General features: G+C 45.4%; 3 protein-coding genes across 3 annotated transcripts; all 3 read right to left on the bottom strand.

The window, feature by feature from the left end:
* Positions 1 to 16,169: 16,169 nt before the first annotated feature.
* LOC138364400 (collagen alpha-2(I) chain-like) lies at positions 16,170 to 23,036 on the bottom strand. The gene is made up of 4 exons (XM_069324019.1): positions 22,911 to 23,036; positions 20,877 to 22,082; positions 16,830 to 17,207; positions 16,170 to 16,364 (listed from the first exon to the last, which is right to left on the bottom strand). The coding sequence occupies exons 1-4, from the start codon at positions 23,034 to 23,036 to the stop codon at positions 16,170 to 16,172; spliced, it is 1,905 nt and encodes a 634-aa protein (XP_069180120.1).
* A 14,337-nt stretch (positions 23,037 to 37,373) lies between these two features.
* LOC138364399 (mucin-2-like) lies at positions 37,374 to 40,250 on the bottom strand. The gene has a single exon (XM_069324018.1). It carries the CDS (start codon positions 40,248 to 40,250, stop codon positions 38,025 to 38,027), a length of 2,226 nt encoding a protein of 741 aa, XP_069180119.1. The 3' UTR covers positions 37,374 to 38,024.
* A 1,999-nt stretch (positions 40,251 to 42,249) lies between these two features.
* LOC138364398 (mucin-3B-like) lies at positions 42,250 to 70,961 on the bottom strand. Its single transcript, XM_069324017.1, has 14 exons — positions 70,168 to 70,961; positions 69,108 to 69,996; positions 66,048 to 67,943; positions 63,763 to 65,882; positions 61,847 to 63,363; positions 59,123 to 60,472; positions 57,548 to 58,501; positions 55,564 to 56,899; positions 54,124 to 55,125; positions 50,215 to 52,941; positions 48,410 to 50,019; positions 45,919 to 47,941; positions 44,235 to 45,129; positions 42,250 to 42,996 (listed from the first exon to the last, which is right to left on the bottom strand). The coding sequence occupies exons 1-14, from the start codon at positions 70,959 to 70,961 to the stop codon at positions 42,250 to 42,252; spliced, it is 19,860 nt and encodes a 6,619-aa protein (XP_069180118.1).
* Positions 70,962 to 71,951: the final 990 nt, after the last annotated feature.

The raw sequence follows: 71,951 nt of genomic DNA, 5'->3' as shown, positions 1-71,951 counted from the left end.
CGTGGCGTCAGTAAAGGTGCCGGCAATGATAATAATTTTCTTTTTTATCTAGACTTATTGTTATGATAAAGTTATATCACAAGATAATTGCTTAGTGGATATAAAGATTACTGGCAGTACTTGATAATACCTTTTGTTCTTTATTAAGGATTTTGAAAATACATCACTGGAAGCTATAACTTTGATTCCATCAGTTTTTTTTATTACCTGGAAGCTTCTAGATTGTGGGGATCACATCTACAATATTATATAGGCATTGAGCCCAATTGTGTATTTGACCAATGGTCATACAGGATGCTGATGTAGATACAGTAGATATAATCAATATATAATAATTCTGATATATAGATTTGATATGGAATAATACATTCCTTAGATAATAATATAAACATGAGTGGAATTTTCCACATCTTCCAGAGGAAAACAACTGGCACAGAGTCCAATATTTAGTATTACATATGTCCATATACATTCAATTACTCTGGATCAGATTGATAATACAAGTGCAAGTTGTGTTTGGACCTTTGGGCTGCTGTCCATGATGGTCGTATGTGCCTGTTTGGTGTCTGTGAGTCATCTGGAATAAGAGATTCTGTGGGTCTCCCAGGATCTGACTGTAACTGACTCACTTAATCCTTGCGGAGTAAGTGTTTGTTCAATGTCTTCAGGGAAGTGGTTCCTTTAGACAAGACCTTGACTATTCACAAAACCCTCTGGCTATCTGGATGGACGGAGACGACTTTTCCCAATGGTCATTCAGCTTTTGGACCGTCACAGTCTACCAAGACAATGTCACCAGGTTGGAGATTCGATTTATTATGAGGGATATTAGCCTCATAGTGATGTTCTCATTGAGATATGAAATATTCTTTTGTCCATACATCATTCCATTTTTGGATTGTCCAGGACAGACACTTATACCCCTGAACCAGCTCACTCTGTCCCACACATGAGGGATCTCTGATCTCATCATACACTAGAGATGGTACTGGAGTCAGAGAACTTCCATACAATAAGTGGGGCAGGGCTTAATGGCTCATGTTGAGTAGGATCATCAGACAAGTATGTTAACGTATTCGTTTGCCTTGTTCGGGTAGAAGGTAGACACAGTAGTCGCTTCTGTATATATTTATTGACTGAGATAGCAAGGTATATATCTGCCTAGCCGAGGTCCTTCTACTCTGATTCTGTGAGGATAACTGAGGCTGCTGGGAGCATGGCTTGATGCTCCTCTGTCTGGCATGACGTCAGAGGCCTACTTGCCTGTGATTGGTTACATTTCAACTGACAGAATTTGAGTATAACACCGCTCGGACACGCTACCAAGTCGACGTCCCTTGTCGACAAGCTCTGGCTAGCTATACAGTATAGTTACAATGATACTGAAAGGACCTCGGTGGCATTCAATAATGGCTTACATGTGAAATTTGCATAATAAAACATTGAAAGAAGATCAGGTGTGCGTAATACTAACAACTCGGCATATATGCACAAAAAAAAAAAAAAATTCATCATAATAGGTGAAAATCATGGTAACAATGCTTTGATTAAACCAGAGTATTAAGAACATGTGTATGTCTACTGATCCGATATGAACAATACAACTCAAGGTATTGCCTAAACAAAATTATTAACATGTGTCAATGGCATGTGCTTGAAAACCATACAAAATTAAACAATTATTACATTAATAGAACAAAGTTCTGACCTAACAACCACAATTGAATTTCAAGATAGATAATGATTTTTTTTTTTTCTCTTTTTTTCTGAAATAATACAATATATTTACAAGACCAATGTACAATATATATAATGTGCAATATATTTACAAGCATATACAAGACCTGGATCAAGAAGACTAACATCTGCGTGATAGCAGTCAGGATTCACTGGCCTCAATGTGGTTGCTAGAACAATAATAACTCTTATGACAAGCACTGTAAAAATACAAATGGTAGTAGACTTAACAATGGCATCTAATTTATAACCAAATAAAGTTGAGAAAAACTATACATTATATATAATGGTAATAATAAGACACATGTGGTAGAAATACTGCAAATGGTTTTTTTTTTTTTTTTTTTTTTTTTTTCAAAACAACAGAATAACTGCAGAGTGCACTCAATTATAAATTCTGCGGATATCTACACCTAGCTCATCCAGAGCACTATACAACTCTGGCTCTGACTGAAGGTCCGGAACAGGTGAAACTTCATGCGACAAACTATCATCTTGAGAGATATCCTCGTTAACATCTAGCCAATGGACATGTGGTGAGTGCACGGTTGAAACGAGAGGTCTAGATCTAAGATTATAATTGCTAGTATGGGGTTGCTGAACATCCAGTGGTCTGTCAACCACAGAAGGTGGTATCCGAGTAGGAGTATCTGTCTGGGTAAGTTCATTGTCATCTTCCTCATCAGTCTCGTCAACAGTCATTTTAGCTAACTTCATGTGGTCTAAATGTTCATTTATATACTCTCCTGTTAACAAGTTCTTAAGTCTGTATTTGTTACCTTTAATAAGCTCGATTACCTTATATGGACCCAAAAATTTCTTAGTTAACTTGTACATAGGACCAGACCTGTGTTGGTTAAGTATCATTACTACAGATCCAATAGTTATTTTACTGGGTTTAGCTCGTGCATTCCTTGCTAGAGTGAACTCAGCTGTTGCTTTGGACAGTTGTTCTCGTATTTTCTTGAATACTAGTTGCATTTGTCTACGCTTCACTTGAACAAAATCATCTACGTTATATAAGGGAGTAGGAGGTACGTTAATCAATTCATTAGGGAGGATCTTATCTGTACCATAAAGAATAGCGTGAGGTGTGTCACCAGTAGAAACATTAATTGAAGAATTTATAGCACACTGAATTAAGGGTATAAAATCATCCCAATTGTTGTTATCAAAATTCAACGTGACTCTCAAGGCATCTAACACTTTCCTGTTAGTACATTCAGCTAGTCCATTACTTGCCGGATGATAAGGCATGATGCTACATTTTTTGATGTTATATAAATCACACAAGCTAGTTAGAATACTATTACTGAATTCTGGACCATTATCTGAAAGGATTACTTTAGGCATACCATATCTACAAATTATTTGGTCATGGAATGCGCTGGCTATGGTTTCTGCTGTTTTGTTCGGGATAGGAACTAGTTCGCAAAACCGTGAAAAATTATCGACCATTACAAGCAAATGTTTGTTCCCTTTCTCTGTTTCCGCAAAATTTGTCAATAAATCCATCGATATTCGTTCCCAAGGAGCTTTAGTTGCTGGGTACACCTGAATTGGATTAGGTCCTGAAACATGTCCCTTGTGCTGTAAACAAGTTAAACATCTGTCAACATAATGAGCAATCTCCTTAGCCATTTTTGGCCAAAAATATTTCAATCGACCTTGTTGGAGTGTACGATCCTTTCCTGGATGTGCACTTGCAGGAGCATCATGGATAATTTTTAACACAGTTGGTACCAAGACAGCTGGAACAACTAACTGACAACATTTCCTCGGGGCTGTCCCTAGCTTTACTACTCTACACAGTAAATTGTCCAACATAACTAGTTCTTTCAATGGTACTGGCGGTTTATGAATCGGGCGAGTGTCTTGCTTAGTCAAAAATTTAATGACGGGTGCCCATATGGGGTCTTGTCTTTGTTCCGTTTCTACTACTGTAGCATCTAATGCTGGGTAATTTAACTGAATCGCAGCTACGTGTCGAGAAAACGCATCGGCTACAACATTTTGCTTTCCTGGTATATATCCAAATGTGGGATTGAATTCTTGAATTGTGAGCAAATATCTAGCAAACTTTCCAACTGGATTCTTATTTTTGAACAAGGGAATTAATGGTTGGTGATCTGTAAGAACATGAACTGGGTAATTATAAATTGTATCCTTGAAATGTTTAAGTGTCCAAACAACTGCCAAGGCTTCTCGTTCTGTTGCACTATAATTTTTCTCTTCTTTAGATAAAGTACGGTTAGCATAAGCTATTGCGTGATCTCTGTGACCTTCTGCTTGAAGTAATGCAGCACCTAGACCTATGTCACTAGCATCTGTAACCAACATAAAAGGTTTAGAAAAATCTGGGTACCTAAGGACAGGTGACGAAATTAAGGCTGCTTTGAGTTTTTTGAATGATTGATCCTGGGCCTCTCCCCAAACAAAGGGTTCATCTTTTCTTTGCAACTTGTAAAGCGGAGCGGCTATAATAGAGAATCCAGCAATAAATGAACGATAAAATCCTACAAGACCTGTGAACTGTCTTACGGCTTCTGCGGTACGAGGTGTTGGAAAATCATGGGCAGCAATAATTTTTGATTCATTCAATGTAATACCTGAAGGTGTAACTGCATGACCTAGGAAATTAATCTTTTGCTTTAAAAATGAACATTTTGCAAGCTTTATTTTTAAATTAGCTTCAGCGAGCTTTGCAAGTACTTTTTCAAGGTTCTGGAAATGAGTCTGAACATCTTGCGACATGATTATGAGATCATCAAGGTAATCTAGAAGCGTACTTCCTATCAATCTACGAAATAGATTTGTCATGAGCCGTGAAAAGGTTATTGGACTACTACGCAAACCAAACGGCATTCTTTTGAAATGAAAATGACCATTGGGAGTACTAAAGGCTGTCAATTGTTTACTTTCCTCATCAAGGGGGATTTGCCAGAATCCCTGCAACAAATCTAACGTAGAGAATACTTTGTTTCGACCAATACTTTGCAACAAATCATTTAGAACTGGCAGTGGGAAACGATCAGGCATTGTTACTCTGTTAAGCTTGCGATAATCGATTACAGGTCTCCAAGTCCCATCTCGCTTTGGTACAAGAATCAATGGAGCGTTCCATGGCGAATTACTCGATTCAATTACATCACTCTGTAACATTTCTTCTACAAGTCTATCTGCTTCTGCTCTCTGAGAATGGGGAAGACGGTAAGCTGGTACATAAATAGGCGTAGTTCCTTGTTCAAGGGAAATTTTATGTGTAATGAGAGGAGTGAGACCTAATTTTTCTCCTGGTAGAGCAACAACAGCTCTATTCTTGTTCAAAATTTTCAAAAGCTGAGCCACAGAGTCAGGAAAATCAGTAGGACTGAGGTGTTGCGCTTGCACCTCTGGCTGAGATCCCTGTTCTCCTGGTGTGAGTGTACAAACAGTATGATCCATGGAGACATCATCCACAACTCGCACCGGTAACGAGTAATGGGCAAAATCTACAACATGGGTACCAGACTGGAGATGGATATCGGCATTACTTGTGTTTGCGATAAAAAGTGTGACAGTACCATCCTGCACTGTGTGCCAGGAGGGTTCAACAAATGTACCATTCACTTTACATGTTTCACTTTCCGCAATCACATCCGACAACTCAGGCACTCCCTGAACCTTAACTCTTATTCTGGTGAGAGAATGAGGGTGTAGCACAGTGTCAGTAGCCATGGAACCACTGACTTCAGAGATGGAAGCTGCCAGGCGAGCGAGACAACGAGAATCCGTTAGGGCGTCCCCTTCCAGAAAGTCCCGATACTCATTCTCCTTAACAACTGCACAACTACTATGCTTCAATCGAGTGCCTGTTTTCTCGGGTATGCTACCACGACAATGATCTGACAACCCTACGCTAGCAAGGCGGGTGTCAACAAAATTAACGTAATCTGATTGAAGGTTGAACTCGTGGCCCTGTCGATACATGCTACACAAGGGTATGACATGGTCTTTGATACTTATGTTCCAACGATGGGGAAACAATGCAATATTTTCATCAATCATGGTGTACAGACCTAAGAGAATGTCTCCAGGAAAATGAATAATGTCAACAACTAAACATGTTATAGACAATGTGACATCATTGAACTTGAGTGGGAGGTCAATTTCACCCTGAACTTTTACTTTATTTCCTGAAATACCACTTAGAAAAGGTATGTGTGACTGTTTTAAAATAGTAGGGTGCTTACTCTCAATGTCTCTAAGAGCCGAGGGCTTGACAATATTAATTTTTGCACCTGAGTCAAGAAAAACTTTTAAAACTCTACCATGTACAATGGCTGAGACAAGGGGACCATCACTTGAGACTGGACAAGTTACTATTTTTGACTTATGTTGTCTGGGATATCTGTGTCTTGTTTGTGTCAAATTTACTGTGGATCCGTCAACATCTACAACTGATCTAGAGTCAGTGTCCTCCTCTGTCAAGTGTCCAAATCTATTTTGGGTAGCTACTGAATACACAGGGAGGGCACTAGGATTTGCTAGCTTGAATTGGTTAGCGGATGGCCTTGGGGGTTTCCCGACGACATGGAGTGAACATTCTGAGCTCCAGCATTCTGTGACTGAGCATTATAATTTAAAGTTGCATTATAGCTGGGCTGGGAGTTGTAATTACGAGAGTTCTGATAATGTCTTGGACGCTGTGAGCCTCGCCAAGACTGACCATGGGAGTTACGAGGTGGAGATGTCCTTTGCCTAGCTCTACAATCCGCAGTGTGGTGACCAACTTGTTTATGGTACGTGCAATATGGAAGCCTAGAATGATTAGATTGATGAGGGGGCCGAGAGAATTGTCTAGGTGATGATCTAGGGGCGGACCAACAGTCCCTTGCAAGGTGGTTACTCTTACCACAATGCCAACATGAGGGAGTGGATGGTTGTGGACTATGGCGTTTCGGCATTTTATGAGGCGGCGAATTTGACTGGGGGCTACGAGCATGGGTACGCTTCTGCGACCAAGAGTTTTGAGAATTTGTGGGAGGATGCTGAGAGCTTGTAACTACATTTACAGCATCAGAGGGTGGCAACAGTTGAGCACTTCGGGGAGCTAGTTTATCTGCGGCATTGTTAATAGCCTCAAATACTTCACCAATTTCATGTTTAACACCAAAATTTTGTTGCTCAACGATTGGTTTTGTATGCTCGGGGGCAAAATGCATTAAAGTACCAAATGCTATCATTTTGGCCATAGCCTCAGGGGACAGATTATTGTCTTTATCTAACCAAGTCGAATTATTCATAGCAGAAACTAAGGCATACAGATACTGATCGAGACGGCTAGTAAATGCATTAAACGATTCACCAGGCTGCATGGTGGCATTGGCAATTTTCTTGACTAACCTATATGGGTCAAGGTCTCCTTTATTAACAAAGCGACGGCGAAAGAAATCCTTAAATTCAGGCCAAGACTGGAGGCTAACAATGGCTTTCTCATCAACAACAAAACGTGCATCACCTTTGGTTGTGTCCACGGCTGACCGTGCAATTGCTAAGTATTCGGCATCAGTAGGCTTAGAAAAACGTGCAACTGTTTTCGCTTCAACCTTACTAAACCATGATTCTAATAAACGCGATTCCCCAGCAAAAAGAGGAATAGCCATTTCCTGAGCTGATCTCTGGCCATTGGGACGAGCAACTGTTCCCATTGATTCTGAAGGGGTTTCAACAGTGGTAGGCATTGTCACAGCCGTGGAAGTAATATTTGAACGCAGATTATAATTAAGTGCACCTGGCATCAGAAATAGTATACACAAAAATAAACACACAAAAAAATATCAACTTGGCTAAAGTGAAAATGGCAGAAATAAAATTATTAAATTGGGCTAGGCAAGAAAATAATTAAGAACAAGCAATTGTAAACTAAATTTAGCAATCTTTCATTAAAAAATGACTGGAATTAGACGTATGTAAATTAATTAAACCAGACTAAGCACAGCAATTGAGAATATAAAAACTGGAAGTGCAATTGCAAAATTTCATTAAAAAAGATTCAACACAGCAAGTGGCAATGCAAGAAATATGTATGTAGCACATAAACTGGACACAGGAATGTATATAACTATGGTAAAAAAATTATAATATGCAATGTTGAAGGAATAAATTTAAATTTTAGGCCTGGAGGAAATAAAAAAAAAATTATATTGTACAAATCCTTAACTGCTACTAAAACAAGGATTTCTTACTTCACTGGAATTTAAATTTACCAATAACACTCTAGGAGAACAATTAAAATTCAATGAAATTACTGTAAGAAGCAGGAATGTTGAAATCACACAAGGAAATTGTGGGGAGTTGAGTACTGAGGCAGCTCCAATATTTAACAAGTCACTGAATGGGTAATTCACAGGATATTCTGGATATATTTACGTTAAACCTCATTAAAACATAGCACACGATATCTTAGCTCACAATTACTTAACTCAGGGCTGCACGATTTGCAGTATAACAGCGGCCAACACAAAAACGGTGGCAGGGCTTGTGAAGTGGCACATGTGAGGGTTTGTTTACAATCTGGTTCGACAGCAGCGCTCCTGGCGGCGGTGGCGCGAAACTCAGGGACCCCACACTGTTGACGCTGGAAGTGCGAAGATAAATTCTGACGACGACGATATTGCGACGATGTCGGTGGAGAAACACGATTGGGAGGCAGGAGTTCACACAAAATGATGTAGCAGGGGCTGGTGGCGAGGTGTGAGCTTAGAGGGAGGCGAGGTGTGTGAGCCTGGGGAGGCGACACTAGTCAAACAATTGCAGTCCACCAAATATTCTCAAGGAACAATACAGCACATACGATGCTCAATTGATAGTTGCGACGATGATTGACCACGATTGCAGTAGCTTGAACACTCACAAAGCTTAGATGCTGTCAGCTTGGGTGGAGGTGGTGGGTGTAGGTTCCCACGTGTTGGCGCGAGGTTCAAAAAATGGCTGGCGCGGGAAGCTTCTTTCCTCCTCACTGATGAATGAGCGTTCTCACAGGAAAATATTGACCCTTACTTCTGAAACGTTGGCCTGGAGTAGTGGTTGATGGCAGGACCCCGGTCTGGCACAATATTTGATGCGTGGGTGGCAGGATGGCGGCTTATGGCGGTGGCGGTGGCGGCTGGAACACGAGGCGATGCTGGGTACTTGAACTTTTCTTTCCAGAAAAAAAAATTTTCTGGATCCCACTGCTGATACCAGTATTCATTTGCCTTGTTCGGGTAGAAGGTAGACACAGTAGTCGCTTCTGTATATATTTATTGACTGAGATAGCAAGGTATATATCTGCCTAGCCGAGGTCCTTCTACTCTGAGTCTGTGAGGATAACTGAGGCTGCTGGGAGCATGGCTTGATGCTCCTCTGTCTGGCATGACGTCAGAGGCCTACTTGCCTGTGATTGGTTACATTTCAACTGACAGAATTTGAGTATAACAAACGGCTGGTTGTTCACTCTGGATTCTATTTCACAACTACTGTCTGGAATTTTTCAAGATTGATTCTTATATAGTTTAAAGATTTTCTCAAGAATCTCTTGACAGTTCCTATTAACCGTTCATAAAAGCCTCCATGCTATGGAGCTCTAGGAGGGATAAACTTCCATCTGCAGTGACGTTGTTCCAGTGTGGAAGTAACTGCAGGATGGGAACAGATTTCCCGTAGACATGCTTCTCCAGCTACCAAATTAGCTCTATTATCTGATATCATCAGATTAGGACATGATCGACGAGCTGCAAATCTGCAGAAAGCCTGGATAAAAGATTGAGCAGACATCGGGTGTTACCTCTAAATGAACTGCTCTAGTAGTAGCACATGTGAACAAACATATGTATGCCTTAATAGGCTGTTCATCTGCAGTTCCTGTTAGATAGATAGCTCCTGTATAATCTACACCTGTTGTCTCAAAAGGATGTAGATGGACCAATTGTTCCTTTGGTAGCGGTGGTGGACCAGGATAAGGACAAATTCTTGCATCATACCTTCGGCATATCATGCAATTTTTCAAGATTGACTTGACTGAGTGTCTTCCCTGAGGAATCCAGTACTGTTGTCTGAGATGTGTGTGTCTAACACTCCTCCATGCTTGATGATTTGTTGATGTGTATGTAACACAATCAACCTTGTGATCCAATGCTTCTTTGTTAAAAACCATGGATGCACAGTATCTAGATTGATATCTGCATGTTTCAGCCTCCCTCCACAACGCATTATTTTATGATTATCTTGGTCTATCCACAGACCGATATCATGGATCAACTTATGAAGAAGATTTTCATAGTCATTTTCATACGTTTCTCTCTGGGCTTGTCTTACCCGATAGATAAGTGGTTCTGGAAAGGTATATTTTATGCCCCTTTTCTTGAGATAATGGAACACATTTTGTGTCATTTTGATTAATTTGATAAGTGAGGAGTAACGAATACAATCTAAGACTGATATTTGGACTTGTGGTCTGGTGGTAGTTATGGATTCGGTCACTATGATGTGTGGCTTTTGTTCTGGCCAACTCCTATTCATTAGCTATCAATGCCCATGAAACCAAATATCTGCCTTTGCTAAATATTTAAACGTCATCCCTCATCCCTCTTGATAAGAGATCAGCTGGATTATCTTTAGTTGGAACATGCAACAATTGAAAGCCTGCTGAAATCTTCCTTATTTCTGAAACACGATTTCTTACAATGGGATTTGACAGTTGTCATTCTGTACGCACTGGAAGACAGCTTCATTGTCGGTCCATACAATTACATCTTTGATGTTCATGGTAGACAAGATTTGTTTGATATGCACTGCTTAGCGTGTGCCGGTTAACAATGCTGTGAGTTCCATCTGAGGCAAAGTCCTCTTCTTCAATGGAGCAACTCTAGCCTTAGAGGTGATTAGATATGATTGTAGAGTAGTCACCAGTAAACACAAGAGCTCCGAAAGCTCTGGCTGACGAGTCTGCGAATACATATAGGGTAACTTCCTCATTTTCTTCGAGTATGTTTTGTGGAAAGATTATTTGTTCGACTAAAGTTTGTTCATGAGCCACATCCATCCAAGCCTTTTGTAACTGGGGTGGTAGTAGATCATCCCAACTAACCCTAGTCTTCCAGGCTTCTTGCACCAATAAATACCATTTAATTGTTAAAAGGGTTTAATAGACCAAGTAGGTCAAATACTTTGCTAACCTGTGAAAGCAAGTCTCTTTTTGTAACAATACAATGGTATACAGGTACTGATTTGATAGATATGGTATCTGAGATGAGATCCCATCCCATACCCAACACCTTTTAAGATTGAGGATCTCCAGGGTAATCTCTCTCAATTATTTTATTCAATGTTGCAATATTTGAGGCCCATGATTGTAGTGGCATGTTGGTACCTTGCAATTCCTTGTTGGCCTCTTGATATATTTGTAACAGTTCAGTCGTACTGTTAACTGTCCCCTGAAAATTATCTACGTATAGATTTTGACTGATTTCAGTTTTATAGGGGACTGGATGATTTTTGTAGATGAGTGTCTAGAGTTGCTTGCAGCAGAAATGGCCTCGATGCTGCTCCAATGAGAACAGAAGAGAATCTGTAAGTCACAATAGGACTATTTACATTTTCTATATCCTCTACCCATAAAAACTTTGTAAAGTCTCTATCTTCTTCCGGTAAGCCAACTCTTAGAAAAGCTTTGCTGATGTCAGCTGTGTATGCATATTTGTTAAATCTAAACCTCAATAGTATGTCATATAACTTTTGTGTCAGACTTGGGCCTGTTTGCAAGCAATTATTTAGGCTTGTTGCTTGGGGGTCCAGATTTAGAGCTACAATTAAAAACTTCTAGTTGTTTTTTATTCTTTCATTATGGCCATATGTGGTAAGTAATGGCCTGTTTGCTTGTTGTCGTGTTTCACGGCTTCGATGAATTTATTTTATAGCTGTTGAGCAATAATATCATGATAGAGTTGTAAAAGCTCTGGCTTTTTCTTTAGCCTTCTTAACAGAGATTTAAGTTGTCCATAAGCAACATTAAAGTTGGTTGGTAAAATCTTATGATTGAGTTTCCAGGGCAACCTTACCCAATATTGTCCATCATGGTACTTCACAGTTTCTAAGTACTGGTTATATGCACAGACATCATTAGGACTTGGTTGTTCCGGAAATATTCCTATTGCATCACGTTCCCACAATTTAGGAACGGATTCTAATCCAGCATCAATTATGTGTGGAATGGTAAGTGGTGATTGTTCATTGTCCAGCCAAGCTACAATTACTGTCTCTGCATGGTGATTTTTCAGGTCTTGAAGGTTCAAGATCTGATAAAAGTCCTGACATCAATAAGCCTCCTGCTGATTGGAGTGAATTCCTTCCCATTAAATTTTCTGATTTCTAAAAAGAAGTGATGATAGTAGTCAGCTCCTATCAGAATTCAGATATTCCCTATGTGGTCGGAATCGATAAGAGGATCTGCTAATTTAATTACGTTTTCTGTCATGAATTTTGTGGTGGCTCCAAGACCGGTCACTTTTAGGTCTGTAGGAACTTTATCCACCAATATAGCTATGACTGTCTTTTGGTGTGTACCTAGACAGACTTTAAGCTTTACTTCTTGATATGTTTGAGGACCTGAATTGGTCAAAAAAATTATATACTTATAGATACTTCATTTGAAGATTTAAGTTGTAAATCTTCCGCTGCCTTTTTTGTTGATAAAGGTTCTTTGTTAGCCTTGATCGAATATGCCTCTTGTTGGAATACAAGCTCCTTGATTGATTAGGTGCAGCTGTGCTGTAGGTAGTATTGCAGTAGTAATAATTTTTGCTACTAAGGCATTTACATCACTGTGTACCTTACAGAATTGTACAGCTGGTGAAGAATTATCCTACTCTGGCTTTGCCTGAGATGTAGGTTGATTATGAGTTGTCTGTGATCTAGACTGAGTGTTGATATCACCACAGAGTGCTGAATGATGAACACTTTTATGACAATAATTGCATGTCTGCAGTGGTGTGTTACATTCACTCTAATCGTTCTTCCGCAAGCAACGAATGTACTTGCTCAGAGATTTTAGACGATTAATTCTGTTGGCATAGTTTGCATAAACAGTGCTCCTATATACAGTATGTGCTCCCTTGACACAATAAACAATTTGGAGCACTTGTAGTTCCTTTTGTCTTATCTGCCTTGGCAACTTGACTTCCTACAGTGCTATTTACTGTGGGTGATATTGAATATGAGCCTACATAACTCTGTTTCCACTTTGTGGAGGATGAGTTCTGTGGCTTTGATTTCTGATTGTATGGTTGGACATTCTTGTTCTTGTCTGAAGATACATGTTTTATGGATTTATCTTGTGCTCTAAGTTTCCCTTGGCTCCTTAATCATTGTATGTGAGCTTGAAGTGCATCAAAGATCTGTTTCAGTGAAAAAAATGTTTGTTAAAATGGGAGCATAGGCTGTCTATGATCTCATTAGGTAGTTTCCGTTGTACGATTAACTTTATAAGCCACTTTGCACAAACTGCGGCTACCTTAGAACTGAGGGCTTTGATGAATGATTCTATTGACAATCAAAATGATAGTAGTGATTCATAAGTTGTATCAGTAGAGGGTAAATCCAATAATTTATATGAGAGATGTGCAATTGCAGTCTCCTTATCACTATGATTATCATGAAATAACTGTATTGCTAAGTCATAATCGTATTCTGTCAATGACAAATTGACCTGCCTAGCCTCTCCTCTTAATTGGCCTTACAGATATGGAAATTTAGTAGCCTTTCTAAGAGAAGCCTTGGTATGTATGATAGATTCGAAGGCTCTACAAAAGGCATCCCATTCATCTTCATCCTTGCCCTCAAAATATGGTAAATGTACCTTTAGGAGCTCCGCTTCAGAATGTGGGACTGTTGAGGTACCAACCTGATTGCATGAGCTCACATGTGGCTGTCCTGCTGTTTGTGATATTAATTTAAGTAAAGTACTATCAACAAATACTAGTTGATCCTGTATTGTCTCTTCATAGATGGCTGATTCAGCTATGATATCCAGATGTTAATCTTTGCTTAGATCTACTTTAGCCATTTTTACTAATAAGTTTCAGAAAGGCGTTTACTCTGTTCAAATTTGGCCACAGCAGCTTTAACTCGTGTATCCAGAGTTATATAATCAGGAGATGGTTGACTAGCTAATGTTTGACATTTGCCAATCAGTTGAGATAAGTGAATCTGAAGACCCACGACTGTCCTCCTATTTCCTGTTTCTGCTGCTGGTGGAATACTGGAAGCCATTTTTTATGTTTCCGAGATTAATGTTTTTTGAGATAAATATAGATAAATGTATGTATTTATGATAACTGACTTATCCTGTCTTCTTAGGCAATAATTTCAAAGATCATCCTTCTATTCCTCCATGGAATTTGGAGTAGCAGGTTGTACAATTATCAAATATGTACAAATTTTGTTATATTGGGCCCATATGCACCGCATGCACCAGTCAATTTATGGTAATGACTATTTAAAAATAGTAAATGGCACTATAGTGAAAATGCTGAGTAATACACTAAATACTCATTAGTATGCTATCAATGTCTACTAGATAAAAGATATAGTGGTCTTAATCCACTGTGAACAATGTGTTCACTTAGGTATATTATAAACATATTATTGGCTGCTAGGTTAGATTATGTATAATTATTCCAATGGAAAATAAAGAAGTTTCTTATGAATTTTGTCACTGAAATATTCGGTTACAAGAAGGACCAAAAATGATATCTAAGTTCAAAGGACCAAAAATGTGGGGGAATATACCATGATTGGATGCATGAGGAGAATTACTCGGGAACCAATATGTGGTTATTAATGTAAATTATAAATGTAAATTTACATAAAAATATTTATGCAATAAAATAAGCTAACTGATAATTAAAATTTATGGGTATGGCAATTCTGATTATATGAATATTCAGCAATATAAGCCAAGATACTGCATGAGTAGGTCAGAACTTACTGATGATGAGACGTTGCCTCGTTGCCTAACGACTCTCAATTTATATATGGAAGTATTAATGTAATAAAGTATGCTAACTGGTCAATCTACGCTCTAAAGCAATTAATAACTTATCCAGAAATTGAAAACCAGAGCTTATCTGACCGTTGCCAGATGGCGTCATTCTTTCTGAGATTAGGCTCTATATTTTAATGATGAAATGGCAGCTTGATGTTGTTGACATGATGTCAGAACATTGCTGTAAATGATACTAGTTGCTTGCTCAGATATGGAGTGCGCATTGTTGCATCTGACTGGAGTAGATGAGATGGTTGTGGGGCCGCTAGCCAGTGGACCTCCACATTCTTGATTTAGGACATATGTACCAGGAATTCCTCCCTTTTTACAGTTCAGACACATTCCCAGTATTTAGGGAGCTATCACTAAAGATTTTGATAAGTTTCTGTGTAATATCTTGCTGAAATTGGAGACTCCAGCCCTACACACGAGTGCATTCCTGGATCTAAACACGAGCCACCTCCGCTGCTGCACGATTCTGGGCGCTTTGCTCCACCGGCGTCTGCCCGTGGCGTCAGTCTAGGTGCCGGCAATGATAAGAAAATTATTTTTTTCTTTATCACAATAATAAGTCTAGATAAAGTTATATCACAAGATAATTGCTTAGTGGATATAAAGATTACTGGCAGTATTTGATAGTACCTTTTGTTCTTTATTAAGGATTTTGAAAATGCATCTCTGGAAGCTATAACTTTGATTCCAGCAATATTTTTGATTACCTGGAAGCTTCTAGATTCTGGAGATCACTTCTACAATATTATATAGGCATTAAGCCCAATAGTGTACTTGACCAATGGTCATACAGGATGCTGAAGTAGATACAGTAGATATAATTAATTGATAATGATTCTGATATATAGATATGATATGGAATAATACATTCCTTAGATAATTTTAATATTAAAATGAGTGGAATTTTCCACAGATAGTGTGGATCTCGATACGCCACCCACCAGAGGTCATCCTCATCGACCTCACCTTCTGAGACAGGAAACCGGAGCCTTTCACCGATGCCCCGCCACCACCAACAGATGGCGGTGTTTGCATCTCACCTAATACCTGGGAGTTGGAGTGCTATGGTGTTGAAACCGTAACACTGGCCCATATTGCTGGCCCTTGTTGCTCGCCCTTGTTGCTCGCCCATGTTACTGGCCCTTGTTGTTCGCCCATGTTGAAGGGCCATGTTGCTCGCTCTCGTTGCTTGCCCATATTGCTGGCCCATGTTGCTGGCCCTCGTTGCTGGCCCTCGTAGCTGGTCCATGTTGCTGGCCCTCGATGCTGACCTATGTTGATGGCCCATGTGGCTGGACCTCGTTGCTTGCCCATATTGCTGGCCCATGTAGCTGGCCCTCGTTGTAGGCCCATGTTGCTAGCCCTCGTAGCTGGTCCATGTTGCTGGCCCTCGTTGATGGCCCATGTGGCTGGACCTTGTTGCTGGTCCATGTTGCTGGCCCTCGATGCTGACCCTCGTTGCTGACTCTTGTTGCTGGCCCATGTAGCTGGCCCTCGTTGCTGACTCTCGTTGCTGGCCCATGATGCTGGCCCATGTTACTGGCCCATGTTGCTGGCCCATGATGCTGGCCTATGATGTTATTTCAGCCCAACTTTCCCTAATGGCCAGCAGGAGCATTACGGTCACATGTGAAGGAAACTCAATCAGGTTGTTGTGTGAAATATAACTGATGTGACCGCGGGAGCAGCCTAGTCTTCCTGCAGCGCTCATATGACATCATTCAGAAGGTCCTGTTACTTTAGAGTCCATGATCTCTAGATGTTTCCTCTCAAGAACTTCCAGATTACAGCAAAGTTTCTCAGAAAATTCCCACATCTTTCTTTCCGTTTAGGTAGTTGCTTAGTTTTTTATTACAATATATATATATATATATATATATATATATATATATATATATATATATATATATATGTGTGTGTGTGTGTGTGTGTGTGTGTGTGTGTGTGTGTGTGTGTGTGTGTCTTCATTAATGTTGATGTTGTTCATTTCCTTAGGAACAACGGTTTCATCAACAACCTCAAGATCAACAACAACCTCAGGACCAACAACACCCTCAGGACCAATAACACCCTCAGGACCAACAACAACTTCAGGACCAATAACAACTTCAGGACCAATAACAACCTCAGGACCAACAACAACCTCAGGACCAACAACACCCTCAGGACCAATAACACCCTCAGGACCAACAACACCAACAGGACCAACAACAACCTCAGGACCAACAACAACCTCAGAACCAATAACAACCTCAGGACCAACAACAACCTCAGGACCAACAACAACCTCAGGACCAATAACAACCTCAGGACCAGCAACAACCTCAGGACCAATAACACCCTCAGGACCAACAACATCCTCAGAACCAACAACACCCTCAGGACCAACAACAACCTCAGGAAAAATAACAACCTCAGGACCAATAACAACCTCAGGACCAACAACACCAACAGGACCAACAACACCCTCAGGACCAACAACACCCTCAAGACCAACAACAACTTCAGGACCAACAACACCCTCAGGACCAACAACACCCTCAGGACCAACAACACCCTCAGGACCAACAACAACCTCAGGACCAACAACAACCTCAGGACCAACAACAACCTCAGGACCAACAACACCAACAGGACCAACAACAACCTCAGGACCAACAACACCCTCAGGACCAACAACACCAACAGGACCAACAACACCAACAGGACCAACAACACCAACAGGACCAACAACACCCTCAGGACCAACAACAACCTCAGGACCAACAACAACCTCAGGACCAACAACACCCTCAGGACCAACAACACCAACAGGACCAACAACAACCTCAGGACCAACAACACCAACAGGACCAACAACAACCTCAGGACCAACAACAACCTCAGGACCAACAACACCAACAGTACCAACAACACCCTCAGGACCAACAACAACCTCAGGACCAACAACAACCTCAGGACCAACAACAACCTCAGGAACAACAACAACCTCAGGAACAACAACACCAACAGGACCAACAACAACTTCAGGACCAACAATACCCTCAGGACCAACAACACCAACAGGACCAACAACAACCTCAGGACCAACAACACCAACAGGACCAACAACAACCTCAGGACCAACAACACCCTCAAGACCAACAACACCAACAGGACCAACAACATCAACAGGACCAACAACAACCTCAGGACCAACAACACCCTCAAGACCAACAACACCAACAGGACCAACAACATCAACAGGACCAACAACACCCTCAGGACCAACAACACCCTCAGGACCAACAACACCAACAGGACCAACAACACCCTCAGGACCAACAACACCAACAGGACCAACAACAACCTCAGGACCAACAACACCAACAGGACCAACAACATCAACAGGACCAACAACACCCTCAAGACCAACAACACCAACAGGACCAACAACATCAACAGGACCAACAACAACCTCAGGACAAACAACACCAACAGGACCAACAACAACCTCAGGACCAACAACACCAACAGGACCAACAACATCAACAGGACCAACAACACCCTCAAGACCAACAACACCAACAGGACCAACAACATCAACAGGACCAACAACAACCTCAGGACAAACAACACCAACAGGACCAACAACAACCTCAGGACCAACAACACCAACAGGACCAACAACAACCTCAGGACCAACAACACCCTCAAGACCAACAACAACCTCAGGACCAACAACACCAACAGGACCAACAACATCAACAGGACCAACAACAACCTCAGGACCAACAACAACAGGACCAACAACATCAACAGGACCAACAACAACCTCAGGACCAACAACACCAGCAGGACCAACAACACCAACAGGACCAACAACATCAACAGGACCAACAACACCCTCAGGACAAAATACACCAACAGGACCAACAACAACCTCAGGACCAACAACATCAACAGGACCAACAACACCAACAGGACCAACAACATCAACAGGACCAACAACAACCTCAGGACCAACAACATCAACAGGACCAACAACACCAACAGGACCAACAACATCAACAGGACCAACAACAACCTCAGGACCAACAACACCCTCAGGACCAACAACACCAACAGGACTAACAACACCAACAGGACCAACAACAACCTCAGGACCAACAACACCCTCAGGACCAACAACAACCTCAGGACCAACAACACCCTCAGGACAAACAACACCAACAGGACCAACAACAACCTCAGGACCAACAACACCCTCAGGACCAACAACACCAACAGGACCAACAACAACCTCAGGACCAACAACACCCTCAGGACCAACAACAACCTCAGGACCAACAACACCCTCAGGACCAACAACACCAACAGGACCAACAACAACCTCAGGACCAACAACATCAACAGGACCAACAACAACCTCAGGACCAACAACACCAACAGGACCAACAACACCAACAGGACCAACAACATCAACAGGACCAACAACACCCTCAGGACCAACAACACCCTCAGGACCAACAACACCAACAGGACCAACAACACCAACAGGACCAACAACATCAACAGGACCAACAACACCAACAGGACCAACAACACCCTCAGGACCAACAACACCAACAGGACCAACAACATCAACAGGACCAACAACATCAACAGGACCAACACCACCAACAGGACCAACAACAACCTCAGGACCAACAACACCAACAGGACCAACAACACCAACAGGACCAACAACACCCTCAGGACCAACAACACCCTCAGGACCAACAACACCAACAGGACCAACAACACCAACAGGACCAACAACACCAACAGCACCAACAACACCAACAGGACCAACAACATCAACAGGACCAACAACATCAACAGGACCAACAACACCAACAGGACCAACAACACCCTCAGGACCAACAACAACCTCAGGACCAACAACACCAACAGGACCAACAACAACCTCAGGACCAACAACACCCTCAGGACCAACAACACCCTCAGGACCAACAACAACCTCAGGACCAACAACACCAACAGGACCAACAACATCAACAGGACCAACAACACCAACAGGACCAACAACACCAACAGGACCAACAACACCAACAGGACCAACAACAACCTCAGGACCAACAACACCCTCAGGACCAACAACACCCTCAGGACCAACAACACCCTCAAGACCAACAACACCAACAGGACCAACAACACCAACAGGACCAACAACACCAACAGGACCAACAACACCAACAGGACCAACAACACCAACAGGACCAACAACAACCTCAGGACCAACAACTCCCTCAGGACCAACAACACCCTCAAGACCAACAACAACCTCAGGACCAACAACACCAACAGGACCAACAACACCAACAGGACCAACAACACCAACAGGACCAACAACACCAACAGGACCAACAACATCAACAGGACCAACAACACCAACAGGACCAACAACACCAACAGGACCAACAACAACCTCAGGACCAACAACACCAACAGGACCAACAACACCAACAGGACCAACAACACCAACAGGACCAACAACATCAACAGGACCAACAACAACCTCAGGACCAACAACACCAACAGGACCAACAACACCAACAGGACCAACAACATCAACAGGACCAACAACACCCTCAGGACCAACAACACCAACAGCACCAACAACACCAACAGAACCAACAACACCAACAGGACCAACAACACCAACAGGACCAACAACACCAACAGGACTAACAACACCAACAGGACCAACAACACCAACAGGACCAACAACACCAACAGGACCAACAACACCAACAGGACCAACAACACCAACAGGACCAACAACAACCTCAGGATCAACAACAACCTCAGGACCAACAACACCCTCAGGACCAACAACACCCTCAGGACCAACAACAACCTCAGGACCAACAACAACCTCAGGACCAACAACACCCTCAGGACCAACAACACCCTCAGGACCAACAACAACCTCAGGACCAACAACAACCTCAGGACCAACAACACCCTCAGGACCAACAACACTCTCAGGACCAACAACACCCTCAGGACCAACAACAACCTCAGGACCAACAACAACCTCAGGACATATAACAACCTCAGAACCAATAACAACCTCAGGACCACTAACAACCTCAGGACCATTAACAACCTCAGAACCAATAACAACTTCAGGACTAACAACAACCTCAGGATCAATAACAATCTCAGGGCCAGTATCAACCTCAGGACCAATAACAACCTCAGGACCAATAACACCCTCAGGACCAACATCACCCTCAGGACCAATAACAACCTCAGGGCCAGTAACAACCTCAGGACCAATAACACCCTCAGGACCAATAACACCCTCAGGACCAACAACACCCTCAGGACCAACAACACCCTCAGGACCATCAACAACCTCAGGACCAACAACACCCTCAGGACCAATAACAACCTTAGGACCAATAACAACCTCAGGACCAGTAACAACCTCAGGACCACTAACAACCTCAGGACCAATAACAACCTCAGGACCACTAACAACCTCAGGACCAATAACAACCTCAGGACCAATAACACCCTCAGGACCAATAACAACTTCAGGACCAACAAACACCTCAGAACCAGTAACAACCTCAGGACCAATAACAACCTCAGGACCACTAACAACCTCAGGACCAATAACAACCTCAGGACCAACAACAACCTCAGGACCAATAACAACCTCAGGACCAATAACAACCTCAGGACCAACAACAACCTCAGAACCAGTAACAACCTCAGGACCACTAACAACCTCAGGACCAATAACAACCTCAGGACCAACAACAACCTCAGGACCAATAACAACTTCAGGACCAACAACAACCTCAGGATCAATAACAATCTCAGGGCCAGTAACAACCTCAGGACCAATAACAACCTCAGGACCAATAACACCCTCAGGACCAATAACACCCTCAAGACCAATAACAACCTCAGGACCAATAACAACCTCAGGACCAATAACAACCTCAGGACCAAAAATAACCTCAGGACCAATAACAACCTCAAGACCAATAACAACCTCAGGACCAAAAATAACCTCAGGACCAATAACACCCTCAAGTCCAACAACAACCTCAGGACGAATAACAACCTCAGGAACAATAGCAACCTCAGGAACAACGACAACCTCAGGACCAATAAAACCCTTAGGACCAATAACACCCTCAGGACCAACAACACCCTCAAGACCAATAATAACCTCAGGACCAACAACAACCTCAGGAACAACGACAACCTCAGGACCAACAAAACCCTTACGACCAATAACATCCACAGGACCAACAACACCCTCAGGACCAACAAGAACCTCAGGACCAACAACACCCTCAGGACCAACAACAACCTCAGGACCAACAACAACCTCAGGACCACCAACAACCTCAGGACCAGCAACAACCTCAGGACCAACAACCTCAGGACCAGCAACAACCTCAGGACCAACAACAAACTTAGCACCAACAACAACCTCAGGACCAGCAACACCCTCAGGACCAACAACAACCTCAGGACCAACAACAAACTTAGCACCAACAACAACCTCAGGACCAGCAACAACCTCAGGACCAACAACACCAACAGGACCAACAACACCCTCAAGACCAACAACAACCTCAAGAACTACAACTACCACAGGACCAACAACACCCTCAGGACCAACAACACCCTCAGGACCAATAACAACCTCAGGACCAACAACAACCTCAGGATCAACAACACCAACAGGACCAACAACACCCTCAGGACCAATTACAACCTCAGGACCAACAACAACCTCAGGACCAACAACAACCTCAGGAACAACAACAACCTCAGGACCAATAACACCCTCAGGACCAACAGCACCAACAGGACCAACAACACCAACAGGACCAACAACACCAACAGGACCAACAACAACCTCAGGACCAACAACACCCTCAGGATCAACAACACCAACAGGACCAACAACACCAACAACACCAACAGGACCAACAACACCAACAGGACCAACAATAACCTCAGGACCAACAGGACCAACAACAACCTCAGGACCAACAACAACCTCAGGACCAACAACACCAACAGGACCAATAACACCAACAGGACCAACAACACCCTCAGGACCAACAACAATTTCAGCACTACCAATAACCTCGGTAACAACATCATTACCAAAATCAATCACAACATTTTCAACAACATCTAGCATCACTACCCCCAGTACAACTCCAATCACCACAAGCACTTCGTCTTCCAATACTACTACAACTGCTATAACGACAACCATTACCACAAGCAGTAAATCGACCACAACTACCACCACCACTACTGAACCAGCCACCACAACAAAACCGAAACATTGCCAATTCATCCACGACAAGGAAAGACATCTATCTGGTTTTGAGATGAAATGCAAAACAAAATGTTTTCCCCAAGAGATGGCAACCATTATATGTAAACACAAATATTCTACATCAGCCTGCACCCCAGGATGTGCCTGCTGCATTGTGAAACATCATGAGACAACGATAACCACAGCACCTACAACCTCAACTGTAACTACGAGAACTTCTACCAGCACTACATCAACTACCACTACCACCACCAGTACAAGACTGACCACTACCACCACCAGTACATCACCGACCAATACCACCTTCAGTACAACACCAGCCACTACCAGCACCAGTACAACACCGACCACTACCACCACCAGTACAACACCGGCCACTACCACCACCAGTACAGCACCCACCACTACCACCACCAGTACATCACCGACCACTACCACCACCAGTACAACACCAGCCACTACCACCACCAGTACAACACCAACCACTACCACCACCAGTACAACACCGACCATTACCACTACCAGTACAACACCGACCACTACCATCACAAGTACAACACCGGCCACTGCCACCACCAGTACAACACCCACCACTACCACCACCAGTACATCACCGACCACTACCACCACCAGTACAACACCGACCACTACCACCACCAGTACAACACCGACCACTACCATCACCAGTACAACACCGTCCATTACCACCACCAGTACAACACCGACCACTACCACCACCAGTACAACACCAACCACTACCATCACCAGTACAACACCGTCCATTACCACCACCAGTACAACACCGACCACTACCACCACCAGTACAACACCAACCACTACCATCACCAGTACAACACCGTCCATTACCACCACCAGTACAACACCGACCACTACCACCACCAGTACAACACCGACCACTACCATCACCAGTACAACACCGTCCATTACCACCACCAGTACAACACCGTCCATTACCACCACCAGTACAACATCGACCACTACCACCACTAGTACAACACCGTCCATTACCACCACCAGTACAACACCGACCACTACCACCACCAGTACAACACCGACTACTACCACCACCAGTACAACACCAACCACTACCACCACCAGTACAACACCGACCATTACCACAACCAGTACAACACCGACCATTACCATCACAAGTACAACACCGACCACTACCACCACCAGTACAACTCCGATCACCACCACCATCAGCACTTCGCCTTCCACTACTACTACAACTGCTATAACGACAACCACTAACACAAGCAGTAAATCGACCACAACTACCACCACCACTACTGAACCAGCCACCACAACAAAACCGAAACATTGCCAATTCATCCACGACAAGGAAAGACATCTATCTGGTTTTGAGATGAAATGCAAAACAAAATGTTTTCCCCAAGAGATGGCAACCATTATATGTAAACACAAATATTCTACATCAGCCTGCACCCCAGGATGTGCCTGCTGCATTGTGAAACATCATGAGACAACGATAACCACAGCACCTACAACCTCAACTGTAACTACGAGAACTTCTACCAGCACTACATCAACTACCACTACCACCACCAGTACAAGACTGACCACTACCACCACCAGTACATCACCGACCAATACCACCTTCAGTACAACACCAGCCACTACCAGCACCAGTACAACACCCACCACTACCACCACCAGTACAACACCGGCCACTACCACCACCAGTACAGCACCCACCACTACCACCACCAGTACATCACCGACCACTACCACCACCAGTACAACACCAGCCACTACCACCACCAGTACAACACCAACCACTACCACCACCAGTACAACACCGACCATTACCACTACCAGTACAACACCGACCACTACCATCACAAGTACAACACCGGCCACTGCCACCACCAGTACAACACCCACCACTACCACCACCAGTACATCACCGACCACTACCACCACCAGTACAACACCGACCACTACCACCACCAGTACAACACCGACCACTACCATCACCAGTACAACACCGTCCATTACCACCACCAGTACAACACCGACCACTACCACCACCAGTACAACACCGTCCATTACCACCACCAGTACAACATCGACCACTACCACCACTAGTACAACACCGTCCATTACCACCGCCAGTACAACACCGACCACTACCACCACCAGTACAACACCGACTACTACCACCACCAGTACAACACCAACCACTACCACCACCAGTACAACACCGACCATTACCACAACCAGTACAACACCGACCATTACCATCACAAGTACAACACCGACCACTACCACCACCAGTACAACTCCGATCACCACCACCATCAGCACTTCGCCTTCCACTACTACTACAACTGCTATAACGACAACCACTAACACAAGCAGTAAATCGACCACAACTACCACCACCACTACTGAACCAGCCACCACAACAAAACCGAAACATTGCCAATTCATCCACGACAAGGAAAGACATCTATCTGGTTTTGAGATGAAATGCAAAACAAAATGTTTTCCCCAAGAGATGGCAACCATTTTATGTAAACACAAATATTCTACATCAGCCTGCACCCCAGGATGTGCCTGCTGCATTGAGAAACATCATGAGACAACGATAACCACAGCACCTACAACCTTAACTGTAACTACGAGACCTTCTACCAGCACTACATCAACTACCACTACCACTACCACCACCAGTACATCACCGACCACTACCATCACCAGTACAACACCGACCACTACCACCACCAGTACAACACCCACCACTACCACCACCAGTACATCACCGACCACTACCACCACCAGTACATCACCAGCCACTACCACCACCAGTACAGCACCCACCACTACCACCACCAGTACATCACCGACCACTACCACCACCAGTACAACACCAGCCACTACCACCACCAGTACAACACCAACCACTACCACCACCAGTACAACACCGACCATTACCACTACCAGTACAACACCGACCACTACCATCACAAGTACAACACCGGCCACTGCCACCACCAGTACAACACCCACCACTACCACCACCAGTACATCACCGACCACTACCACCACCAGTACAACACCGACCACTACCACCACCAGTACAACACCGACCACTACCATCACCAGTACAACACCGTCCATTACCACCACCAGTACAACACCGACCACTACCACCATCAGTACAACACCGTCCATTACCACCACCAGTACAACATCGACCACTACCACCACTAGTACAACACCGTCCATTACCACCACCAGTACAACACCGACTACTACCACCACCAGTACAACACCAACCACTACCACCACCAGTACAACACCGACCATTACCACAACCAGTACAACACCGACCATTACCATCACAAGTACAACACCGACCACTACCACCACCAGTACAACTCCGATCACCACCACCATCAGCACTTCGCCTTCCACTACTACTACAACTGCTATAACGACAACCACTAACACAAGCAGTAAATCGACCACAACTACCACCACCACTACTGAACCAGCCACCACAACAAAACCGAAACATTGCCAATTCATCCACGACAAGGAAAGACATCTATCTGGTTTTGAGATGAAATGCAAAACAAAATGTTTTCCCCAAGAGATGGCAACCATTTTATGTAAACACAAATATTCTACATCAGCCTGCACCCCAGGATGTGCCTGCTGCATTGAGAAACATCATGAGACAACGATAACCACAGCACCTACAACCTCAACTGTAACTACGAGAACTTCTACCAGCACTACATTAACTACCACTACCACCACCAGTACAAGACTGACCACTACCACCACCAGTACAACACCGGCCACTACCACCACCAGTACAACACCCACCACTACCACCACCAGTACATCACCGACCACTACCACCACCAGTACAACACCAGCCACTAACACCACCAGTACAACACCGACCACTACCATCACCAGTACAACAACGTCCATTGCCACCACCAGTACAACACCGACCACTACCACCACCAGTACAACACCGACCACTACCACCACCAGTACAACACCGACCACTACCATCACCAGCACAACATCGTCCATTACCACCACCAGTACATCACCGACCAATACCACCACCAGTACAACACCAGCCACTACCACTACCAGTACAACACCGACCATTACCACCACCAGTACAAAAGCGACCACTATCACCACCAGTACAACACCAGCCACTACCACCACCAGTACAACACCAACCACTACCACCACCAGTACAACACCGACCATTACCACCACCAGTACAACACCGACCACTACCATCACAAGTACAACACCGACCACTACCACCACCAGTACAACTCCGATCACCACCATCACCCGCACTTCGTCTTCCAATACTACTACAACTGCTATAACGACAACCACTACCACAAGCAGTAAATCGTCCACAACTACCACCACCACTACTAAACCTGCCAGCACATCATCACCGAAACATTGCCAATTCATCCACGCCAAGGAAAGACATCTATCTGGTTTTGAGATGAAATGCAAAACAAAATGTTTTCCCCAAAAGATGGCAACCATTTTATGTAAACACAAATATTCTACATCAGCCTGCACCCCAGGATGTGTCTGCTGCATTGAGAAACATCATGAGACAACGATAACCACAGCACCTACAACTTCAACTGTAACTACGAGAACTTCTACCAGCACTACATCAACTACCACAACCACCACCAGTACAAGACTGACCACTACCACCACCAGTACAACACAGGCCACTACCACCACCAGTACAACACTCACCACTACCACCACCAGTACATCACCGACCACTACCACCACCAGTACAACACCCACCACTACCACCACCAGTACATCACCGACCACTACCACCACCAGTACAACACCAGCCACTACCACCATCAGTACAACACCGACAACTACCACCACCAGTACAACACCGGCCAGTACCACCACCAGTACAACACCCACCACTCCCACCACCAGTATATCAGCGACCACTACCACCACCAGTACAACACCGGCCACTACCACCACCAGTACATCAACCACTACCACCACCAGTACAACACCCACAACTATCACCACCAGTACAACACCCACCACTACCACCACTAGTACAACACCAACCACTACCATCACCAGTACAAGTCCCACCCCTACCACCACCAGCACAAAACCGACCACTACCACCACCAGTACAACACCGGGCACTACCACCACCAGTACAACACCGACCACTACCACCACCAGTACAACACCGACCACTACCACCACCAGTAAAACAGCAACCACTACCACCACCAGTACAACTCCGACCACTACCACCACCAGTACAACACCGGCCACTACCACCACCAGTACAACACCAACCACTACCACCATCAGTACAACACCGACCATTACCACCACCAGCACAACACCGACCACTACCACCACCAGTAAAACTGCAACCACTACCACCACCAGTACAACTCCGACCACTACCACCACCAGTACAGCACCAATCACAACCACCACCAGTGCAACACCACCAACCACTACCAACACCAGTGCAAAACCGGCCACTACCACCACCAGTACAACACCGGCCACTACCACCGCCATTGGAACACCGACCTCTACCACCACCACCAGTACAACACTAACCACTACCACCACCAGTACAACACCGACCACTACCACTACCAGTACAACACCGACCACTACCACCACCAGTACAACACCGACCACTACCACCACCAGTACAACACTATCCACTACCACCACCAGTTCAACACCCACCACTACCGCCATCAGTACAACAGCAACCACTACCACCACCAGTACGACATCAATCACTACCATCACCAGTACAACACCTACCACTACCAGTACAACACCGACCACCACTATCACCAGCACTACATCGACCACCACTATAACCAGTACAACATCGACCACTACTACCACCAGCACTTCTACGACGTCAACTAGCACCCACTTCGGACACCATACGCATCACCACCACCATCACCACAGCCACGAACACATCAACTAATATTCACCAAGTGCATAATTCACTTGTCATGTGTAACAGAGCTCCCAGCTCCTGTACCCTATAACCATATCTAGGCCACCGCTTGTGGTGTATGAAGTCCCTGTGCCCTATCCTTTAGTCTTAGTAATTCCTCACTTCGTCAAGTTTCACGAGAAAACATCTAGACATTGTTAATATTAATGATATTTAATGCCAATATTTTAAGGTGAAAATGTTGTCGTCCTGATGACGCTCTCGGCGTCTTAAAACCAAAACACCAGAGTGGGTGATGACGCTCTTGGCGTCATCCATTAATTTTTGGTTATTTTTATTATTAAGTATAAACACTGTGAGTGAATTGTTTAACATTAGGTTGAGTGCTCACCGGCAATGCCCGGCCTACCGCCCCATGCCTACAACATTGTTGTGTATGTTTTTACTGAAGAGATTATTGATGATTAGTTTATACATAATAGTGTGTAGACAATCTTATGTTGCATCAAGGAGTTTGTTTTGCTAATATATTCACACGTCTTCCTTGTTCTGCCTTTCTCACCGTGTTTGCTTGATTTTATTTGTTTTATTCTTTAGCACTATTAAATGTGTTATTGGAACACTCAGGCTAATAAAATGCAATTAGTAAACATTTGTAATTGTTTTTATTTTACCTCAAGATTTGTTTATACAAGAAAATAATTAATTATATGTAAACAAACGAATAATTTGTTCAGGAAAATGACTGATAATATAAATAATTGTACAGTAAATTATAATTTATTTCCACTGAGACAACAAAATGTCCAAATCAACACTGATTCTTACAATTAATTCTGAGAAACATGTCTATGAATTTCGAGTAACAAACCAATCCAAGTGACAAATGAACGCGACAATGTGATGTTGCTTGGATTAGGCTTGGCTTCAGGCACATATGGTAAGTTACTAATGTTACAGGTACTTCTGGTAATTTACTGAGGTTACAGGCACGTATGGTAAGTTACTGAGGGTAACCTCAGTAACTTACCATATCTGGTAAGGACCATCTGGTAATTTACATTACCAAGCACATCTGGTAATTTACTGAAGTTAGAGGTACGTATGGTAACTTACTGAGGCTACAGGCACATCTGGTAATTTACTGAAGTTACAGGCACATATGGTAACTTACTGAGGCTACAGTCACATATGGTAACTTAATGAGGCTACAGGCACATCTGGTAACTTATTGAGGCTACAGGCACATATGGTAATTTACTGAAGTTACAGGCACATATGGTAACTTAATGAGGCTACAGGCACATATGGTAACTTAATGAGGCTACAGGCACATATGGTAACTTACTGAGGCTACAGGCACATCTGGTAACTTATTGAGGCCACAGGCACATCTGGTAACTTATTGAGGCTTCAGTGGACACTTTTGGTTGGGTTCATATCACATTCTGACGACGTCGCCACAACATCCTCTTATGGCTCAGAATGAGAACAATGTTAATCGTCATGGTTGAGATTCTGTTGAATTATCGGTAAGATTTCGTTGTTTTTAAGTTTAGATATGGTTATCTTAAACGTTAATACAACCTTTGGAATGGTTATCTTAAACGTTAATACAACCTTTGGAATGATCTTAAACGTTAATACAACCTTTGGAATGGATATCTTAAACGTTAATGCAAACCACCCACCACCCTCCCAACAAGCCTAGGTACCCACACCAGCCTCCCCCAACTCGCCCATACGCCCACACCAGCCTCCCCCAACCCGCCCATACGCCCACACCAGCCTCCCCCCAACCCGCCCATATGCCCTTACCAGACTCCCCCAACAACCCGCCCATACACCCACACCAGCCTCCCCCCAACCTACCCATACGCCCTTACCAGCCTTCCCCAACAACCCGCCCATACGCCCACACCAGCCTCCCCCAACTCACCCATATGCCCACACCAGCCTCCCATGCACCCACACCAGTCTTCACCAACCCGCCCACACCAGCCTCCCCCAACCCGCCCATGCACCCTCACCAGCCTTCACCAACCCGCCCACACCAGCCTCCCCCAACCCGCCCATGCACCCACACCAGCCTCCCCCAACCCGCCCATGCACCCACACCAGCCTCCCCCAACCCGCCCATGCACCCACACCAGTCTTCACCAACCCGCCCACACCAGCCTCCCCCAACCCGCCCATGCACCCACACCAGCCTCCCCCAACCCGCCCATGCACCCACACCAGTCTTCACCAACCCGCCCACACCAGCCTACCCCAACCCGCCCATACGCTCACACCAGCCTCCCCCAACCCGCCCATACACCCACACCAGCCTCCACCAACCCGCCCACACCAGCCTCCCCCAACCCGCCCATGCACCCACACCACCTTCCACCAACCCGCCCACACCAGCCTCCCCCAACCCGCCCATGAGTAGTAGGAAACGACACAGATCGAAGTCGTTTTGCTTTTTCCGACGGCTTCGATTTGAGTCGTGTGTTTTTCTTTACCCTGGTAAGATTAAACTGCTTCGATTTGTGTCGTGTCTTTTTCGTTACCCCGGTGAGATTTGACGGCTTCGATTTGAGTCGTGTGTTTTTCATTGCCCCGGTAAGATTAAACGGCTTTGATTTGAGTCGTGTGTTTTTCGTTACCCCAGTGACCCATGCACAGGCATCGCTAATGGTCAATGACGTCACCAGCTAGCCGCGCAGCGTTCCTGCACAGGCACGATCAAGGGGATTAAAAAGCCGGTCCCTGGCACACCCAAATTTCGTTACCCCAGTGACCCATGCACAGACATCGCTAATGGTCAATGACGTCACCAGCTAGTCGCTCAGCGTTCCTGCGCAGGCACGATCAAGGGGATTAAATAGCCGGTCTATGAGCCATGTGTTTTTCGTTACCCTGTGACCCAGTGACCCTGAAACCTAATGTAAAATACCATCATCCCTAGACCATTTTAAATTTCATATTTACTTCCAGTACACCATCGGCCATTGCTTGTATCAAAAGGGGGAGCAACTCAGAGCGAGAACTATCATGTATCTCAGCATTCTCCCCTTGTTACCTAACCAGTATTTACCAGGACTTTTTCGTAAATCTTAAACTTATGCAATTTATACCCATTGTTTCATGTTCTGTCTCATGTTGATACGTTTAATAGCCTATTAATATCCCCCTTTATCATGTCCATTCAGTCACAGCTCTATCATGTCACATCTATTTCTTCGCATTTCTAGAGAATGTAATGTAAGCTTTGACAATCTTTCTTGAAAGATCGTTTATTTCGCATAGGGCAAAATAAAAATGAAAAAACTGCTATCAGTCATATATATGAAAAAAACAGAGCCCTGGGCATTGGCAATTTCAATGCGAGTTCAGTAGTAATCCAATATTGTCCCTAACCGTATACACATCTCACATTCGCTCAAAACATACCTCCCACACCTTACTGTAGCATATAACAGATCAAAAATACTCATTCAGTAAAAGCAAGCCTCTCATGTTTTTTGAAATAAGGCCTTCTGCAGTTACCTTCTTTTCTGACGTCATCATCCCTAATGCGGACCTAGGCGCCAACGTGCTAAATGCGGATCCCAGGAGGTTCACACATAAGTGTGAACTCTTAATCTGGCTTAATACCTCAACTGTACTCTGTGCTTCATCAGAGTTGATATTCAGCTATTTATTTTTCGTATTTTCGCTCATTGCTATTCATAAACCCGATCAAACCATCCTAACCTAACTTATTATATACAACAAAACAAATACATTCTACAGACCAGTTGTCGTTGTTATTTAGTGACATCACGAAAAGCCACCTCAGGTATAGGGATAAGGTATTGTTGGCCATTAGCATATAAGTGTCAAGGTATCACAGCACCTGACTGGTCGACTATGTGTGTGATGTCACCAGATAACCAATGCAACCTTTAGCGTCCTACCTGTATATGTACTGTATTTGATATTATTATTCAAAAATGACTAAACAATCCATCCCCACCTAACCTAATCAGAGGTTTAAGAATATACATTTTAATTATCCACAACTGTAATCATTATTCGGTGATAAGTGCAAAAGTATAGCAGCAACCCAAATGTCATACCACAATTTTTTGGAGAATCGTACATCTGGCAACACTGTAGGTGAGCTGAACATAAGAATAAAGGTAACTGCAGAAGTCCTATTGACCCATACGAGGCTCCTATATATCTCCACCCAATCTCATTCATATTCATGTCCATTCTATGCTTAAAACAACCAAGGGATCCCACTTCCAGTATTAGTTTGCAATAATAGTTTTAATAAATAGCTCTCATTTTAGTTTTATACACAACAACAATAATGAAACCCTATAGCTAGATATCGAACTATAATCCACAAGTAGTTACCACACATCTGGCAGTACAGCGGATTAGTAGCGGTGTTGATAGGCTAGTCAACTGTGCTGACATCCATCAAATAGCCATTCAAATGTCGCACCTCAATTCATCCATCTAGCAACTCAGCTGGATGCTAGTCACTATATTCATAGCCTAATCATTTCTACACCTCAAAAATAAAAAATCCTAGTTTCTAAACCAACACTCGCAAATACATGCATACATACCTACACATACTCCACAACCCATATATTCATAGAGATTAGCCTAGTTTTTTTGCCACCATTTCCCCCATTAAACAGATGTGATTTATGCCATACACAGAAAATACAGCAGTTACACGCCAAATATGCCATTTATGCACAAAATATATTATTTACACTCAAAATATACAATCACACAAAAATATGACATTTACATACGAAATATGTCAGTTGCACACAAAAATATACCATTTACACAATATTGCATGTACACTCAGAGTATGACATTTACACAAAGTATGGTATTTGCACAAATATATCAAAATGCTAATGCATTTAGACAATCAAAAATGCGCTCTCACTAAAATTACACAATTCCACATACATAATTTTCACAAAATACTCATACATTGTCTCATAAACCAAATACACTTACACCATTAAGGTCTATTTTTTCAGATTACAGAGCTTACACAAAATACACAATTTACACACAAAAATACAGTTGCACCAGTTCCACTTCAACAAATTAAAAACACAACGTGCATAAATGCACTATTAGCACAAAAATTATTATAAAACATGGACAATTATTACACAATTTGTGTAATTATTGTACATCTTTGCACAATTAATACAAGAAAACTTGCTATATAATTTCTCGACTTGCGCAATGACAATCAATAAACAAAGGTATAAATAAACAATTCGTCCATATGCAATTACACAACATGCGCAATTAATACACAACTTTCACATATATCACACATCTTTCATAATTATTACACAACTTGCACAAATACATATCTAGCACAAGTACGTACAATACGTAACTACCTCAAATATGAAAATACACAACTAGCATAAATACACGATTTACACAAATACAATTGCGACATTTACACAAATTGCTCAAAAATAAAATCAATACACAACTGAACAATACATAACTAGCACATATTCATTAAATACACAACTAGAAATTTTCCACAAATACATATACAATTAATACATACGACTTGCACAAAACAATACACAATTTATAGAGATATAATCAATACATAATTGCAATAATCATACAACTTATGCAAAATACATAATCTGCACAATTATTACACAAGTATATTAATTGTACAATATATGTACAAATACAAACACAACCAACTGGGTCACACAATACACAATTTGCATGATATTTTTCTAAGTATATTTAGGACATTAATTACAATATGCTGAGTTTAACCAACTCCCAAAAGTCAGAATTTCACATATTAAAAAGGTACATATGACTTCCGATGAGCTCAATATAAAACACATTCATTTTCCATTAATATTTCAACATTATTAGTGCTAAACTATTCATCTAACATATGTCCATTGTTTTTAATGTCGTATTAATACCTTCCTTGTCACATCCTCTCCAATCAGGCCACCCATATATATTTATGCAAACCATCTAACAGACTTATTTGTTCTAGCCTTAGTTATGTTAGGGCAGGTAGGGTTAGGTGAAGTCAATATTTTCTATGATAATTTTATGCAAAATTTGCTATATCTTATCAAAAATGCATCCTATTAAAACCTAAATTCATCTAAATCTATCAAAAAAATATACTTATACTACACAAATTTGACTAAATTTAACCTAGCAAAAGCTAAACTAACTAAATATGAGCATCCCATATCCTCACATACGAGCCTATGTCACCTCTGTCCATACATTACATGAGTTGGCCATATAGCTCGAACCCCAAATAGGAAAATTTACACTATTTCATTAACATGCTAGTTCATGACCCCCTAAGATATTATATATATATATATGTCCTTCCCTACACGACCTCATCTAACCTGACCTAGCATATAGAAACCTAGATTTAGTTCAAGTTTGTAAAATTTAAGCTATGCCAATTAAATTCAATCTAATTTAAGGCAATTTCCACCAAATATACCCCAATGTTGTGTACCACAACACTGCAAAAGCCCATTGTTACCCACATTTTCTCCTATTCCATCCTACCCTACGCAACCTTACCTAACCTATCCTAGCATATCAAAACCTAGATTGGGTTAAAGTTGGCGAAATTTAAGCTATCCCACATAAATTCGACCTAATTTAAGGCAATTCCCACCAAATATCCCCAAATGTTGTGTATCACAACACTGCCAAAGCCCATTTTTACCTACATTTTCTCCTATTCCATCCTACCCTATACAACCTTACCTAACCTAACCTAGCACATCCAAACCTAGATTTGGTTAAAGTTGATGAAATTTAAGCTATTCCCACCTAAATTTGACCTAATTTAAGACAATTCCCACCAAATATATCCAAATGTTCTGTATCATAGCATTGCCAAAGCCCATTTTTTTACCTACATTTTCTCCTATTTCATCCTACCCTACGCAACCTTACCTAACCTATCCTAGCATATCCAAACCTAGATTTGGTTAAACTCGGCGAAATTTAAGTTATCCCATATAAATTTGACCTAATTTAAGACAATTTCCACCAAATATACCCAAAAATGTTTTGGAACATAGCACGGCCAAAGCTCATTTTAGCTGAGTTTTCACCTATTCCAACCTGCCCTAGACAACCCTACCCATCCTCTCCTGGTATATCCAAAGTCAGATTTGATTATAGTTGGCAAAATTTATGCCTTTCCCACCTAAATTTAACCTAATTTAAGCCAATTTCCACCGAATATACCCAAATGTTTTGTATCTTAGCATGGCCAAAGTTCATTTCACCTATTCCATCTTACCTTACACAGCCTTACCTAACCTGACCTAGCATATCCCAAGCTAGATTTGAATAAAGTTCGTGAAATTTATGCTTACCTAAATTCAACCTCATTTAAGACAATTTCTACCCAATATACCCAAAATGTTTTGTTACATAGCTCAGCCAAAGACCATTTTAGCCAAAGTTTTCACATATTTCAACCTACCCTACATAGCCTTACCTATCCCTGATCTTGCAGATTTGATTAAAGTTGGGGAAATTTAAGCTATCGCCACCAAATTGGAGACAATTTCCACCAAATATGCCTAAATGTTGTGTATCATAGCACAGCCAAAACCCATTTTACCCACATTTTCACCCATTCCATCTAAACCTGGACCCAACCTCTGATGCGACATATACTCAGAGAAGTGATGTTTTTTGGATATGAACCTAAATGCCCGTGCCTAACCTGCAAGAGTCTTGGAGCTTTGTTGAATATTTTATCTATTTTTCTTCGAAAACTGAAGTTTTGGATATGAACCTATCCGCACCGTGCCTAACCTGCTAGGTTCTTTGTTGAACATTGTAACCATATTCATAGAAAAGTGATGTTTTGGATATGGACCTAACAGCCCCTCTCCTTTAAAACTTGGAACTGTGTTCAATATTGTAGATATAGTGTTGGGTATGTGTTTTGTTTTTACACATCAACCCAACCGTCCTGGACCTAACCTCCCTTTATCTAACTTCAAATTTATCGTAAATATGGAAGGAACGTGTTGTTTGTGCATCAACCCAACCGTCCTTGACCTAACCTCCATTTATCTAACTTCAAATGTATCATAAATATGGGAGGACCGTGTTATTTGTGCATCAACCCAGCCGTCCTGGGCCTAACCTCCCTTTATCTAACTTCAAATTTATTGTATTTATGGGAAGAAGGTGTTGTTTATGCATCAACCCAACCTCTCACCACGAATTGTTTATTTATACCTTTGTTTATTGATTGTCATTGCGCAAGTCGAGAAATTATATAGCAAGTTTTCTTGTAGTGAAAGTGGTGAGAGTGCTGGTAGTTACAGTGTGGTGAGACTGCTGGTAGTTACTAGTGTGGTGAGACTGCTGGTAGTTACTAGTGTGGTGAGACTGCTGGTAGTTACTAGTGTGGTGAGACTGCTGGTAGTTACTAGTGTGGTGAAAGTGCTGGTAGTTACCAGCGTGGTGAGAGTGCTGGTAGTTACAGTGTGGTGAGACTGCTGGTAGTTACTAGTGTGGTGAGACTGCTGGTAGTTACTAGTGTGGTGAGATTGCTGGTAGTTACTAGTGTGGTGAGACTGCTGGTAGTTACTAGTGTGGTGAAAGTGCTGGTAGTTACCAGCGTGGTGAGAGTGCTGGTAGTTACAGTGTGGTGAGAGTGCTGGTAGTTACTAGTGTGGTGAAAGTGCTGGTAGTTACTAGTGTGGTGAGAGAGCTGGTAGTTATTATCCAGTTATCCTAGGTGGTCTCTTGCTACAACACGAACAACCTGACGAACAAATAGATTTAGTGGTTGTGGTGATAGTTGGTGGTTTATTGGTAGTTGGTCTTGTAGTGGTAGTTGTTTTTGTGGGGGTAGATGATTTTTTGGTGATTGTGATAGTAGTTGGCGTTGTGGTGAAAGGGGTTGTAGTTGTTGTGGTGACAGTAATGGTAGTAGACGTTGTTATGGCAATGTTTAGAGTTGACATTGTTGAGGTAGTTAGCGTTGTGGTAACAATGGTGGTAGTTGACGTTGTGGTGGTAGTTGGCGTTGTGTTGTCAATTATGGTAATTGGCGTTGTTGTGACAGTGGTGGTAGTTTTTGTTGTTCTGGAAGTAGTGGTAGTTGGCGTTGTGGTGACAGTAGTAGTAGTTGGCGCTGCTGAGGAAGTAGTGATAGTTGGCGTTGTGGTGACAGTAGTAATAGTTGGCGTTGTAGTGACAGTTGTGGTAGTTGGCGTTGTGGTGACAGTTGTCGTAGTTGGCGTTGTAGTGACAGTTGTGGTAGTTGGCGTTGTGGTGACAGTAGTAATAGTTGGCGTTGTAGTGACAGTTGTGGTAGTTGGCGTTGTGGTGACAGTTGTCGTAGTTGGCGTTGTAGTGACAGTTGTGGCAGTTGGCGTTGTGGTGACAGTGGTGGTAGTTGGCGTTGTGGTGACAGTTGTCGTAGTTGGCGTTGTAGTGACAGTTGTGGTAGTTGGCGTTGTGGTGACAGTAGTAATAGTTGGCGTTGTAGTGACAGTTGTGGTAGTTGGCGTTGTGGTGACAGTTGTCGTAGTTGGCGTTGTAGTGACAGTTGTGGTAGTTGGCGTTGTGGTGACAGTGGTGGTAGTTGGCGTTGTAGTGACAGTTGTTGTAGTTGGCGTTGTGGTGACAGTGGTGGTTGTTCGCGTTGTAGTGACAGTTGTTGTAGTTGGCGTTGTGGTGACAGTGGTGGTTGTTCGCGTTGTAGTGACAGTGGTAGTAGTTGGCGTTGTGGGGACAATGGAGGAAGTTGGAGTTGTGCTGACAGTGGTGGTAGTTGGCGTTGTGGGGACAATGGTGGTAGTTGGCGTTATGGGTACAGTTGTGGTAGTTGGCGTTTTGGTGGTAGTTGGCGTTTTGGTGGTAGTTGGCGTTTTGGTGGTAGTTCGAGTGTTGGTGACAGTGGGGGTAGTTGAGGTTGGGGTGACATTTGTGGTGGTTGGCGTTGAGGTGACAGTAGTGGTGGTTGGTGTTGTTGTGACAGTAGTGGTAGCTGGGGTTGTGGTGACAGTGGTTGTTCTTGGCGTTGTGGTGACAGTGGTTGTTCTTGGCGTTGTGGTGACAGTGGTGGAAGTTGGCGTTGTGGTGAGAGCGGTGGTAGTTGGCGTTATGGTTATTCTAGACGTTGTAGTGGTAGTTGGCGTTGTGGTGGTAGTTAGCGTTATGGTGGTAGTTGGCGTTGTGGTGACAGTGGTGGTAGTTGGCGTTGAGGTGACAGTTGTGGTAGTTGGCGTTTTGGTGGTAGTTCGAGGTTTGGTGACAGTGGTGGTAGTTGAGGTTGTGGTAACAGTTGTGGTGGTTGGCGTTGAAGTGACAGTAGTGGTAGTTGGTATTGTTGTGACAGTGGTGGTAGTTTGGGTTGTGGTGACAATGGTTGTAGTTAGAGATCTGGCAGTAGTTGGAGTTGTAGTGCCAGTTGTGGTAGTTGGCGTTGTGGTGACAGTGGTTGTTGTTGGTGTTGTGGTAAAAGTGGTGGTAGTTGGCGTTGTGGTGACAGTGGAGGTAGTTGGCGTTCTGGTGACAATGGTGGTAGTTGGCGTTATGGTGACAGTTGTGGTAGTTGGCGTTGTGGTGACAGTCGTGGTAGTTTGCGATGTGGTGACAGTGGTGGTAATTGACTTTGTGGTGGAAGTTGGCGTTGTGGTGACAGTGGTGGTAGTTGCCGTTGTAGTGACAGTAATGGTAGTTGGCGTTATGGTGCCAGTGGTGGTAGTTGGCGTTGTGTTGACAGTTGTGGTAGTTGGCGTTGTGGTGACAGTAGTGATAGTTGGCGTTAAGGTGACAGTCGTGGTAGTTGGCGTTGTGGTGGTAGTTGGCGTTGTGGTTATTCTAGACGTTGTAGTAGTGGTTAGCGTTGTGGTGGTAGTTAGCGTTGCGGTGGTAGTTGGCGTTGTGGTGACAGTGGTGATAGTTTGCGTTGAGGTGGCAGTAGTGGTAGTTTGCATTGTTGTGACAGTGGTGGTAGTTTCCGTTGTAGTGACAGTTGTGGTAGTTGGCGTAGTAGAGACAGTGGTGGTAGTTGGCGTTGTGGTGACAGTGGTGATAGTTGGCGTTGTGGTGACATTGGTGGTAGTTGGCGTTGTGCTGACAGTGGTGGTAGTTGGCGTTGTGGTGACAGTTGATGTAGTTGGCGTTATAGTGACAGTTGTGGTAGTTGCCGTTGTGGTGACAGTTGATGTAGTTGGCGTTGTAGTGATAGTTGTGGTAGTTGGTGTTGTTGTAACAGTTGTGGTAGTTGGCGTTGTAGTGACAATGGTGGTAATTGGCGTTGTAGTGACAGTGGTGGTAGTTGGCGTTATGGTGACAGTGGTGGTAGTTGGCGTTGTGGTGACAGTTGTGGTAGTTCGCGTTGTAGTGACAGTGGTTGTAGTTTGCGTTGTGGTGACAGTTGTGATAGTTCGCGTTGTAGTGACAGTGGTGGTAGTTGGCGTTCTGGCAGAAGTTGGAGATGTGGTAACAGTGGTGGTAGTTGGAGTTGTGGTGACAGTGTTGGTAGTTGGCGTTGTAGTGACAGTGGTTGTTGTTGGCGTTCTAGTGACAAAGGTTGTGGTTGGCATTGTGGTGAAAGTAGTGGTAGTTGGCGTTGTGGTGACAGCTTTGGTAGTTAGCGTTGGGGTGACAGAGTTGGTAGTTGGCGTTGTAATGACAGTCGTGGTAGTTGGCGTTGTTGTGATAGTTGTGGTAGTTGTGGTTATTGTGACAGTTGTGGTAGTTGGCGTTGTGGTGACAGTGGTGGAAGTTATCGATGTAGTAAATGTTGTGGTAGTTGACGTTGTGGTGACAGTGGTGGTAGTTGGCCTTGTGACGACAGTGGTGGTAGTTGGCGTTGTGGTGACAGTGGTGGAAGTTATCGATGTAGTAAATGTTGTGGTAGTTGACGTTGTGGTGACAGTGGTGGTAGTTGGCCTTGTGACGACAGTGGTGGTAGTTGGCGTTATGGTGACAGTGGTGGTAGTTGGCGATGTGATTACAGTGCTGGTAGTTGGTGTTGTTGTGACAGCTTTGGTAGTTAGCGTTGGGGTGACAGTGGTGGTAGTTGGCGTTGTAGTGACAGTTGTGGTAGTTGGCGTTGTAATGACAGTTGTGGTAGTTGGCGTTGTAGTGACATTGGTGGTAGTTGGCGTTGTGGTGACAGTAGTGGTAGTTGGCGTTGTGGTGAAAGTTGTGGTAGTTCGCGTTGTAGTGACAGTGGTGGTAGTTGGCGTTGTGGTGACAGTGGTGATAGTTGGCGTTGTGGTGAATGTCGTGGTAGTTGGCGTTGTGGGGACAGTGGTGGTAGTTGGCGTGGTGGTGACAATGGTGGTAGTTGGCGTTATGGTGACAGTGGTGGTAGTTGGCGTTTTGGTGGTAGTTCGAGTGTTGATGACAGTGGTGGTAGTTAAGGTTAGGGTGACAGTTGTGGTGATTGGCGTTGAGGTGACAGTAGTGGTAGTTGGTTTTGTTGCGACAGTGGTGGTAGTTGGGGTTGTGGTGACAATGGTGGTAGTTAGCGTTCCGGTAGTAATTGGAGTTTTAGTGACAGTGGTGGTTGTTGGCGTTGTGGTGACAGTTTTGGTAGTTAGCGTTTTGGTGACAGTGGTGGTAGTTGGCGTTGTGGTGACAGTCGTTGTATTTGGCGTTGTTGTGACAGTGGTGGAAATTGGCGTTGTTATGACAGTGGTGGTAGTTGGCGTTGTGGTGACATTCCTCGTAGTTTGCGATGTGGTGACAGTGGTGGTAGTTGACTTTGTAGCGGTAGTTGGCGTTGTGGTGACAGTGGTGGTAGTTGCCGTTGTAGTGACAGTAATGGTAGTTGGTGTTATGGTGCCAGTGGTGGTAGTTGGCGTTGTGTTGACAGTTGTGGTAGTTGGCGTTGTGGTGACAGTAGTGATAGTTGGCGTTAAGGTGACAGTCGTGGTAGTTGGCGTTGTGGTGGCAGTGGTGGTAGTTGGCGTTGTGGCTATTCTAAACGTTGTAGTAGTGGTTAGCGTTGTGGTGGTAGTTAGCGTTGCGGTGGTAGTTGGCGTTGTGGTGACAGTGGTGATAGTTTGCGTTGAGGTGGCAGTAGTGGTAGTTTGCATTGTTGTGACAGTGGTGGTAGTTTCCGTTGTAGTGACAGTTGTGGTAGTTGGCGTTGTAGAGACAGTGGTGGTAGTTGGCGTTGTGGTGATAGTTGGCGTTGTGGTGACAGTGGTGGTAGTTAGCGTTGTGGTGAATGTCGTGGTAATGGGCGTTGTGGTGACAATGGTGGTAGTTGGCGTTGTGCTGACAAAAGTCGTAGTTGGCGTTGTGGTGACAGTTGATGTAGTTGGCGTTATAGTGACAGTTATGGTAGTTGCCCTTGTGGTGACAGTTGATGTAGTTGGCGTTGTAGTGATAGTTGTGGTAGTTGGTGTTGTTGTAACAGTTGTGGTAGTTGGCGTTGTAGTGACAATGGTGGTAATTGGCGTTGTAGTGACAGTGGTGGTAGTTGGCGTTATGGTGACAGTGGTGGTAGTTGGCGTTGTGGTGACAGTTGTGGTAGTTCGCGTTGTAGTGACAGTGGTTGTAGTTTGCGTTGTGGTGACAGTTGTGATAGTTCGCGTTGTAGTGACAGTGGTGGTAGTTGGCGTTCTGGCAGAAGTTGGAGATGTGGTAACAGTGGTGGTAGTTGGAGTTGTGGTGACAGTGTTGGTAGTTGGCGTTGTAGTGACAGTGGTTGTTGTTGGCGTTCTAGTGACAAAGGTTGTGGTTGGCATTGTGGTGAAAGTAGTGGTAGTTGGCGTTGTGGTGACAGCTTTGGTAGTTAGCGTTGGGGTGACAGAGTTGGTAGTTGGCGTTGTAATGACAGTCGTGGTAGTTGGCGTTGTTGTGATAGTTGTGGTAGTTGTGGTTATTGTGACAGTTGTGGTAGTTGGCGTTGTGGTGACAGTGGTGGAAGTTATCGATGTAGTAAATGTTGTGGTAGTTGACGTTGTGGTGACAGTGGTGGTAGTTGGCCTTGTGACGACAGTGGTGGTAGTTGGCGTTGTGGTGACAGTGGTGGAAGTTATCGATGTAGTAAATGTTGTGGTAGTTGACGTTGTGGTGACAGTGGTGGTAGTTGGCCTTGTGACGACAGTGGTGGTAGTTGGCGTTATGGTGACAGTGGTGGTAGTTGGCGATGTGATTACAGTGCTGGTAGTTGGTGTTGTTGTGACAGCTTTGGTAGTTAGCGTTGGGGTGACAGTGGTGGTAGTTGGCGTTGTAGTGACAGTTGTGGTAGTTGGCGTTGTAATGACAGTTGTGGTAGTTGGCGTTGTAGTGACATTGGTGGTAGTTGGCGTTGTGGTGACAGTAGTGGTAGTTGGCGTTGTGGTGAAAGTTGTGGTAGTTCGCGTTGTAGTGACAGTGGTGGTAGTTGGCGTTGTGGTGACAGTGGTGATAGTTGGCGTTGTGGTGAATGTCGTGGTAGTTGGCGTTGTGGGGACAGTGGTGGTAGTTGGCGTGGTGGTGACAATGGTGGTAGTTGGCGTTATGGTGACAGTGGTGGTAGTTGGCGTTTTGGTGGTAGTTCGAGTGTTGATGACAGTGGTGGTAGTTAAGGTTAGGGTGACAGTTGTGGTGATTGGCGTTGAGGTGACAGTAGTGGTAGTTGGTTTTGTTGCGACAGTGGTGGTAGTTGGGGTTGTGGTGACAATGGTGGTAGTTAGCGTTCCGGTAGTAATTGGAGTTTTAGTGACAGTGGTGGTTGTTGGCGTTGTGGTGACAGTTTTGGTAGTTAGCGTTTTGGTGACAGTGGTGGTAGTTGGCGTTGTGGTGACAGTCGTTGTATTTGGCGTTGTTGTGACAGTGGTGGAAATTGGCGTTGTTATGACAGTGGTGGTAGTTGGCGTTGTGGTGACATTCCTCGTAGTTTGCGATGTGGTGACAGTGGTGGTAGTTGACTTTGTAGCGGTAGTTGGCGTTGTGGTGACAGTGGTGGTAGTTGCCGTTGTAGTGACAGTAATGGTAGTTGGTGTTATGGTGCCAGTGGTGGTAGTTGGCGTTGTGTTGACAGTTGTGGTAGTTGGCGTTGTGGTGACAGTAGTGATAGTTGGCGTTAAGGTGACAGTCGTGGTAGTTGGCGTTGTGGTGGCAGTGGTGGTAGTTGGCGTTGTGGCTATTCTAAACGTTGTAGTAGTGGTTAGCGTTGTGGTGGTAGTTAGCGTTGCGGTGGTAGTTGGCGTTGTGGTGACAGTGGTGATAGTTTGCGTTGAGGTGGCAGTAGTGGTAGTTTGCATTGTTGTGACAGTGGTGGTAGTTTCCGTTGTAGTGACAGTTGTGGTAGTTGGCGTTGTAGAGACAGTGGTGGTAGTTGGCGTTGTGGTGATAGTTGGCGTTGTGGTGACAGTGGTGGTAGTTAGCGTTGTGGTGAATGTCGTGGTAATGGGCGTTGTGGTGACAATGGTGGTAGTTGGCGTTGTGCTGACAAAAGTCGTAGTTGGCGTTGTGGTGACAGTTGATGTAGTTGGCGTTATAGTGACAGTTATGGTAGTTGCCCTTGTGGTGACAGTTGATGTAGTTGGCGTTGTAGTGATAGTTGTGGTAGTTGGTGTTGTTGTAACAGTTGTGGTAGTTGGCGTTGTAGTGACAATGGTGGTAATTGGCGTTGTAGTGACAGTGGTGGTAGTTGGCGTTATGGTGACAGTTGTGGTAGTTCGCGTTGTAGTGACAGTGGTGGTAGTTGGCGTTGTGGTGACAGTTGTGGTAGTTCGAGTTGTAGTGACGGTGGTAGTAGTTGGCGTTCTGATAGAAGTTGGAGATGTAGTAACAGTGGTGGTAGTTGGAGTTGTGGTGACAGTGGTGGTAGTTGGGGTTGTAGTGACAGTGGTTGTTGTTGGCGTTCTAGTGACAAAGGTTGTGGTTGGCATTGTGGTGAAAGTAGTGGTAGTTGGCGTTGTGGTGATAGTTGTGGTTATTGTGACAGTTGTGGTAGTTGTCGTTGTGTTGACAGTGTTGGTAGTTGGCGCTGTGTTGACAGTCGTGGTAGTTGTCGTTGTAGTGACAGTGGAGGTAGTTTGCGTTGTGGTGACAGTGGTGGTAGTTGGCCTTGTGACGACAGTGGTGGTAGTTGACGTTGTGGTGACAGTGGTGGTAGTTGGCCTTGTGACGACAGTGGTGGTAGTTGGCGTTGTGGTGACAGTGGTGGTAGTTAGCGTTGGGGTGACAGTGGTGGTAGTTGGCGTTGTAGTGACAGTTGTGGTAGTTGGCGTTGTAATCACAGTTGTGGTAGTTGGTGTTGTAGTGACATTGGTGGTAGTAGGCGTTGTGGTGACAGTGGTGGTAGTTGGCGTTGTGGTGACAGTTGTGGTAGTTCGCGTTGTAGTGACAGTGGTGGTAGTTGGCGTTGTGGTGACAGTGGTGGTAGTTGGCGTTGTGGTGAATGTCGTGGTAGTTGGCGTTGTGGGGACAGTGGTGGTAGTTGGCGTGGTGGTGACAATGGTGGTAGTTGGCGTTATGGTGACAGTGGTGGTAGTTGGCGTTTTGGTGGTAGTTCGAGTGTTGATGATAGTGGTGGTAGTTGAGGTTAGGGTGACAGTTGTGGTGGTTGGAGTTGAGGTGACAGTAGTGGTAGTTGGGTTTGTTGCGACAGTGGTGGTAGTTGGGGTTGTGGTGACAATGGTGGTTGTTAGCGTTCCGGTAGAAATTGGAGTTTTGGTGACAGTGGTGGTTGTTGTCGTTGTGGTGACAGTGGTTGTTGTTTTCTTTGTGGTGACAGTAGTGGTAGTTGGCGTTGTGGTGACAGTTTTGGTAGTTAGCGTTTTGGTGACAGTGGTGGTAGTTTGCGTTGTGGTGACAGTAGTGGTAGTTGGCGTTGTGGTGACAGTGGTGGTAGTTGGCGTTGTAGTGAAAGATCTGGTAGTTCGCGATGTAGTGAAAGTGGTGATAGTTGGAGTTGTGGTGACAGTTGTGGTTGTTGGCGTTGTAGTGACAGTCGTGGTAATTGGCGTTTTAGTGACTGTGGTGGTAGTTGGCATTTTGGTGACAGTGGTGGTAGTTGGCGTTGTGGTGACAATGGTGGTTGTTAGCGTTCCGGTAGTAATTGGAGTTTTGGTGACAGTGGTTGAAGTTAGCGTTGTGGTGACAGTTTTGGTAGTTGGCGTTGTAGTGACAGTTGTGGTAGTTGGCGTTGTAGTGACAGTGGTGGTAGTTGGCGTTGTGGTGACAGTGGTGGTACTTACCGTTGTGTTGACAGTTGTGGTAGTTGGCGTTGTAGAGACAGTTGTAGTAGTTGGCGTTGTGGTGACAGTGGTGGTAGTTGGCGTTGTAATGACAGTGGTGGTAAATGGCGTTGTAGTAACAGTTGTGGTAGTTGGCGATGTGGTGACAGTTGTGGTAGTTGGCGTTGTGGTGACAGTTGTGGTAGTTGGCGTTGTGGTGACAGTTGTAGTAGTTGGCTTTGCAGTGACAGTGGTGGTAGTTGGCGTTGTGGTAACAGTGGTTGTAGTTGGCGTTGTGGTGACAGTCGTGGTAGTTTGCGATGTGGTGACAGTGGTGGTAGTTGGCGTTATGATGACAGTTGTGGTAGTTGGCGTTGTAGTGACAGTTGTGATCGTTGGCGTTGTAGTGACAGATCTGGTAGTTCGCGTTGTAGTGAAAGTGGTGATAGTTGGAGTTGTGGTGACAGTTGTGGTAGTTGACGTTGTACTGACAGTTGAGGTAGTTCGCGTTGAGGTGACAGTAGTGGTAGTTGGCGTTGTAATGACAGTGGTGGTAGTTGGCGTTGTAGTGACAGTGGTGGTAGTTGGCGTTGTGGTGACATTCGTGGTAGTATGCGTTGTGGTGACAGTGGTGGTGATTTGCGATGTGGTGACAGTGGTGGTCGTAAGCGTCGGGGTGACAGTGGTGGTAGTTGGCCTTGTGGTAAAAGTGGTGGCAGTTGTCGTTGTGTTGACAGTGGTGGTAGTTAGCGTTTCTGTGGTAGTTGGCGTTGTGGTGATTGTTGTGGTAGTTAGTGTTGTTGTGATAGTGGTGGTAGTTGGCATTGTATTGACAGTAGTGGTGGTTGGCGTTGTGGCGACAGTTTTGGTAGTTGACGTTGTGGAGACAGTAGTGGTAGTTGGCATTGTGGTGACAGTAGTGGTAGTTGGCGTTTTGGTGACAGTGGTGGTAGTTTGCGTTGTGATGGTTTTTGGCGTTGTGGTGGTAGTTTGCGTATTGGATTTAGTTAGCGTTGTGGTGGTTTTGGTGACAGTTGGCGTTGTGGTGGTAGTTGGCGTTGTGGTGACAGCGATGGTAGTTGATTTTGCGGTGACAGTGGTGGTAGTTGGCGTTGGGGTGACAGTGGTGGTAGTTGGCGTCGGGGTGACAGTGGTAATAGTTAGCAGTGTGGTGAAAGTGTTGGTAGTTAGCGTGGTGGTGATAGTTGTGGTAGTTGTCGTTGTGTTGACAGTAGTGTTAGTTAGTGTTTTGGTGGTAGTTGGCGTTGTGGTGATAGTTGTGGTATTTACCGTTGGGGTAACAGTGGTGGTGGTAGCTAGCGTTGTGGTTACATTGGTGATAGGTTGCGTTGTACTGGCAGTGATGGTAGTTAGCGTTGTAGAGACAGTGGTGGTAGTGATCAATGTAGTGCTAGTGATAGTTCTTGTGTGTTCAGGGCTTGTTGTGATAGTGGTTGTCGTTGTGTTGTGTTGTGTCTTGGTACAGCAGACACAACCTGGTGTACACGGGGACGTATCAAAATTGTTCCCACATTTAATTGCTGCCATCTCTTTGGGAAAACATTTGGTTGTGCATCTTTTCTTACTAGCGACTAAATGTCTTTCTCTATTGCTGATAAAATGGCACTCTTTATGTGTCTTGGTGGTTGTCGTTGTTGTACTAGTGGTTGTGGTTGTTGATGTTGTGCTGGTGGTTGTTGTCGTTGTTGTACTAGTGGTTGTGGTTGTTGATGTTGTGCTGGTGGTTGTGGTTGTTGATGATGCGCTGGTGGTTGTGGTTGTTGATGTGCTGGTGGTTGTGGTTTTTGATGATGCGCTGCTGGTTGTGGTTGTTGATGTTGTGCTAGTGGTTGTGGTTGTTGATGTTGTGCTGGTGGTTATGGTTGTAGATGTTGTACTGGTGGTTAAGATTGTTGAAGTTGTACTGGTAGTTGTGGTTATTGATTTTGTACTGGTGGTTGTACTGGACGTTGTGGTGGCAGTAGTGGTAGTTGGCGTTGTTGAGACAGTGGTGGTAGTTTGCGTTGTGATGAGAATGGTGGTAGTTAGCGTTGTGGTGACAGTGGAGGTAGTTGGCTTTGTGGTGACAGTGTTGGTATTTGGCGTTGTGGTGACAGTGTTGGTAGTTGGCGTTGTGGTAATATTGGTTGTGGTTGGCGTCGGGGTGACAGTGGTGGTAGTAGGCGTTGTAGCGAAAGTGGTGGTAATTTGCGTGGTGGCTACAGTTGTGGTTGTTGTCGTTGTGTTGACAGTTGTGGTAGTTAGCGTTTCGATGGTAGTTGGCGTTGTGGTGATAGTTGTAGTAGTTGGTGTTGTTGTGATAATGGTGGTAGTTGGGGTTGTGGTGACAATAGTGGTAAGTAGCGTTCTTGTAGTAGTTGAAGGTGTGGTGACAGTTGTGGTAGTTAGCGTTGTGGTGACAGTGGTTGTTGTTGGCTTTGTGGAGACAGTGGTGGTAGTTGGCATTGAGGTGACAGTTGTGGTAGTTGACGTTGTGGTGACAGTTTTGGTAATTGGCGTTGTGGTGACAGTTGTGGTAGTTGGCGTTGTGGTGACAGTGGTGGTAGTTGGCGTTTTAGTGACAGTGGTGGTAGTTTGCGATGTGGTGACAGTGGTGGTAGTTGACTTTGTGGTGGTATTTGGCGTTGTGGTGACAGTGGTGGTAGTTGGCGTTGTTATGACAGTAGTGGTAGTTGGCGTTGTAGTAACAGTCGTGGTACTTGGCGTTGTGGTGACAGTGGTGGTAGTTGGCGTTATGGTGATACCAGACGTTGTAGTGGTAGTTGGCGTTGTGGTGACAGTGGTGGTAGTTGCCGTTGCGGTGGCAGCAGTGGTACCTGGCATTGATGTGACAGTTGTGATAGTTGGCGTGGTAGTGACAGTGGTGGTAGTTGGCGTTCTAATGACAGTGGTATTAGTTGGCGTTGTAGTGACAGTGGTATTTGTTGGCGTTGTAGTGACACTGGTGGTAGTTTGCGTTGTGGTGACAGTGGTGGTAGTTGGCTTTGTGGTGACAGTGGTGGTTGTTGGCGTTTTGGTGATAGTCGTGGTAGTTAGCGTTGTGTTGACAGTGGTGGTAGTTTGCGATGTGTTGGCAGTGGTGGTAGTTGACTTTGTGGTGATAGTTGGAGTTGTTGTGACAGTGATGGTAGTTGTCGTTGTGTTGACAGTCGTGGTAGTTGGCGTTTTGGTGACAGTGGTGGTAGTTGGCGTTATGTTGACAGTGGTGATAGTTGGCATTGTGGTGAGAGTGGTGGTAGTTGGTGTTATGGTGATACTAGACGTTGTTGTGGTAGTTGGCGTTGTGGTGGTAGTTAGCGTTGTGGTGGTAGTTAGCGTTGTGGTGGCAGTAGTGGTACTTGGCATTGATGTGACATTGGTGGTAGTTGCCGTTGTGGTGACAGTTGTGGTCGTTGACGTTGTATTGACAATGGTGGTAGTTGGCGTTGTAGTGACAGTTGTGGTAGTTCGAGTTGTAGTGACAATGGAGGCAGTTGGCGTTGTAGTGACAGTTGTGGTAGTTCGAGTTGTAGTGACAATGGAGGCAGTTGGCGTTGTGGTGACAGTTGTGGTTCTTGAAGTTGTAGTGACAATGGTATTTGTTGGCGTTGTGGTGACAGTGGTGGTAGTTGGCGTTGTAGTGACAGTGGTAGTAGTTGACGTTGTAATGACAGTGTTAGTTGTTGGTGTTGTAGTGACAGTGGTGGTAGTTGGCGTTATAGTGACAGTTGTGGTATTTGGCGTTGTGGTGAGAGTGGTGGTAGTTGGCGTTGTGGTGAGAGTGGTGGTAGTTGGCGTTGTCGTGACAGTGGTGGTAGTTGGCGTTGTAGTGACAGTGGTAGTAGTTGGCGTTGTAATGATAGTGTTAGTAATTGGTGTTGTAGTGACAGTTGTGGTTGTTAGCGTTGTAGTGACAGTTGTGGTAGTTGGCGTTGTGGTGAGAGTGGTGGTAGTTGGCGTTGTGGTGACAGTGGTGGTAATTAGCGTTGTGATGGTTTTTGGCGTTGTGGTGGTAGTTGGCGTTGTGGTGGTAGTTGGCGTTGTGGTGGTTTTGGTGACAGTTGGCGTTGTGGTGACAGCGATGGTAGTTGATTTTGCGGTGACAGTGGTGGTAGTTGGCGTTGTGTTGACAGTGGTGGTAGTTAGCGTTGTAGTAACAGTTGTGGTAGTTGGCGTTGTGGTGACAGTGGTGGTAATTGGCGTTATGGTGACAATGGTGGCAGTTTGCGTTCTAGTGAGAGTGGTGGTAGTTTGCGTTATAGTGATACCAGACGTTGTAGTGGTAGTTGGCGTTGTGGTGACAGTGGTGGTAGTTGCCATTGTGGTGGCAGTAGTGGTACTTGGCATTGATGTGACATTGGTGGTAGTTGGCGTTGTGGTGAATGTGGGGGTAGTTGTGGTTGTGATGGCAGTTGTGGTAGTTGGCATTGTTGTGACAGTGGTGAGAGTTTGCGTTGTAGTGACAGTGGTGGTAGTTGGCGTTCTAATGACAGTGGTAGTAGTTGGCGTTGTAGTGAGAGTGGTATTTGTTGGTGTTGTAGTGACACTGGTGGTAGTTTGCGTTGTGGTGACAGTGGTGGTAGTTGGCTTTGTGGTGACAGTGGTGGTTGTTGGCGTTGTGGTGATAGTCGTGGTAGTTAGCGTTGTGGTGACAGTGGTGGTAGTTTGCAATGTGTTGGAAGTGGTGGAAGTTGACTTTGTGGTGATAGTTGGAGTTTTTGTGACAGTGATGGTAGTTGGCGTTATGGTGATACCAGACGTTGTAGTGGTAGTTGGCGTTGTGGTGACAGTGGTGGTAGTTGCCGTTGTGGTGGCAGTAGTGTTACTTGGCATTGATGTGACATTGGTGGTAGTTGGTGTTGTGGTGACTGTGGGGGTAGTTGGGGTTGTGATGGCAGATGTGGTAGTTGGCATTGTTGTGACAGTGGTAATAGTTTGCGTTGTAGTGACAGTGGTGGTAGTTGGCGTTCTAATGACAGTGGTAGTAGTTAACGTTGTAGTGACAGTGGTATTTGTTGGCGTTGTAGTGACACTGGTGGTAGTTTGCGTTGTGGTGACAGTGGTGGTAGTTGGCTTTGTGGTGACAGTTGTGGTTGTTGGCGTTGTGGTGATAGTCGTGGTAGTTAGCGTTGTGGTGACAGTGGTGGTAGTTTGCGATGTGTTGGCAGTGGTGGTAGTTGACTTTGTGGTGATAGTTGGAGTTGTTGTGACAGTGATGGTAGTTGTCGTTGTGTTGACAGTCGTGGTAGTTGGCGTTTTGGTGAGAGTGGTGGTAGTTGGCGTTATGTTGACAGTGGTGATAGTTGGCCTTGTTGTGAGAGTGGTGGTAGATGGTGTTATGGTGATACTAGACGTTGTTGTGGTAGTTGGCGTTGTGGTGATAGTTAGCGTTGTGGTGGTAGTTGGCGTTGTGGTGGCAGTAGTGGTACTTGGCATTGATGTGACATTGGTGGTAGTTGCCGTTGTGGTGACAGTTGTGGTAGTTGGCGTTGTCATGACATTGGTGGTAGTTGGCGTTGTGGTGACAATTGTGGTCGTTGACGTTGTATTGACAATTGTGGTAGTTGGCGTTGTGGTGACAGTTGTGGTTCTTGAAGTTGTAGTGACAGTGGTATTTGTTGGCGTTGTAGTGACAGTTGTGGTATTTCGCGTTGTGGTGAGAGTGGTGGTAGTTCGCGTTGTGGTGAGAGTGGTGGTAGTTGGCGTTGTCGTGACAGTGGTGGTAGTTGGCGTTGTAGTGACAGTGGTAGTAGTTGACGTTTTAATGATAGTGTTAGTAGTTGGTGTTGTAGTGACAGTTGTGGTTGTTAGCGTTGTAGTGACAGTTGTGGTAGTTGGCGTTGTGGTGAGAGTGGTGGTAGTTGGCGTTGTGGTGACAGTGGTGGTAATTAGCGTTGTGATGGTTTTTGGCGTTGTGGTGGTAGTTGGCGTTGTGGTGGTTTTGGTGACAGTTGGCGTTGTGGTGGTAGTTGGCGTTGTGGTGACAGCGATGGTAGTTGATTTTGCGGTGACAGTGGTGGTAGTTGGCATTGTGGTAACAGTTCTGGTAGTTTGCGTTGTGGTGACAGTGGTGGTAGTTTGAGTTGTGATGACAATGGTAGTAGTTGGCGTTGTGGTGACAGTGTAGGTAGTTGGTATTGTGGTGATAGTGTTGGTATTTGGCGTTGTGGTGACAGTGGTGGTTGTTGGCGTTGTCGTAATAGTGGTCGTTGTTGGCGTCGGGGTGACAGTGGTGGTAGTTGGCGTCGGGGAGACGATGGTGGTAGTTGGCGTCGGGGTGACAGTGGTGGTAGTTGGAGGTGTGGTGAAAGTGGCGGTAGTTTGCGTAGTGGTGACAGTTGTGGTAGTTGTCGTTGTGTTGACAGTAGTATTAGTTAGCGTTTTGGTGGTAGTTGGCGTTGTGGTGATAGTTGTGGTATTTACCGTTTGGGTGACAGTGGTGGTAGCTAGCGTTGTGGTTACATTGGTGATAGGTGGCGTTGTGCTGGCAGTGTTGCTAGTTAGCGTTGTAGAGACAGTGGTGGTAGTGATCAATGTAGTGCTAGTGATAGTTCTTGTGTGTTCAGGGCTTGTTGTGATAGTGGTTGTCGTTGTGTTGTGTGGTGTCTTGGTACAGCAGACACAACCTGGTGTACACGGGGACGTATCAAAATTGTTCCCACATTTCATTGCTGCCATCTCTTTGGGAAAACATTTGGTTGTGCATCTTTTCTTACTGGCGACTAAATGTCTTTCTCTATGGCTGATAAAATGGCACTCTTTATGTGTCTTGGTGGTTGTCGTTGTTGTACTAGTGGTTGTGGTTGTTGATGTCGTGCTGGTGGTTGTGGTTGTTGATGATGCGCTGGTGGTTGTGGTTGTTGATGTGCTGGTGGTTGTGGTTTTTGATGATGCGCTGCTGGTTGTGGTTGTTGATGTTGTGCTAGTGGTTGTGGTTGTTGATGTTGTGTTGGTGGTTGTGGTTGTTGATGTTGTACTGGTGGTTAAGATTGTTGAAGTTGTACTGGTAGTTGAGGTTATTGATTTTGTACTGGTGGTTGTACTGGACGTTGTGGTGGCAGTAGTGGTAGTTGGCGTTGTTGAGACAGTGGTGGTAGTTGGCGTTGTGATGAGAATGGTGGTAGTTAGCGTTGTGGTGACAGTGGAGGTAGTTGGCTTTGTGGTGACAGTGTTGGTATTTGGCGTTGTGGTGACAGTGTTGGTAGTTGGCGTTGTGGTAATATTGGTTGTGGTTGGCGTCGGGGTGACAGTGGTGGTAGTAGGCGTTGTAGCGAAAGTGGTGGTAATTTGCGTGGTGGCTACAGTTGTGGTTGTTGTCGTTGTGTTGACAGTTGTGGTAGTTAGCGTTTCGATGGTAGTTGGCGTTGTCGTGATTGTTGTAGTACTTGGTGTTGTTGTGATAATGGTGGTAGTTGGGGTTGTGGTGACAATGGTGGTAAGTAGCGTTCTTGTAGTAGTTGAAGGTGTGGTGACAGTGGTGGCAGTTAACGTTGTGGTGACAGTGGTTGTTGTTGGCTCTGTGGAGACAGTGGTGGTAGTTGACGTTGTGGTGACAGTTTTGGTAGTTGGCGTTGTGGTGACAGTTGTGGTAGTTGGCGTTGCGGTGACAGTGGTGGTAGTTGGCGTTTTATTGACAGTGGTGGTAGTTTGCGATGTGGTGACAGTGGTGGTAGTTGACTTTGTGGTGGTAGTTGGCGTTGTGGTGACAGTGGTGGTAGTTAGCGTTGTGTTGACAGTCGTGGTATTTGGCGTTGTGGTGACAGTAGTGGTAGTTGGCGTTGTGATGACAGTGGTGGTAGTTGGCGTTGTAGTAACAGTCGTGGTAGTTGGCGTTGTGGTGACAGTGGTGGTAGTTGGCGTTATGGTAACAATGGTGGCAGTTTGCGTTCTAGTGAGAGTGGTGGTAGTTGGCGTTATGGTGATACCAGACGTTGTAGTGGTAGTTGGCGTTGTGGTGACAGTGGTGGTAGTTGCCGTTGTGGTGGCAGTAGTGGAACTTGGCATTGATGTGACATTGGTGGTAGTTGGCGTTGTGGTGAATGTGGGGGTAGTTGGGGTTGTGATGGCAGTTGTGGTAGTTGGCATTGTTGTGACAGTGGTGATAGTTTGCGTTGTAGTGACAGTGGTGGTAGTTGGCGTTCTAATGACAGTGGTGTTTGTTGGCGTTGTAGTGACACTGGTGGTAGTTTGCGTTGTGGTGACAGTGGTTGTAGTTTGCGTTGTGGTGACAGTTGTGGTAGTTGGCTTTGTGGTGACAGTGGTGGTTGTTGGCGTTGTGGTGATAGTCGTGGTAGTTAGCGTTGTGGTGACAGTGGTGGTAGTTTGCAATGTGTTGGCAGTGGTGGTAGTTGACTTTGTGGTGATAGTTGGAGTTTTTGTGATAGTGATGGTAGTTGGCGTTGTGTTGACAGTCGTGGTAGTTGGCGTTTTGGTGACAGTGGTGGTAGTTGGTGTTGTAATGACAGTGGTTGTAGATGGCGGTGTGGTGACAGTCGTCATTGTTGGCGTTGTGGTGACAGTGGTGGTAGTTGGCGTTATGTTGACAGTGGTGATAGTTGGCATTGTGGTGAGAGTGGTGGTAGTTGGTGTTATGGTGATACTAGACGTTGTTGTGGTAGTTGGCGTTGTGGTGTTAGTTAGCGTTGTGGTGGTAGTTGGCGTTGAGGTGGCAGTAGTGGTACTTGGCATTGATGTGACATTGGTGGTAGTTGCCGTTGTGGTGACAGTTGTGGTAGTTGGCGTTGTGGTGACAGTTGTGGTCGTTGACGTTGTATTGACAATGGTGGTAGTTTGCGTTGCGGTGACAGTGGTGGTAGTTGGGGTTGTAGTGACAGTGGTAGTAGTTGACGTTGTAATGACAGTGTTAGTAGTTGGTGTTGTAGTGACAGTGGTGGTAGTTGGCGTTGTAGTGACAGTTGTGGTATTTGGCGTTGTGGTGAGAGTGGTGGTAGTTGGCTTTGTGGTGAGAGTGGTGGTAGTTGGCGTTGTCGTGACAGTGGTGTTAGCTGGCGTTGTAGTGACAGTGGTAGTAGTTGGCGTTGTAATGACAGTGTTAGTAGTTGGTGTTGTAGTGACAGTGGTGGTAGTTGGCGTTGTAGTGACAGTGGTAGTTGTTGACGTTGTAATGATAGTGTTAGTAGTTGGTGTTGTAGTGACAGTTGTGGTTGTTAGCGTTGTAGTGACTGTTGTGGTAGTTGGCGTTGTGGTGACAGTGGTGGTAGTTGGCGTTGTGTTGACAGTCGTGGTATTTGGCGTTGTAGTGACAGTGGTGGTAGTTGGCGTTGTGATGACAATGGTGGTAGTTGACGTTGTAGTAACAGTCGTGGTAGATGGCGGTGTGGTGACAGTCGTGATAGTTGGTGTTGTGGTGACAGTGGTGGTAGTTGGTGTTGTAATGACAGTGGTTGTAGATGACGGTGTGGTGAAGGTCGTGATAGTGCGCGTTATGTTGACTGTGGTGATAGTTGGCATTGTGGTGAGAGTGGTGGTAGTTGGTGTTATGGTGATACCAGACGTTGTAGTGGTAGTTGGCGTTGTGGTGACAGTGGTGGTAGTTGCCGTTGTGGTGGCAGTAGTGGTACTTGGCATTGATGTGACATTGGTGGTAGTTGGCGTTGTGGTGAAAGTGGGGGTAGTTGTGGTTGTGATGGCAGTTGTGGTAGTTGGCATTGTTGTGACAGTGGTGATAGTTTGCGTTGTAGTGACAGTGGTGCTAGTTGGCGTTGTGGTGACAGTGGTGGTAGTTGGCTTTGTGGTGACAGTGGTGGTTGTTAGCGTTGTGGTGACAGCGGTGGTAGTTTGCAATGTGTTGGCAGTGGTGGTAGTTGACTTTGTGGTGATAGTTGGAGTTTTTGTGATAGTGATGGTAGTTGGCGTTGTGTTGACAGTCGTGGTTGTTGGCGTTTTGGTGACAGTGGTGGTAGTTGGTGTTGTAATGACAGTGGTGGTAGATGGTGGTGTGGTGACAGATGTGATAGTTGGCGTTGTGGTGACAGTGGTGATAGTTGGTGTTGTGGTGACAGTGGTGGTAGATGGTGGTGTGGTGACAGTCGTGATAGTTGGTGTTGTGGTGACAGTGGTGGTAGTTGGTGTTGTAATGACAGTGGTGGTAGATGGTGGTGTGGTGACAGTCGTGATAGTTGGTGTTGTGGTGACAGTGGTGGTAGTTGGTGTTGTAATGACAGTGGTTGTAGATGACGGTGTGGTGACAGTCGTGATAGTGCGCGTTATGTTGACAGTGGTGATAGTTGGCATTGTGGTGAGAGTGGTGGTAGTTACCGTTGTGGTTACATTGGTGATAGTGGGCGGTGTGCTGGCAGTGTTGGTAGTTAGCGTTGTAGAGACAGTGGTGGTAGTGATCAATGTAGTGCTAGTGATAGTTCTTGTGTGTTCAGGGCTTGTTGTGATAGTGGTTATCGTTGTGTTGTGTGGTGTCTTGGTACAGCAGACACAACCTGGTGTACACGGGGACGTATCAAAATTGTTCCCACATTTAATTGCTGCCATCTCTTTGGGAAAACATTTGGTTGTGCATCTTTTCTTACTAGCGACTAAATGTCTTTCTCTATGGCTGATAAAATGGCACTCTTTATGTGTCTTGGTGGTTGTCGTTGTTGTACTAGTGGTTGTGGTTGTTGATGTTGTGCTGGTGGTTGTTGTTGTCGTTGTTGTACTAGTGGTTGTTGTTGTTGATGTTGTGCTGGTGGTTGTGGTTGTTGATGTTGTGCTGGTGGTTGTTGATGTTGTACTAGTGGTTGTGGTTGTTGATGTTGTGCTGGTGGTTGTTGTCGTTGTTGTACTAGTGGTTGTTGTTGTTGGTGTTGTGCTGGTGGTTGTGGTTGTTGATGTTGTGCTGGTGGTTGTGGTTGTTAATGTTGTGCTGGTGGTTGTGGTTGTTGATGTACTGGTGGTTGAGGTTATTGATGTTGTCCTGGTGGTTGTGGTTGTTAATGTTGTGCTGGTGGTTGTGGTTTTTGATGTTGTGCTGGTGGTTGTGGTTGTTGATGTTGTGCTGGTGGTTGTGGTTGTTGATGTACTGGTGGTTGAGGTTATTGATGTTGTCCTGGTAGTTGTGGTTGTAGATTTTGCACTGCTGGGTGTACTGGACGTTGTGGTGGCAGTAGTGGTAGTTGGCATTGTTGTGACAGTTGAGGTAGTTGACGTTGTGGTGAAAGTGGTGGTAGTTTGCATTGTGGTGACCGTGGTGGTAGTTGGCATTGTAGTGACAGTGGTAGTAGTTGGCGTTGTTGTGACAGTGGTAGTAGTTGTCGTTGTAGTGACAGGGGTAGTAGTTGTCGTTGTGGTGACAGTGGTAGTAGTTGGCGTTGTTGTGACAGTGGTGGTAATAGGCGTTATGGTGACAGTGGTGGTAGTTTGCGATGTGGTGAAAGTGATGGTAGTTGTCTTTGTGGTGGTAGTTGGCGTTGTTGTGACAGTGGTGGTAGTTGGCGTTGTGATGACAGTGGTGGTAGTTGGCGTTGTGGTGACAGTCGTGGTTGTTGGCGTTTTGGTGACAGTGGTGGTAGTTGGTGTTGTAATGACAGTGGTGGTAGATGGTGGTGTGGTGACAGATGTGATAGTTGGCGTTGTGGTGACAGTGGTGATAGTTGGTGTTGTGGTGACAGTGGTGGTAGATGGTGGTGTGGTGACAGTCGTGATAGTTGGTGTTGTGGTGACAGTGGTGGTAGTTGGTGTTGTAATGACAGTGGTGGTAGATGGTGGTGTGGTGACAGTCGTGATAGTTGGTGTTGTGGTGACAGTGGTGGTAGTTGGTGTTGTAATGACAGTGGTTGTAGATGACGGTGTGGTGACAGTCGTGATAGTGCGCGTTATGTTGACAGTGGTGATAGTTGGCATTGTGGTGAGAGTGGTGGTAGTTACCGTTGTGGTTACATTGGTGATAGTGGGCGGTGTGCTGGCAGTGTTGGTAGTTAGCGTTGTAGAGACAGTGGTGGTAGTGATCAATGTAGTGCTAGTGATAGTTCTTGTGTGTTCAGGGCTTGTTGTGATGGTGGTTGTCGTTGTGTTGTGTGGTGTCTTGGTACAGCAGACACAACCTGGTGTACACGGGGACGTATCAAAATTGTTCCCACATTTAATTGCTGCCGTCTCTTTGGGAAAACATTTGGTTGTGCATCTTTTCTTACTAGCGACTAAATGTCTTTCTCTATTGCTGATAAAATGGCACTCTTTATGTGTCTTGGTGGTTGTCGTTGTTGTACTAGTGGTTGTGGTTGTTGATGTTGTGCTGGTGGTTGTTGTTGTCGTTGTTGTACTAGTGGTTGTTGTTGTTGATGTTGTGCTGGTGGTTGTGGTTGTTGATGTTGTGCTGGTGGTTGTTGATGTTGTACTAGTGGTTGTGGTTGTTGATGTTGTGCTGGTGGTTGTTGTCGTTGTTGTACTAGTGGTTGTTGTTGTTGATGTTGTGCTGGTGGTTGTGGTTGTTAATGTTGTGCTGGTGGTTGTGGTTGTTGATGTACTGGTGGTTGAGGTTATTGATGTTGTCCTGGTGGTTGTGGTTGTTAATGTTGTGCTGGTGGTTGTGGTTTTTGATGTTGTGCTGGTGGTTGTGGTTGTTGATGTTGTGCTGGTGGTTGTGGTTGTTGATGTACTGGTGGTTGAGGTTATTGATGTTGTCCTGGTAGTTGTGGTTGTAGATTTTGCACTGCTGGGTGTACTGGACGTTGTGGTGGCAGTAGTGGTAGTTGGCATTGTTGTGACAGTTGAGGTAGTTGACGTTGTGGTGAAAGTGGTGGTAGTTTGCATTGTGGTGACCGTGGTGGTAGTTGGCATTGTAGTGACAGTGGTAGTAGTTGGCGTTGTTGTGACAGTGGTAGTAGTTGTCGTTGTAGTGACAGGGGTAGTAGTTGTCGTTGTGGTGACAGTGGTAGTAGTTGGCGTTGTTGTGACAGTGGTGGTAATAGGCGTTATGGTGACAGTGGTGGTAGTTTGCGATGTGGTGAAAGTGATGGTAGTTGTCTTTGTGGTGGTAGTTGGCGTTGTTGTGACAGTGGTGGTAGTTGGCGTTGTGATGACAGTGGTGGTAGTTGGCGTTGTGGTGACAGTCGTGGTAGTTGGCTTTGTGGTGACAGTGGTGGTTGTTGGCGTTGTGGTGATAGTCGTGGTAGTTGGCTTTGTGGTGACAGTGGTGGTTGTTGGCGTTGTGGTGATAGTCGTGGTAGTTGGCGTTGTGGTGACAGTGGTGGTAGTTTGCGATGTGTTGACAGTGGTGATAGTTGGAGTTGTGTTGACAGTGATGGTACTTGGGGTTGTGTTGACAGTCGTGGTAGTTGGCATTGTAGTGACAGTGGTAGTAGTTGTCGTTGTAGTGACAGTGGTGGTAGTTGTCGTTGTGGCGAAAGTGGTAGTAGTTGGCGTAGTTGTGACAGTGGTGTTTGTTGGGGTTGTTGTGACAGTGGTGGTAGTTGGCGTTGTGATGACAGTGGTGGTAGTTGGCGTAGTGGTGACAGACGTGATAGTTTGCGTTAGGGTGACAGTGGGGGTAGTTGGCGTTGTGGTGACAGTCGTGGTAGTTGGCGTAATGTTGATACTAGACGTTGTAGTGGAAGTTGGCGTTGTGGAGGTAGTTAGTGTTTTGGTGGTAGTTGGCGTTGTGGTGACTGTAGTGGTAGTTGGGATTGTTGTGACATTGGTGGTAGTTAGAGTTGTGGTGACAGTTGTGGTAGTTGGCGTTGTAGTGACAGTTCTGGTCGTTGGCGTTGTAGTGACAGTGGTGGTAGTTGGCGTTGTGGTGACTGTGGTGGTAGTTGGCGTTGTAGTGACAGTTGTGGTAGTTCGAGTTGTAGTGACAATGGTGGCATTTGGCGTTATGGTGACTGTTGTGGTTCTTGAAGTTGTAGTGACAGTTGTGGTTCTTGAAGTTGTAGTGACAGTTGTATTTGTTGGCGTTGTGGTGACAGTGGTGATAGTTGGCGTTGTAGTGACAGTGGTAGTAGTTGACGTTGTAATGACAGTGTTAGTAGTTGGTGTTGTAGTGACAGTGGTGGTAGTTGGCGTTGTAGTGACAGCTGTGGTAGTTGGCGTTGTGGTGAGAGTGGTGGTAGTTGGCGTTGTGGTGAGAGTGGTGGTAGTTGGAGTTGTCGTGACAGTGGTGGTAGTTGGCGTTGTAGTGACAGTTGTGGTAGTTGGCGTTGTATTGACAGTGGTGGAAGATGGCCTTGTGGTGACAGTTGTGGTAGTTGGCATTGTGGTGAGAGTGGTGGTAGTTGGCGCTGTGGTGAGAGTGGTGGTAATTGGCGTTGTAGTGACAGTGTTGGTTTTTGGCGTTGTGATGGTATTTGGTGTTGTGGTGGTAGTTGGCGTTGTGGTGACAGCGATGGTAGTTGATTTTGCGGTGACAGTGGTGGTAGTTGACGTTGTGGTGACAGTTCTGGTAGTTTGCGTTGTGGTGACAGCGGTGGTAGTTTGCGTTGTGATGACAATTGTGGCAGTTGGCGTTGTTGTGACAGTGTAGGTAGTTGGTATTGTGGTGACAGTGTTGGTATTTGGCGTTGTGGTGACAGTGGTGGTAGTTGGCGTTGTGGTAATAGTGGTCGTAGTTGGCGTCGAGGTTACAGTGGTGGTAGATTGCGTCGGGGTGTCGGTGGTGGTAGTTGACGTCAGGGTGACAGTGTTGGTAGTGGGCGGTGTGATGAAAGTGGTGTTAGTTTGCGTAGTGGTGACAGTTGTGGTAGTTTTCGTTGTTTTGACAGTAGTGTTAGTTAGCGTTTTGGTGGTAGTTGGCGTTGTGGTGATAGTTGTAGTATTTATCGTTAGGGTGACAATGGTGGTGGCAAGCGTTGTGGTTACATTGGTGATAGGTGGCGTTGTGCTGGCAGTGTTGCTAGTTAGCGTTGTAGAGACAGTGGTGGTAGTGATCAATGTAGTGCTAGTGATAGTTCTTGTGTGTTCAGGGCTTGTTGTGATAGTGGTTGTCGTTGTGTTGTGTTGTGTCTTGGTACAGCAGACACAACCTGGTGTACACGGGGACGTATCAAAATTGTTCCCACATTTAATGGCTGCCATCTCTTTGGGAAAACATTTGGTTGTGCATCTTTCCTTACTGGCGACTAAATGTCTTTCTCTATCGCTGATAAAATGGCACTCATTATGTGTCTTGGTGGTTGTCGTTGTTGTACTATTAGTTGTGGTTGTTGATGTTGTGCTGGTGGTTGAGGTTGTTGATGTTGTGCTGGTGGTTGTGGTTGTTAATGTTGTGCTGGTGGTTGTGGTTTTTGATGTTGTGCTGGTGGTTGTGGTTGTTGATGTTGTGCTGGTGGTTGTGGTTGTTAATGTTGTGCTAGTGGTTGTGGTTTTTGATGTTGTACTGGTTGTTGTTGATCTTGTACTGGTGGTTGTGGTTGTTAATGTTGTACTGGTAGTTGAAGTGGTTGATGTTTTACTGGTGGTTGTACTGGACGTTGTGGTGGTTGTACTAGACGTTGTGTTGGTAGTTGAGGTAGTTGGCATTGTTGTGATAGTGATGGTAGTGAGCGTTGTTGTGACAGTGGTGGTAGTTGGCGTTGTGATGACAGTCGTGGTAGTTGGAGTTGTGGTGACAGTGGTGGTAGTTGCCGTTGTGGTGACAGTCGTGGTAGTGTGCGTTCTAGGGACAGTTGTGAAAGTTGGCGTTGTGTTGACAGTTGTGGTACTTTGCGTTGTAGTGGCAGTGGTGGTAATTGGCGTTGTAGTTACAGTTGTGGTAGTTGGCTTTGTATTGACAGTGGTGGAAGATGGCCTTGTGGTGACAGTTGTGGTAGTTGGCATTGTGGTGAGAGTGGTGGTAGTTGGCGCTGTGGTGAGAGTGGTGGTAATTGGCATTGTGGTGACAGTGTTGGTTTTTGGCGTTGTGATGGTATTTGTCGTTGTGGTGGTAGTTGGCGTTGTGGTGACAGCGATGGTAGTTGATTTTGCGGTGACAGTGGTGGTAGTTGACGTTGTGGTGACAGTTCTGGTAGTTTGCGTTGTGGTGACAGTGGTGGTAGTTTGCGTTGTGATGACAATTGTGGCAGTTGGCGTTGTTGTGACAGTGAAGGTAGTTGGTATTGTGGTGACAGTGTTGGTATTTGGCGTTGTGGTGACAGTGGTGGTAGTTGGCGTTGTGGTAATAGTGGTCGTAGTTGGCGTCGAGGTTACAGTGGTGGTAGATTGCGTCGGGGTGTCGGTGGTGGTAGTTGACGTCAGGGTGACAGTGATGGTAGTTGACGTTATGGTGAAAGTGGTGGTAGTTGACGCTGTGGTGACAGTTGTGGTAGTTGGAGTTGTAGTGACAGTTGTGGAAGTTGTATTTGTAGTGACAGTGGTTGTAGTTGGCGTTATAGTGACAGTCGTGGTAGTTTGCGATGTGGTGACAGTGGTGGTAGTTGCCGTTGTGTTGACAGTCGTGGTAGTTGGCGTTGTGGTGGCAGTGGTGGTAGATGGCGTTGTAGTGATAGTCGTGGTATTTGGCGTTGTGGTGACAGTCGTGATAGTTGGCGTTATAGTGAAAGTGGTGGTAGTTTGCGTTGTGGTGAGAGTGGTGGTAGTTGGCGTTTTGGTGATACTAGACGTTGTAGTGGAAGCTGGCGTTGTGGTTGTAGTTAGTGATTTGGTTGTAGTTGGCGTTGTGGTAACAGTGGAGGTAGTTGGTTTTGTAGTAACGGTTATGGTAGTTGGCGTTGTGGTGATAGTGGTGGTAGTTTCCGTTGTGGTGGTTGAAATTGTAGAGACCGTTGTGGTAGTTGGCGTTGTGGTGACAGTGGTGGTAGTTGGCGTTGTAATGACAGTGGTGGTAATTAGCGTTGTAGTGACAGTGGTGGTAGTTCGCGTTATGGTGACAGTATTGGTAGTTGGCGTTGTTGTAACAGTTGTGGTAGTTGGCGTTGTAGTGCCAGTTGTGGTAGTTGGCGTTGTAGTGACAGTGGTGATAATTGGCGTTGTGCTGACAGTGGTTGTAGTTAACGTTGTGGTGAGAGTCGTGGTTTTTTGCGATGTGGTGACAGTGGTTGTAGTTGGCGTTGTGGTGACAGTGGTGGTAGTTGGCGTTGTGGTGACAGTGGTGGGAGTTGGCGTTGTGGTGACAGTTGTGGTAGTTGACGTTGTTGTGACAGTGGTGGTAGTTGACGTTATGGTGAAAGTGGTGGTAGTTGACGTTGTGGTGACAGTTGTGGTAGTTGGAGTTGTAGTGACAGTTGTGGTAGTTGTATTTGTAGTGACAGTGGTTGTAGTTGGCGTTGTGGTGACAGTGGTGGTAGTTGGCGTTGTGGTGACAGTTGTGGTTCTTCGCATTGTAGTGACAGTGGTGGTAGTTGGCGTTGTGGTGACAGTGGTGGTAGTTGACGTTGTAGTGACAGTTGAGGTAGTTGTCGTTGTCGTGACAGTAGTGGTAGTTTGCGTTGTGGTGACAGTGGTGGAAGTTTGCATTGTAGTGACAGTGGTAGTAGTTGTCGTTGTAGTGACAGTGGTGGTAGTTGGCGTTGTGGTGACAGTGGTGGTAATTGGCGTTGTTGTGATAGTGGTCGTAGTTGGCGTTGTGATGACACTGGTAGTAAATGGATTCGTGGTATTTGGCGTTGTGGTGACAGTGGTGGTAGTTGGCGTTGTGGTGACAGTGGAGGTAGTTGGTTTTGTATTATCAGTTATGGTAGTTGGCGTTGTGGTGACAGTGGTGGTAGTTGGCGTTGTGGTGACAGTGGTGGTAGTTTCCGTTGTGTTGACAGTTGTGGTAGTTGAAATTGTAGAAACAGTTGTGGTAGTTGGCGTTGTGGTGACAATGGTGGTAGTTGGCGTTGTATTGACAATGGTGGTAATTGGCGTTGTAGTGACAGTGGTGGTAGTTGGCGTTATGGTGACAGTGTTGGTAGTTGGCGTTGTTGTAACAGTTGTGGAAGTTGGCGTTGTAGTGACAGTTGTGGTAGTTGGCGGTGTAGTGACAGTGGTGGTAGTTGGCGTTGTGCTGACAGTGGTTGTAGTTAACGTTGTGGTGACAGTCGTGGCAGTTTGCGATGTGGTGGCAGTGGTTGTAGTTGACGTTGTTGTGACAGTGGTGGTATTTGGCATTGTGGTGACAGTCGTGGTAGTTGGCGTTGTAGGGACAGTTGTGGTAGTTGGCGTTGTGGTGACAGTTGTGGTAGTTGGCGTTGTAGTGACAGTGGTGGTAATTGGCGTTGTAGTGACAGTGGTGGTAGTTGACGTTATGTTGAAAGTGGTGGTAGTTGACGTTGTGGTGACAGTTGTGGTAGTTGGAGTTGTAGTGACAGTTGTGGTAGTTGTATTTGTAGTGACAGTGGTTGTAGTTGGCGTTGTGGTGACAGTTGTGGTTCTTCGAATTTTAGTGACAGTGGTGGTAGGTGGCGTTGTGGTGACAGTGGTGGTAATTGGCGTTGTTGTGACAGTGGTGGTAGTTGGCGTTATGGTGACAGTCGTGGTAGTTTGCGATTTGGTGACAGTATTGGTAGATGATTTTGTGGTGGTATTTGGCGTTGTTGTGACAGTGGTGGTAGTTGGCGTTTTATTGACAGTCGTGGTAGTTGGCGTTGTGGTGACAGTGGTGGTAGTTGGCGTTGTGATGACAGTCGTGATAGTTGGCGTTATAGTGACAGTGGTAGTAGTTGGCGTTGAGTTGAGAATGGTGGTAGTTGGCGTTATGGGTATATTAGACGTTGTAGTGGAAGCTGGCGTTGTGGTTGTAGTTAGCGATTTCGTGGTAGTTGGCGTTGTGGTGATAGTGGTGGTAGTTGGTTTTGTAGTAACAGTTATGGTAGTTGGCGTTGTGGTGACAGTGGTGGTAGGTGGCGTTGTGGTGACAGTGGTGGTAGTTTCCGTTGTGTTGACAGTTGTGGTAGTTGAAATTGTAGAGACAGTTGTGGTAGTTGGCGTTGTGGTGACAGTGGTGGTAGTTGGCGTTGTAATGACAGTGGTGGTAATTGGCGTTGTAGTGACAGTGGTGGTAGTTGGCGTTATTATGACAGTGTTGGTAGTTGGCGTTGTTGTAACAGTTGTGGTAGTTGGCGTTGTAGTGACAGTGGTGGTAGTTGGCGTTGTGCTGACAGGGTTGGTAGTTAACGTTGTGGTGACAGTCGTGGTAGTTTGCGATGTGGTGACAGTGGTTGTAGTTTTCGTTGTGGTGACAGTGGTGGTAGTTGGCGTTGTGGTGACAGTTGTGGTAGTTGGCGTTAGGGTAATAGTGGTTGTAGTTGACGTCGGGGTAACAGTTGTGGTAGCGAGCGTCGGGGTTACATTGGTGGTAGTTGGCGTTGTGGTGACACTGGTGGTAGTTGGCGTTGTGGTGACAATTGTGGTAGTTGGCGTGGTGGCGACAGTTGTGGTAGTCGTCGTTGTGTTGACAGTGGTGGTAGTTGGCCTTTCTGTGGTAGTTGGCGTTGTGGTGATGGTTGTGGTAGTTGGGTTGGTTGTGATAGTGGTGGTAGTTGGAGTTGTGGTGACAATGGTGGTAAATAGCTTTCTGGTAGAAGTTGAAGTTGTGGTGACAGTGGTGGTAGCTGGCGTTGTGGTGACAGTTGTGGTAGTTGGCGTTGTAGTGACAGTTGTGGTAGTTGGCGTTGTAGTGACAGTAGTGATAGTTGGCGTTGTGGTGACAGTGGTGGTAGTTGGCGTTGTAGTGACAGTGGCGGTAGTTGGCGTTGTAGTGACAGTGGAGGTAGTTGGCATTGTGGTGACAGTCTTGGTAGTTGGCGTTGTGGTGACAGTGTTGGTAGTTGGCGTTGTGGTGACAGTGTTGGTAGATGGCGTTGTAGTTACAGTGGTGGTCGTTGGCGTTGTAGTGACAGTTGTGGTAGTTGGCGTTGTGGTGACAGTGGAGGTAGTTGGCATTGTGGTGACAGTGGGGGTAGTTGGCGTTGTAGTGACAGTGGTAGTAGTTGCTGTTGTAGTGACAGTGGAGGTAGTTGGCATTGTGGTGACAGTGGGGGTAGTTGGCGTTGGAGTGACAGTGGTAGTAGTTGCTGTTGTAGTGACAGTGGTGGTAGTTGACGTTGTGGTGACAGTAGTTGTTGTTGGCGTTGAGGTGACAGTGGTGGTAGTTGTCGTTGTGGTTAAAGTAGCGGTATTTGGCGTTGTGGTGACAGTGGTGGTAGTTGGCGTTGTGGTGACAGTGGTGGTAGGTGGCGTTATGGTGACAGTGGTGGTAGTTTGCGATGTGGTGAAAGTGGTGGTAATTGACTTTGTGGTGACAGTGGTGGTAGTTTGCGTTGTGTTAACAGTGGTGATTGTGTGCGTTGTGGTGATAGTAGAGGTAGTTGGCGTTGTGGTGACAGTGGTGGTAGTTGGCGTTATTGTAACAGTAGTGGTAGTTTGCGATGTGGTGACAGTGGTGGTAGTTGGCGTCATGGTGATACTAGACGAGTTAGTGGTAGTTAGCGTTGTGGTAGTAGTTAGCATTGTGGTGGTAGTTTGCGTTGGTATGACAGAAGTGGTAGTTGCCGTTGTGGTGGCAGTAGTGGTAGTTGGTATTGTTGTGGCATTGGTGGTAGTTGGCATTGTGGTGACAGTGGGGGTAGTTGGCGTTGTGGTGACAGTTGTGGTAGTTGGCATTGTTGAGACAATGGTGGTAGTTGGCGTTGTAGTGACAGTGGTGATAGTTGACGTTGTAGTTACAGTTGAGGTAGTTGGCGTTGTGGTGACAGTGGTGGTAGTTTGCGTTTTGGTAACAGTGGTGGTTGTTGGCATTGTAGTGACAGTGGTAGTAGTTGTCGTTGTAGTGACAGTGGTGGTAGTTGGCGTTGTGGTGACAGTGGTGGTAATTGGCGTTGTTGTGACAGTGGTGATAGTTGGCGTTATGGTGACAGTCGTGGTAGTTTGCGATGTGGTGACAGTGGTGGTAGTTGATTTTGTGGTGGTATTTGGCGTTGTTGTGACAGTGGTGGTAGTTGGCGTTGTGGTGACAGTGGTGGTAGTTGATTTTGTGGTGGTATTTGGCGTTGTTGTGACAGTGGTGGTAGTTGTCGTTGTGTTGACAGTCGTGGTAGTTGGCGTTGTGGTGACAGTGGTGGTAGTTGGCGTTGTGATGACACTGGTGGTAGATGGCGTTGTGGTGAGAGTCGTGGTATTTGGCGTTGTGGTGACAGTCGTGATTGTTGGCGTTATAGTGACAGTGGTGGTAGTTGGCGTTGTGGTGAGAGTGGTGGTAGTGGGCGTCATGGTGATACTAGACGTTGTAGTGGAAACTGGAGTTGTGGTTGTAGTTAGTGTTTTGGTGGTAGTTGGCGTTGTGGTGACAGTGGTGGTAGTTGGTTTTGTAGTAACAGTTATGGTAGTTGGCGTTGTGGTGACAGTGGTGGTAGTTGGCGTTGTAGTGACAATGGTGGTAGTTTCCGTTGTGTTGACAGTTGTGGTAGTTGAAATTGTAGAGACTGTTGTGGTAGTTGGCGTTGCAATGACAGTGGTGGTAATTGGCGTTGTAGTGACAGTGGTGGTAGTTGGCGTTATGGTGACAGTGTAGGTAGTTGGCGTTGTTGTAACAGTTGTGGTTGTTGGCGTTGTAGTGACAGTTGTGGTAGTTGGCTTTGTAGTGACAGTGGTGGTAGTTGGCGTTGTGCTGACAGTGGTGGTAGTTAACGTTGTGGTGACAGTCGTGGTAGTTTGCGATATGGTGACAGTATTAGAAGTTGGCGTTGTGGTGACAGTGGTGGTAGTTGGCGTTGTGGTGACAGTGGTGGTAGTTGGCGTTGTGGTGACAGTTGTGGTAGTTGACGTTGTTGTGACAGTGGTGGTAGTTGGCGTTGTGATGAGAATGGTGGTAGTTGGCGTTGTGATGAGAATGGTGGTAGTTGGCGTTGTGATGAGAATGGTGGTAGTTGGCGTTGTCGAGACAGTAGAGATAGTTGGCATTGTGGTGACATTGTTGGTATTTGGCGTTGTTGTGACAGTTGTGGTAGTTGGCGTTGTGGTGACAGTTGTGGTAGTTGGCGTTGTGGTGACTGTGGTGGTAGTTTGCGATGTGGTGACAGTGGTGGTAGCTGGCGTTTTGGTGACAGTGGTGGTAGTTAGCGTTGTAGTGACTGTCGTGGTAGTTGTCGTTGTAGTGACAGTTGTGGTAGTTGGCGTTGTAGTGACAGTTGTGGTAGTTGGCGTTGTGGTGACAGTGGTGGTAGCGAGCGTTGGGGTTACAGTGGTGGTAGTTGACGTTGTGGTGATATTGGTGGTAGTTGGCGTCATGGTGATACTAGACGTGTTAGTGGTAGTTGGCGGTGTGCTAGTAGTTAGCATTGTGGTGGTAGTTTGCGTTGTGATGACAGTGGTGGTAGTTGGCGTTGTGGTGGCAGTAGTGGTAGTTGGTATTGTTGTGACATTGGTGGTAGTTGGCGTTGTAGTGACATTGGTTTGAGTTGGCATTGTATTGACAGTAGGGGTAGTTGGCGTTGTAGTGACAGTCGTGGTAGTTGGCGTTGTAGTGACAGTTGTGGTAGTTGGCGTTGTAGTGAAAGTGGTGGTAGTTGGCGTTGTAGTGACAGTGGTGGTAGTTGGCGTTGTGGTGACAGTGGTGGTAGCTGGCGTTGTGGTGACAGTGGTGGTAGTTTTCGATGTGGTGACAGTGGTGGTAGTTGGCGTTGTGGTGACAGTTGTGGTAGTTGGCGTTGTGGTGACTGTGGTGGTAGTTTGCGATGTGGTGACTGTGGTGGTAGCTGGCGTTTTGGTGACAGTGGTGGTAGTTAGCGTTGTAGTTACTGTCGTGGTAGTTGTCGTTGTAGTGACAGTTGTGGTAGTTGGCGTCATGATGATACTAGACGAGTTAGTGGTAGTTGGCTGTGTGCTAGTAGTTAGCATTGTGGTGATAGTTTGCGTTGTGATGACAGTGGTGGTAGTTGGCTGTGTGCTAGTAGTTAGCATTGTGGTGGTAGTTTGCGTTGTGATGACAGTGGTGGTTGTTGGCGTTGTGGTGGCAGTAGTGGTAGTTGGTATTGTTGTGACATTGGTGGTAGTTGGCGTTGTAGTGACAGTGGTGATAGTTGGCGTTGTATTGACAGTAGTGGTAGTTGGCGTTGTAGTGGCAGTCGTGGTAGTTGGCGTTGTAGTGACAGTTGTGGTAGTTGGCGTTGTAGTGAAGGTGGTGGTAGTTAGCGTTGTAGTTACTGTCGTGGTAGTTGTCGTTGTAGTGATAGTTGTGGTAGTTGACGTTGTAGTGAAAGTGGTGGTAGTTGGCGTTGTAGTAACTGTGCTGGTAGTTGGCGTTGTGTTGACAGTAGTGGTTGTTGCCGTTGTCGTGACAGTTGTGGTAGTTGGCGTTGTAATGACTGTGGTGGCAGTTGGCGTTATGGTGACAGTGGTGGTTGTTGGCGTTGTGGTGACAGTTGTTGTAGTTGGCATTGTAGTGACAGGTTTGGTAATTGGCGTTGTAATGACAGTGGTGGTAGGTGGCGTTGTGGTGATACTAGACATGTTAGTGGTAGTTTGCGGTGTGCTAGTAGTTAGCATTGTGGTGGTAGTTTGCGTTGTGATGACAGTGGTGGTAGTTGGCGTTGTGGTGGCAGTAGTGGTAGTTGGTATTGTTGTGACATTGGTGGTAGTTGGCGTTGTAGTGACAGTGGTGATAGTTGGCGTTGTATTGACAGTAGTGCTAGTTGGCGTTGTAGTAACAGTTGTGGTAGTTGGCGTTGTAGTGAAAGTGGTGGTAGTTGGCGTTGTAGTGACAGTGGTGGTAGTTGGCGTTGTGGTGACAGTGGTGGTAGTTTGCGATGGTGTGACAGTGGTGGTAGTTGGCGTTGTGGTGACAGTTGTGGTAGTTGACGTTGTGGTGACTGTGGTGGTAGTTTGCGATGTGGTGACAGTGGTGGTAGCTGGCGTTTTGGTGACAGTGGTGGTAGTTAGCGTTGTTGTGACTGTCGTGGTAGTTGTCGTTGTAGTGACTGTTGTGGTAGTTGGCATTGTAGTCAAAGTGGTGGTAGTGGGCGTTGTGGTGACAGTGGTGGTTGTTGCCTTTGTCGTGACAGTTGTGGTAGTTGGCGTTGTAGTGACAGTGGTGGTACTTGGCGTTGTAATGACTGTGGTGGCAGTTGGCGTTATAGTGACAGTGGTGGTAGTTGGCGTTGTGGTGACAGTTGTTGTAGTGGGCGTTGTAGTGACAGGTTTGGTAGTTGGCGTTGTAATGACAGTGGTGGTAGTTGGCGTTGTGGTGACAGTGGTGGTAGGTGGCGTTGTGGTGACAGTGGTGGTAGTTATTATTGTGGTAGTATTTCGCGTTGTGGTTGTAGTTGGCATTGTGGTGACAGCGATGGTATTTGACTTGGCGGTGACAGTGTTGGTAGTTGGCGTTGTGATGACAGTTCTGGTAGTGTGCGATGTGGTGACAGTTGTGGTAGTTGGCGTTGTGATGACAATAGTGGTTGTTGGCGTTGTGGTGACAGTAGTGGTAGTTGGCGTTGTGGTAATAGTGGTCGTAGTTGGCGTCAGGGAGACAGTGGTGGTAGTTGGCGTCGGGGTGACAGTGGTGGTAGTTGGCGTTGTGGTGAAAGTGGTGGTAGTTGGCGTGGTGGTGACAGTTGTGGTAGTTGTCGTTGTAGTGACAGTGGGGGTTGTTAGCATTTTGGTGGTAGTTGGCGTTGTGGTGATAGTTGTGGTAGTTACCGTTGGCGTGACAGTGGTGGTAGCTAGCGTTGTTGTTACATTGGTGATAGTTTGCGTTGTGCTGGTGGTTGTGGTTGTTGATGTTGTACTGGTGGTTGTGGTTGTTGATGTTGTACTGGTGGTTGTGGTTGCCGATGTTATACAGGTGGTTGTGGTTGTTGATGTTGTACTAGTGGGTGTGGTTGCTGATGTAATACTGGTGGTTGTGGTTGTTGATGTGGTACTGGTGGTTGTTGATTTTGAACTGGTGGTTGTGGTTGTTGATGTTGTGCTGGTTGTTGTGGTTGTTGATGCAGTACTGGTGGTTGTGGTTGTCAATGTAGTACTAGTGATTGTGATTGTCGATGTTGTACTGGAGGTTGTGGTTGTTGATGCTGTGCTGGTGGTTGTGGGTGATGATGTTGCACTGGTAATTGCGGTTGTTGATGTATGGCTGGTGGTTTTGCTTATTGGTGTAGTAGTTGTGGTTGTCAGTGTTGTACGATTGGTTGTGGTTGTCGATGTTGTTCTGGTGGTTGTGGTTGTCGATGTAGTACTTGTGGTTCTGAATGCCGATGTAGTACCCGTAGATGTAGTGGTAGTTATTGAGCTTGTTGTTGTAGTGGTCGATGTTCTTCTGGTGGTGGTAGTGGTTGTTGTAATGCTGGTGGTGGAAGTGGTCCATGTAGTACTAGTGGTTGTGGTTGTTATTGTAGTGGTTGTGGTTGTCGATGTAGTACTGGCGGTAGTTATTGTCGATGTAGTACTAGTGGTTGTGGGTGTTAGTGTAGTGGTTGTCAATGTAGCACTAGTGATTGTGGTTGTTGATGTAGTTCTGGTTGCTGTGGTTGTTGGTGTAGTTGTTGTGGTTGGCGATGTTGTACTGGTGGTTGTGGTTGTCGAAATAGTACTAGTGGTTGTGGTTGCTGATGTTAAACTAGTGGTTGTGGTTGTTGATGTTGCACTGGT

This window comes from Procambarus clarkii, chromosome 13 (genome assembly GCF_040958095.1).
Source record: "Procambarus clarkii isolate CNS0578487 chromosome 13, FALCON_Pclarkii_2.0, whole genome shotgun sequence".
Classification (NCBI taxonomy): domain Eukaryota; kingdom Metazoa; phylum Arthropoda; class Malacostraca; order Decapoda; family Cambaridae; genus Procambarus; species Procambarus clarkii.
The sequence above is the reverse complement of the archived record's forward strand: the minus strand, read 5'-3'. Positions and strand labels throughout refer to the sequence as shown.

What these genes read in the sequence shown, in the direction of transcription:
- LOC138364398 (XM_069324017.1), bottom strand. Translation starts at nt 70,961, where the DNA reads ATGCTAACAACCCCCACTGTCACTACAACGACAACTACCACAACTGTC. An exon ending in ACCACCACAGTCACCACAAC is followed by an intron (nt 69,997 to 70,167) that starts GTCAACTACCAC and finishes AACGCCAACTAG; the next exon opens with CACTACTGTCAATACAACGC. An exon ending in AACGTCCAGTACAACCACCA is followed by an intron (nt 60,473 to 61,846) that starts GTAAAACATCAA and finishes CAACTACCACAG; the next exon opens with CTGTCACTACAACGCCAACT.
- LOC138364399 (XM_069324018.1), bottom strand. Translation starts at nt 40,250, where the DNA reads ATGCAAACTACCACTACTGCCACCTCAACGCAAACTATCACCACTGTC.
- LOC138364400 (XM_069324019.1), bottom strand. Translation starts at nt 23,036, where the DNA reads ATGCTAGATGTTGTTGAAAATGTTGTGATTGATTTTGGTAATGATGTT. An exon ending in CTGTTGGTGTTATTGGTCCT is followed by an intron (nt 22,083 to 22,910) that starts GTTGGTGTTGTT and finishes GTTGGTCCTGAG; the next exon opens with GTTGTCGTTGTTCCTGAGGT. An exon ending in AGGTTGTTGTTGGTCCTGAG is followed by an intron (nt 17,208 to 20,876) that starts GTTGTTGTTGGT and finishes ATTTTTCCTGAG; the next exon opens with GTTGTTGTTGGTCCTGAGGG.